This window comes from Lampetra planeri, chromosome 20 (assembly GCF_965212315.1).
Source record: "Lampetra planeri chromosome 20, kcLamPlan1.2.h2, whole genome shotgun sequence".
Taxonomy (NCBI): Eukaryota; Metazoa; Chordata; class Hyperoartia; order Petromyzontiformes; family Petromyzontidae; genus Lampetra; species Lampetra planeri.
The window spans coordinates 5,393,077-5,465,165 of NC_136126.1; the positions used below are offsets into that span (position 1 = coordinate 5,393,077).

Sequence of the window (72,089 nt, forward strand, 5' to 3'; positions counted from 1 at the left end):
GGTGGGAGCCACCCACTCGTTACCCCTCCATATGCGACCTGCCGATTGATCAGCTGTGGCACATCCATTGAAACTGGTGGCGAGATGATAATTGGTTTTTTAACCTTAATTTTAGAACTTTCGTGACTGCAGGAATTATTATTTGTTTCTTTCGGTTAAGTCACGTCTAAAGATAAAATAATAAATTAAATTAAATAATAGAATACGACGTTTCGATTGCAACACAAGCAATCATCATCAGGTATAATGAAATAGCGACATAAAATCTAACCAGAAAACTATAGACAGACATATTAGCAGACAGATATCACCAAGATACATAGCGAGAGCAACACAGGTGACAGAGAGGGGTGATCGTCTCTGTGTGGTGGCCTTAAATAGACAGAGGGGGGGGGCGGAGGCAGAGAGAGGGAGGAGGGTTAGAGAAAAAATTAGCATATCAATGAGTGGTCAACAGACGTGGTGCTGCGAATGCGATGGCATTACATTTCGATATTTTACTAGGTTATTTAATTTTAGTGTGTCCTTCTCCTGATTTTCAGGCTTGCTTGCCGTGCCATCGCATTCGCAGCACCACGTCTGTTGACCACTCATTGATATGCTAATTTTTTTCTCTAACCCTCCTCCCTCTCTCTGCCTCCGCCCCCCCCCCCCTCTGTCTATTTAAGGCCACCACACAGAGACGATCACCCCTCTCTGTCACCTGTGTTGCTCTCGCTATGTATCTTGGTGATATCTGTCTGCTAATATGTCTGTCTATAGTTTTCTGGTTAGATTTTATGGTTTTTTAACCTTCTATCTGGCAACAAAACTGACACCTTTTTACAAGGAGTCATGTTTGCATAGACCACAATACCTGCAGTCATAATGCAAACAAAAAACATAACTCTGATAATGTGCACTGTCCTTGAAGTTGATTGGTCCACGCCCGAGACAGCTTTCCTTAGAGCGTCATCTGGTCCAACCCATGTGAAACTAGGCTCTAAGGAAAGCTGTCTCGGGTGTGGACCAATCAACTTCAAGGACAGTGCACATTATCAGAGTTGTGTTTTTTGTTTGCATTATGACTGCAGGTATTGTGGTCTATGCAAACATGACTCCTTGTAAAAAGGTGTCAGTTTTGTTGCCACTTAGAAGGATAAAAAAACAATTATCATATTTTTACTGGCAAATGAGGTTCCAATGGTGGTGGCCAGATGTTAACTACCTCGCCCGGTAAGCAGGAGGTTGTGGATTCAATCCAGACCCTGACGCCTGCATATTTGGAGTTTGCGTGTCTCTCTCCAAATGGTCGCATGGATTTTTCTCCGGGTCCCCTGGTTTTCCCCTCTACATTTAGAAACAGGCGTTTAGAGTATTTGGCTGCTTGAAATTTCCACGTGATAAGCTGCTTCGTTGAGCGATCGTTTGTGGCCGAGGTCGATTCTGAAAAAGAGCTACATAGCTCATTGGGTCTTACCTGGTAATATAAAATAGTTTATAGTTTATACTGCTGGCTGGACAGAGGGAGGAGGAATCAAATAAAACAATGGAATAAACCTGCCCATTGCTTCAGCTGCCGTGCCGGGAGATAAAACCGGCGCCGTTTGGATTAGGGGCCGCCCATAAATGACGTCACGCAATTTTGGACGATTTTTGACCCCCCCCCCCAATCGACACACGACGTCACAAAAAGTCAGACCCCCCCACTTAAATATGACGTCACAAAGCTCTGTCCCCCCCACCCCCCCCAAAAAATAAAACATGCTTAAAATCACTTTAAACTATTGTCATTGTAGTGCGTATTTAATGTGGCGCTGCACTCTGATGTTGTAGGAGAAAACATTTATTAAAAAGTCTATTTAATTAAGTGGAACGTGTGGTCTATCTATATATATAAAATCGCAAATCTGTCTGTTTGTGTGTGTGTCTGTGTGTCGCCGGACCATACGCAGTTTCATTGGACGGCGGTTGCCCCTGGCAACGGGTAGCGACGCATTCGCGGCGGGATGGACGCCATTTTAAATTCCCGTTAAAAATATGCGCACGCATTAACACGCGACTCTGAGGTAAATTCATCAAAGTTTCACGTCCTCTTCACTCCCCTCCCACCCCAATGTGTGCAATTACTATTATAGGGTCGGTAGATAATAAAATAATAGCGATTAGACACTATTATTGTAGCGCGGTGGGGGGGGGGGGTACCGGACCCAGTACCCAGCCTCAGCCGGGTGGGCAATTTAGGCGAGGCCAGAGGCTCTGCACGGTACTAGGCCTCGACACCCACCACGCGACTCTGAGGTAAATTCATCAAAGTTTCACGTCCTCTTCACTCCCCCCCCCACCCCGTTGTGTGCAATTACTATTATAGGGTCGGTAGATAATAAAATTATAGCGATTAGACAGTATTATTGTAGCGCGGGGGGGGGGGGGGATGGCACCCGTACCCAGCCTCAGCCGGGTGGGCAATTTAGGCGAGGCCGGAGGCTCTGCACGGTACTAGGCCTCGACACCCCACCACACTATAGGCCGTACATATTACTGCACAGCGGCCGAGGAGATCGTGGCTGGGGGGGGGGGGTAGCAGCCCATCTGTGTATATATGTAAGGTTATTAAGAAATATATTTTTCACCCGGGCAACGCCGGGTACTTATGCTAGTATTTATGTAAAGTTGCACATTTTTAAGTGACGTCACATTTCTAACCCCCCCCCCCTCGTCACACATCGTCACATATGTCTGACCACCCCCCCCCCCCCAGGTGCGTGACGTCATTTATGGACGGCCCTTTACAGGTCCTTTCACGCTAACCATTACACCGCGGCAGCGTGTTAGTGGACAGTCCTCTTGAAATTATTGGACTCAATTAGAATTCGTAACGACCGCATGGCGCCGTGGAGACATGCATTCGTGTTCCTTCGTTTAAAACAGGGGTGTCCAAACGTTTTGCAAAGAGGGCCACATTTGATAAAGTGAAGATGCCCGGGGGCCAATAATTCCGTCTGACATTTTTTTAACCACAAAGTTACATGAAAATACACACTGTTATAAAAAAAATTCATTGTCACAATTACCTTTATTTTTCAAATGACAATATAACCAAATATACGCCACTCAGGCAGACGTGAACAACTCTAAAGACGCAATTCTGCCTTTCATTCAGTCAGAAAACATTTTACGATGTATTTATTCTGACAGAGCTGGCGAGCCATAAATAACACATTATAAGACCGAAGCTGCGGGCCAAATGAAATCTGACTGCGGGCCGTAATTGGCCCGCGGGCCGAACTTTGGACATGCCTGGTTTCAAATCTCCGCCGTGAGCAATGTGAGCGGGTAAACTGCGGCTGGAGCGCCGTGAGAGGCGTGGAAGCGATGCCATTGCTCTGCGTTCGAGCGTTGGCGATTTGGACCTTGCCGATTCTCGGCCTGATTTCTTGAACGTGGAGGTGCCAGCAGAGGGAATAACTTTGCTCTCGAAGAGAGAATTCAATCCGCGTTCTAATCTGCTTGTTTGCGCATCAGATTTTTTTTTGGGGGGGGGGGTTTAATTCCTGATCCAATGTAACCCGCAGCTTCTCTCAGTTTACGAAAGACGTTTGAGTAATTAACTGTCCCAACCTCACTGAGTCATCCGCTCCCAAGCCACCCATTCCATAATAAACTGAGATGAGGTGTGCAATGTAAATAATTATAATCTCTAAGTGAGTCACTTTTCATTGCTACTATTCATTTAGAATTTTTTTTAACCATTGGATGCAAGGTGACATGTTTTATATCATATTAAATCATATAATTCATTCCATGGCAGTAACAAATTTACAGAAATCTTACCAACCTTTTGTATTTAATTTGAGTAATTGTCCTTTCAGAGATACACTCCCCAATCATTGTTGCTGCTCTGAAGAATATGTTGTGTATACAACCATGAGATAGAAAGTTTATTGTGGTCTTACATCCCTTACAATACATGAATAGTTCGTTAAAACCGTGACAAGAACATTAGATTTGACTCATAAATGGTCTATTTTAGAAACGAATAATCAATAACAAGTTAAACATTTTTAAAAACCATTGTGGTTTCTTTTAAATGGGAATCATCATCTGGTGTTTGCAAATATTATTGACAGATGTATACTGTATTATATTTACACTTTTATTAAATTCTACTCATCGTTATTTGCAGGAAAATACAAGCCAAAATATTGCACCGATATATTGGGTTCAATCCTTTTAATTTCCATCCAACCGCGTCACGCTTTTTGTGGAACACAGTGGGGAATGAATCTGAAATGGCTCCCTCCTGCAGGGAGATGCCCCATAACACGACATCCACAGCAGCAGACTCCACTGTTGTGGCCCTGTAATTGCCTTGCTCATGCCACTGCTTGTAGGAGGGGGAATTCTAGACGGCCTTCTTGGAGGGTATTTTGGTCTACTCTTCCACACTGGCCGTACATTTTGAAAGAGGTGGGAGTGCCTCCCATTTTACCCAACCATATGCGACCTGCCGATCGACAGTCGTGTACCCATTAATGCTGCTGGGTGGACAGAGGAGGGTGGATCTAAGGCACTTTCCAATTGCTTCAACTGCCGTGCTTCGGAGATCGATTGGGTGACCTCTGGATTGCAAGTGCAGTGTGCTAACCATTACTTTATAACAGCATATCTTTGTCTGCTTCAGGTGACTGTATTCCTTTTGTTTGCTACACTATGAGGTCACTTGATCCGTTAAGCAATTAGTAACAGTTGAGCGTTATAAACATTGCTTGCAGAAATAAGGGAAAATTAGGGACCAGATTATTGGTATTTTTGGGGGGAAAATAAATGTTACTTTTCAGCGCATTGACACGTGTGTAATATTTTATGGAACTGTTAATTGCATGCGAGTACGTTTCACACATTGCATTTTAATAGGGTGGCATTAAGTGCCATTTTTGCGTGGAATGTGTGCATGCATGAGGTTATGAAATACAACATGAGAAAATAATACTTATTGTAAGAGTGCAACCTGCGACAACCCATTAAAAATGTCACATTCCTAATCATTCCTAATCATTCCTAATCATTCCTAATCATTCGGCCAAACGTTTTGAAGTAGCAGCTGAGTTTTATTCTTGTTCGTCGATTCGATTATGTTGTTGTTGTTCGATTATTACAAACGAATTAAATGAGGGTTTCGTTTTCCTCCACAGCGCTTCGAAGACCGCAGTGAAAAGTTGCAATCAGTTACAGCCACATGTAGGATCGTATGAGGCAGCTTTTGGCGAAGCAACAACATTTTTCTAACTGCCAAGTAAGCTTCGCAGTGGGGCACACAAGCGGTATAGTAGTATTGTGTACGTGTTCTGCGACAACATTTTTATTTCTACAAATATGACTCATCGTAAGGGGTTGAAATGTACACGTTATTTTATGAGCGCAAAAAGAGGGCCAGACTTGTTTCCTGAGCGCCCACGTTACAAACCCAACGCCCTCCATCGAGGCATGAAGTATGATTCAATCTTGAATTGAAGCTTTCGTGACTGCAGGGATCCATACTCGTTAGTGCTTTCGGTAAAGTCACGTAGGTATAAAATAAAATAAATCATAAAGTATTCTCAAACAACCACGGTGTGGAGAGGCTCTCATCCAGCAGTGGATTGATGACAAAGATCAGTAATTATATTCCATGAAGTCGTTATGATTAATCGTCATGATTAATTCCCCAAGACAATGGAAAATAGTGGAGGATTTTTTTTTAAATTACGAAGTCTCATAATTAGTCATTATGCTGGGAAAGAGCCTCAAGAAAGAACACATTTCGCCGTTGTTAGGCTACGGTGAGCGGGATTACCACCATAACCACCCACTGCCCCCAAAGCCCCTATGAAAACTATTGGACAGGCGAATCATGGTGAATTACATCGTGCTTAAAAGGCATTAATTATCACATACAGTACACGAACACACACTGGCGTCAACAAGGAGTGAGTCACCACGTTTCTGGGAAAAATATTCATTGAGATCGAGCCACGACTTCCATACGGGCACATGGCAATACATCTGAAGCAGGTAGCCAGAGCACTGATTATACCTTGTGTTACATTCCAACCTCCTCCCGTGTTCGAAATTACTGCAATTAAATAACAATATACCAGTAATGATTAACATTAGCTAATTCTAACGCATTAGGCTAAACAATGGCCGTTCGGCGCACATTAGAGTTGGCCTATTTTGCATATATGAGAATTTGCAATTTATTTTCTGAATGACCTTCAGAAAAATACTAAATGTGTCCTCTTTTTACTTTTTAGTTTGGGTTGAGCGGCTGCGCAGTATGTAACTCGCTGCGCGATGAACCGTACGACCTGCGTTTGACTCCCTGCTGTGACTAATAGTGGCCAGTGTTATCTAAATCAGCCGTGAACACCCATCCACCACCCCTAACGAGCGTGGTGAAGTACGTTCAAACAACATCCGTATCTGATAAGGTTTGCAGAAGAATTTACCTAGCAGTGGATTGACAAAGTTCCGTACGTTATTCACAATTACTATTATGATTGGTCTGAAGGGGATTTTAAATGGACGTATTATCAAATTAGAAGAAAAAAATACACATGCCCTGCTCAGTTTTTAACATGTCCCTTCTCTGAAAGGAACAATTACCAAGTAATTACATTAAAATTAATGGCCTGCTGCAAGGATACATATATGGCAAAACACATTAGGTAGAAGGACAACTGGTCTTCCTTGCAATAAAAGGCCATTCGTTTGCAATGTACTGAACTGTATTCATAGGCAAAACGTCATAAATGCAATGATTAGACATTCAGTTCAACTTAATTCTTAGAAAGATATACTTCATCCCTATCAACATCACAATCGGCATTGACATACCACGTGAGAATATCTTTTTTTTTGTAAATCTTCATTTGCACATTTTTCTAACTTGTGATAATTTTACAGCGTCGTCTCATTGAACACCTAAAAGCAATCCCAGATCACTGAACGTAACCTGGCAGCACAATCAATTCTACAAGGATGAGATAAAGCTGGGTGGTGTAGTGTCTAGCACGAAGCATAATGACACTTTATCTTCCTTGCAATGAAGCTCAGATAGTAAATGCGTATGTGTGTGTGCAAGTATTTGCCAGTTTACATCTATGAGCCAAAGCCTTAAAAGGCAAGCAGCTCTCTCTCTCTCTGATGGTGTATTGGCCGCTTCTGTTGAATGCCAGGGTTTCTCAGTGCTTTGTGTCTATGTCAGCCTGTGCCTCATCTCAGTTTACCCATAACACGTGGGTCTGTCCTGTGACCTCCTGCCAGCATGCATTCGAGACTTCACGTGGCCTCGAAGTGCACCGAGGATGGCACAAAGCACAGTGGCAACATCAGCATCACTTCGTGGCAAATGGCAGCTGTTGTTGTTGCTGTGTGTCAACGGGAGTTCTTTTGAGCAGGCACGAGCGCCTAATGATGTTTTACATTGAATATGTAAACAGTTACTTTACATTTCAAATCTCAAGATTGTTGTAATCCCATCTTCATAGCGCAAGAAATGCATAAATCTCCATTAAGCATTGCACAGTAATTGCATTAATTAAACTACATTGGGAATTATAAATCTTCTTTCTTCACCGACGACAAATCATGAAATATTCAACGGAGGGAGTAAATAACAGCCTCGACCAGTCGAAGCTGTTGGAAGACCAAGGTCAAATAAAACTAAACTGTTCTTAGGTTTTTTCGGTAAAGTCACGTAGGTAAAAAAAATTAAATGAAAATTAATAAGAGTAAAATAAAATAATTTGAATTGTATTTTTTTTACCTACGTGACTTTACCGAAAAAAAACCTAAGCATATGAATCCTTGCAGTCACGAAAGCTTCAAATCTAGAATTAAAACTAAACTATTTATTTGTCCAGGAAAGCCCCACTGAGCTATATCGCTCTTTTTCAGAAGCGACCTGGCCACAAATGATAGCTCACGTATCACGTGGACATTTATAGCAGACAAACACTCTAAACCGCATGTTTATAAATGTGGAGGGAAAAACCGGTGGACCCGGAGAAAAACCCACACGACCACGGGGAGAGAGACACGCAAACTCCAAATATACAGCGGCAGGCGTCAGGGTCGGGATCGAACTCACGACCTCCCGCATACCAGGCGAGGTAGTTAACATCTCCTAACCACCGTGATGATGATGTGAGAGAGAGAGACACGCAAACTCCAAATATACAGCAGCAGGCGTCAGGGTCGGGATCGAACTCACGACCTCCCGCATACCAGACGAGGTAGTTAATAATTAGCCGCCACGGCAGATTCTGTAGATGGCCAGTCTTAGAAGAGGTGAAATAGAAAACGTGGGAGTTTTGCTCGACACATTTGACCACGTGCTTTTAATTGTGCGTGACATTCATTGACTTGCGATGGTCATGCCGGTGCGACACGTACAGACAGAAACGTCTTACATTCATACATCATTCTTTTGGAGAAACGTTAGACAATAGCAGTTAGAATTGTATCGCAATTATCCCATGAGGGGCCGTCCATAAATGACGTCACGCACCTCGGGGGGGGGGGGGGGTCAGACAATTGTAACGATGTGTGACGATGGGGGGGAGGGAGTTTGAGAAATGTGACGTCACATCAAAATGGGCAACTTTAAATAAATATAGACAACACGTTCTACTTAAATAGACTTTTTGATAAATGTTTTCTCCTACAACATCAGAGTGCAGCGCCACATGAAATACGCACTACAATGACAATAGTTTAAAGCGATTTGAAGCATGTTTTATTTTTTGGAGGTGGGGGGCAGAGCTTTGTGACGTCATATTTGAGGGGCGGTATGACCTTTTGTGACGAAGGGGGGGGGGTCAAAAACAAAAAGCGTCCAAAATCGCGTAACGTCATTTATGGACGGCCCCTGAGGCATCATTTCAGCTGGATATCCTCCCAAAGACAATGCTTTTGGAATTGTTAAATGAGATAAATTCTGTGCGCATTTGTTATTTTTTTTATCCACAGTGCAAGGCACATGTGCCCAAGCGTCGAGATAGGAGCTACGTATCAACACTGCCGGTATGTGCACGTAATCGTGCGACTTCACGCATAAGACAAAGACCCCCCCGTATAGCTTGTAGCAAACTGTTGCTAGTGTTGCTAGTGTTGTTAGCGAGCACCTATGAAGGCCGGCAAGGCGCACGAGAAGGTCGGTGGCCAAACACCACGCCCGGCCCGCCTTTGTCTCCCCAGTGGCGATGTTTACGACACACCGCACCAGCTACTCATTTGAGGCTGAGTCGACCTAGGGGAGGGCCCAGGACCGGTTCAGATAATCGTCGCCGGTGTTGACCGTGAGCGGAAATCGAACCCGGATCGTGAGGTTCGAAGCGCGGCGCGCTACCCGCTACAAAGATAAAGATCCCCCGTATAGCCTTAACAGACTGTAGGGGCAAGTGCTGTTAGCGAGCACCTATGAAGGCCGGAACGGTACACGAACGAGGGGGTGGGTGGCCAGCACCACGCCCGACCGCCTTTGTCTCCCCAGTGGCGATGTTTACACACCGCACCAGGTACTCATTTAAGGCTGAGTCGACCTACCCCCACACACACACACACATGTGCGTATCTCCAAAACAATGAGCCAGAGCTATTTAACGCGTCCATGTGTGACGCATGTGTGTGTGTATACGTGTGTACGTCTGTGTTTGTGCGTGTGTGTGTGGTGGTGGAGCGATTAGCGCGCTGCGCTACGAACCTAGCGACCCGGGTTCGATTCCCGCTCACGGCCAACACCAGTGACGATTATCTGAACCGGTTCTGGGCCTCCCCTAGGACGACTCAACCTCAAATGAGTACCTGGTGCTGTGTGTAAACATCGCCACTGGGGAGACAAAGGCGGCCAGGCGTGGTGTTGGCCACCCACCCCCCCGTGTGCCGTACCGGCCTTTATAGGTGCTCGCTAACAGCACTTGCCCCTACAGTCTATTAAGGCTATATGGGGGATCTTTGTCATTGGGTTCACGTGTGTGTTTATTTTTCTCCTTCGAACGCGCCCATTGTACGGCGCCGGTGCCATCACGCGCCTGGGTTGGGTGTCGATCCGTGTCCCCGTGGTGCTCCACGTGTAACACGGGGTGGCAGTGCGACTCGTTGACGACTCCAAACCCTCCCCACATCCTCCCTCTCCTCCTCCACCTCCCTTCCCCCCACGGCTGACTCAGCCTAATTTGAGCAGCAGCAGCAGCCAGGAGCAAAGCAGCAGCAGCTCATTTAAGACAGCGGTTGTGGTGGGGAAACAGCGGCGACGAACGCGGGGGGGGAAGACGAAAGGTGGCCGCCGCAGTTGCTGTGCGTGTATCTCTCTCTCTATCTGTACCAACGCCAGTAGACCATCACACATTCACCATCTCGCGATAGGCGCTAGCGAACAGCAACTTGGCACTCAATGGTCGGTGTGGGAGGGAAGGGAGGAGCGGTGTGTGTGTGTACTGTGTAAGTCTTTGTCTTGTGTGTCATCTGTGCGTGGGATTTGGCGGTGGTGTGGGTGGGTTTGGGGGGGGTGGGTGTTGGAGGTTGGAGATGGTTGGGAGATGGATGGGAGAGGGATGGGAGAGGGATGGGAGAGGGAGGTGAAAGCGGAGAGGGAGGCGTGGTGCTGGCGATTGTGCACGTGCAAGGAGGGGAGTGCGCCTAGGTGACTGTGTGTGGGTGCGCGTGGGTGTGTGTGTGTAGAAGCATCGCCACCGGGGAGACAAAGGCGGCCGGGCGTGGTGCTAGCCACCCCTCTCCCCCTCGTGTGCCGTTCCGGCCTTCGTAGGTGATCGCTATCGGCACTTTCCCCAAGAGTCTGTTCAGGCTATACGGGGGATCTTTGTCTTGTGTGTGGATGGGTGCATGGGTGCGTGGGAGCGGTGGTGTCGCGGTTAGCGCCACACTGCCTACATCAGTAACGAATATCTGGACCGGTCCTGGATTTCTCTAGGTCGACTCAGCCTCGAATTAGTATCTGGTGCGGTGTGAAAACATCGCCACTGGGGAGACAAAGACGGCCGCGCGTGGTGCTGGCCACCCACCCCCTCGTGTGCCGTGCCGGCCTGCATAGGTGCTGCTCGCTAACAGCACTTGCCTCAAACAGCCCGTTAAGGCTATACGGGGGATCTTTGTCTTTGTGTGCTGTGTCTGCAGCCAGTGGTGGGTAGTGCAGACGCGCTTAGCCACTTCTCATCGGTACGATCGCCCCCTCTCCACCCCCCACGGGACACAAACCCCGGAGTCGTCACCACCACCACCACCCGCTGTTACCTCCCCCCAACACCCCCATTCCTCTATTCACCTCCCAGGCACCGCTACGGCCGCACGCAGACACTGACAACACACAGAGAGAGCGAGCGAGGGAGTGAGAGGGGAGAGAGACACACACACACGGAAGCCTCATCCTCCCACCCACCCCCCCTATCACCCCATCCCTACCCCACCACGTTGACCCGCCGCTTCACTCAGTCTGGAGGAAGACTCCCGGTCAGAATCATGACTCGGGCATCGCTGTCCAACAATTACAACGGCAGTCGGGCAGCGGTCGTGGGCGCTGTGGTGTCGCTCCACAGCGTTGTGAGAGCTGGGGCGGGGATAGAGACACGTTTATAGGGGGGCTCTCTCGCACGAAAGCTGCTGTTATTTTTTTTTTACATTTCCATTTGTTTCTGTGTTTTCTCACTTTGGCGTGCTGCGTTGTGCACCGTGAAGAGCGAGGCGAGTGCTCGGCTGACTATGGGGACCTCTGTGTCCAAGCGAAGACAAATGCGAGCAGAAGCTATTTCCTCAGCGGCAATTAAATTCAGGTACAGTAAGTCTCATTAAAAGACTGGCAAATCGTGAATTCGCCTTTCGATGGCCATTTTGCATCATAATCCTGATTGCAGCTACAAAGTGCTATTTTGGCTCGCTGGTTTATTCATTTATTGTTAGTCATCACGGTGAGATTGTGTTGATCTGCTTTAAGTAGGAGTGCTATTGCCGCATTTGAAATAGTGTCTGGCTAAATATTAATTTGGTGCCTGTCACCAAGCCACATGCACAAACAATTCGTAATATTCCCATGTAGCAGGACCTTCCTTAAAAATAGTCTTGAGACTCGGGTGAGGCTTTCCTGGATGAACAATTGGCATTATATTTCACCATGAAGGAGTACAAAAAAAATCCAGCAGCTTTGATAATTGTGTTGTCACCATATTCTGTCAAATCCATCTTGGTGCCCTTGAACGTCTGCTTCGCTGTGTTGTTGTGACCTGTGGGTGCGCAGGGCAGTGAAGTCTTTCGGGGACTACGTTCAGCTCGGTCACATGCAGGGCCACGAAAGAGGAGGCACAGGTGAGCCCCCTAGGAGACTCACTGTCTGCACACTCACACGCACAGCCAGCACGCTCGCTACACCACTAATTCACACTGTAAAAATGACCCAGTTATAGCCGATCGCTAACATGTGAGCGCCGCGCTGTGTCTCTAGACCCGGCCGCCGTGCCTGCTGTCAAACGCTTCATTGCCTAGAACTTTACCGAGGAACAACGTCGCACATCAGCACCGGCTGGCGGACAGCAAATGGCTCTGGTCAGCTTCAGGGCGTTGTTTTGCTGTGGGCGGCGCCGTGAGAGCGTGCGGTGCGATTGCCACTTGGCAGAACGGTGCTTGTCGGAGCCCGGGGTGGAAGCACCATCGGCGGCGGCGGTGGCGGCGGTGGTGTCGGCGTCAGCCGCGACGACGCCCTCCCCGTGCCTACAGCCCCCCTCGCTGCTCCAGCAGAAGCGTCGCCTCTCGCTTAGCCGCAGCTTCTCGGACGAGGCGGCGGAGCGTACCCCCGCCACGCCGGCTCCCTCCCCCTCCGTCCCCTCCATCCCCTCCTCGTCTCCCGATCCCGCGCCTCCTCCTCCGCCCGACCCGGGGCTGCTGCAGCCGCCCAAGGTGTACACCATCCTCAGCGACGAGCGCGACTACGGACCCCCGTCCCCGTCCCCGCCGCCGCCCTCCCGCTCCGCGTCTGCCCGGACCTCTCCGGCCGCCGGCTGCAGCCACGGCGGCGGAGGCCACAGCAAGGAGAACAAGGGCAGGCGCCACCTGCGCTGGCTTCACGCAATCTCCCGGGGATCGCACTTCAGCGGCAGCAGCGGCGGCAGCAGCAGCGCCGGGAGCAGCCGGGACGGCGGCGGCGGCGGCGGCTCCAGCGTGAGGGAGCGCGACTCCCTGGAGTGCCCGGCTTGCGAGAACCTCGGCGTCTTCAAGCATTCCTTCGACCTGGAGCAGGAGAAGGCCGAGCAGGAGGCGCTGAGCAGCAAGAAGAAGCTGGAGCGCATGTACAGCATGGATCGCATCTCCGGTGGGTGTCACGGCGTCGTTTGGGCGTCGCCTCTGTTTCTGCCTGTTTTTTTCAGCCGGATCGCAGCGCACGTTGTGCGTGGCCCAGTAGGCAGTGGCATGTGCGACGCACGAAGGCGCCGCTGGCTGTCGACAACGGTGCGAAACATTCCAGGACGAGGTTGTGGTCATCTGCGAATGGCGTACAACAGCCACTGAGTGAAATGTCAAACCCTGACTCTGTGGGGGCAGAGCCCTACACTGCTGAGATGTGGTGGAGGAACTCTGAATAGACGCGGTATATTTAAACGGCGAAATTTTATTTCATGCGTAGCGGTGCCAAAATCCTAAAGTATTACTCGATATTGTGGTTTCATATTGGATGGTGAGTTTTATTCTTGGCCATCGCTAGCATCGGTGGCGAGTGCCCGAAGCATGGCGAGCCGCGTTGGAGTGGAGTCGAGCAAATCCCTCGATTGACACGGTGTGGGGAGGCCTTCATCCAGCAGTTGACTGACAAGCCTATAGTTGTATCTATGTTCGTGTGGGTGTATGTGGGTAAGTGTGCTGCAAGTGATGTTATGTACTTACAGGTGCTTTTCACGGTTAGCTCGTGTAGCATTGCAATGCTGTCCTCATGACGTTTTTGCACGGTGTTTTTGTCCGGTGCATTTATTATTAGATGTTCTGATTTGAGACATTGTGTACCGTCTTAGCGTTAAATGCTTGACACTCGAGGTCTAATTCTCGGAACAAGGGAGCGAGAGACAAAAGTAGTGTTGTTCTGCAGAGCCACTGATTAGGCACGGACAAATGGTATGACTCCCATTTGAAATTCGCGTTTTTGCATCAGAAGGACTAAAAACATTTATTTTGCTTTCACCGTTCTTTCTTCGAACAAAAGGATGAACCTCGCGTGCATTAATTTGGCCTCTGAGTGTTTACGCTCCTGGCTTTAATGTGCAACATAAAGGGAACCGGCGTGCTCGTGAGAGTAGCATTAGCATTCGCGGACAAAAATAGGCACACTTTTCACTCATTTTCTATCCCAAGGCACATTGAGAGTTTATGTAACTGTGTCATCGCTTGACTGGTGCCGCTTTCAAACAGCACTGTTGTCTGCATGGCTGCACGTTCAGTTTTATAATTAGACTTCACGCTAAACGTTGCCAATTTGTTTTGAAGTATTTTTGAGTAAGTTTTTGTTGCTGACTTCCTTTTGGTGGGGAGGGTGGTGGTGGTGGTTGTGTGCGAGGCTCCAGTGACGTGCGAGCTCTTTTCAACTGCCACGTTTTTGGGGAAAGTAAAAACATACCTGTCAACCCCTTTATCAAGTGCCTAATTTATTACTAGAACAATCCATACCTTATTGGTCACCCCGTGCCCTTAGAAATCTCAACGTTCATCCTACTAAGTATCACAAGGGAGAAACACAAATAAATAGACAATGTTTAAAAAAAAATGTGCCCGTATTGAAACGGCTGTATGCCATATGGACCTGAAAACTCAATTTCCCTGTACAAGAAGACAGGTAAACCGTGTGGGTGGACAGGTATGGTAAAATGACCTCGAGTCATTGTTTAACCTTCCACACATTGACCTCCTGTATTTGTATGTGTATGTTGAGACCACTGCTGTGTAATGTGTAAGTGGCCGATTTTAAAAAAAACTAAAACCTTTCTTCTTGCTCTCCTTGTTGGCTGGCCTCAAATTTAGTTCACAAATTATGATCGTGAACAATGTGATAAAAGGCTGATGGGTTTGTAGTTTTTAAAAAAAATTATGGTATTTCATTTCTATGTCAAATATTTAGGGACGCCTGCTAATCTTGTTCCAAAAATTGCACTTTATCCAGCATTGGATTTACCATGGATGATTGATGATGATGATGATGAAAACTGATATACGAATAATTTGGGACAGATCATCGGATGGAAGCTGTGACGCACTTCTCTGATAGTGGGAAAGAGCTGGCTGAAGTGATTTTTCCATGGAATGCTCGAAGCTGCACTACAAACCAAAAATATTGCCAACCGAAAGATGGGGGTACTTTTTTAATCCTATAAAAGCTGTAAAAAATTAAATAATGTACAGCAGGTCAAAAAGGGCTTTCCAAACAGCTGAGCAGAACATTTTAAATCAGCTGATAAGCCACGCGGAGAGTAAAACATCGTGTGTTCAGTACCGATTGTCAGTGACGAAGATTAAACTCAACCTGTGTGTGTGTGCTGCTCTGCTAAGCAGGTATTCATGAAGTCTTGTGTGAGTGCGTAGGGAGACATTGGAGCAAACGGATGTGGAAGTTGGCTGTGTGTGTGTGTGTTCTAGGGGTGTGTTAGCAGAGACATTGAACACGTTATAGTTTACACGTTGACCCTAGAGTGTGGTCAGGATGTGGGGAGATCTTGGAAGATTGTTGGCACCAAATTGGAAAAATAATCTTGCCAGCAGTGACATATATATCATCAGCAGCAACCATGGCCAATCCACTGCTGGATGAAGGTCTCCCCATCCACCACTGTCTCTCACGAGCTTGCGATGTGAACGTTCGCCTTGCACCGGCACACGAGGTGATTTCATCGTTCCGTCTTCCCCAAATTGACGTGTCCTCCGAACAACACGGTCATTGGCCTTGGATCACCCACTCCGTTAATGTTGTCGGCCATCGGCAACCATCTCATCTCAGGCGTGGAGAAGTGCATGCGTGGAATTACATTGAGATAGGGGAGAAGAACGCATGGATTAGAGAACGCGTGCATAGTAAAGAGAATTCAAACTGTTAAGAAATGTAGTCGGGCTTGGACAGGGCACGTATGCAATACGGATCAGAATCAGAATCAGAAACGGTTTTAATCGCCATGAAAGTTTGCACATACACGGAATTTACTATGGCCGGAAGGTGCATACATTCAACATGTAGGCATCTTAAAAACTTAAATAGGTGGTATACAGTCTAACTATACTAACGTTACAAAGTATAACTAATACTAACGGGCTAAAGTATGTAAAATTATGAATAAGTAGACCATATAAAATGTGAAATGTAAAATGTGAATTAGCCGTAATATACAATCTTAGAATACAAAAATACAAATAAGATTAATGTTAGTGCTCGCTCGCTCACAATTAACATACGTAGGTTTAATGATGTTGAGCATATTGTGAGATGTAATATTGTTTAATAATGTATACATTAATCTTTTATCATTTCAGTTATATACTTTCACATTCCATTCCCACCCTTTGGGTGCCCAAGTTTAATTAAACCCCAGCGCTCGGGGCGGTGGACGTGTTGTTCGTAAGATGTTTTAAAGGACGTTTGGGTTCAGTCTCAAGTATCCCTGATCATGACTAAGCTCCCACTGGAGTATGACAGGCATAACAGCGAGTGATGCTTGCTTTGGCCGGTACGATCGCTAAACTACACACGTGGAGTGCTTTCTTTCACTTCATTCTGAACGAGCAATTTGCAGGGCCACCTAAGGCAAGGTGTGTCACCGTACATTTTTTCATTTTCTTTTTTTTCCGGTGACTTATAGTAGTAGGGTTTTACCCTTTAAACTGGTACAAAACTGACACCTGTATACAAGGCATCATGTTTGCAATAACCACAACACAAGCAGTCAAAATGCAAACAAAAATAAACAACTCTGATGATGATAGCTTTTCTTAGAGCCTAGTCTCCATTGGAGACTAGGCTCTAAGAAAAGCTGTCTCGGGTGTGGACCAATCAACTTCAAGGACAGTGCATATCATTATCATCATCAGAGTTGTTTGTTTTTGTTTGCATTTTGACTGCTTGTGTTGTGGTTATTGCAAACATGATGCCTTCTATACAGGTGTCAGTTTCGTACCAGTTTAAAGGGTAAAAACCTACTACTATATTTTGCCACTGGTAAAGGAGATGTCTCATAGTTCCGGTGACTTGTTGTGAGGATTGCTTGAAAATGTGGGGGGGTGGGGGCCCATTGTCTTTTGTCTCTCGCCTGACAGACGACATCGAGTGCCGGAGCTGGTTCCCCAGCGAGAGCATGCACATGCTGCACAGCACTGCGTCGACGTTGCAGGCGTACGTAGCACGCTGCCCCGACCGTCGTCCCGAACCTCGTGCTCCTTGGAATATCCCTGGGAAGGGGGGGGGGGGTGGGGGGGTTCTCTTTCCCCGCCGGTGCTTGAAACTGGTCCTGACCTGTTATATTTTTGATATGTTTTAAAAATAATAACCCCATAAAATCAAAGTTTTGACAAGTGCCATGTGACGATGAGCTGGGGTAGAATAGGCCAAGGTTGAGAGGTCTTCAAGGCCAACGTGGTAGATGCTTCATTCCTTTCGCTGACCTCTCAGCCGTTGCACATTTGCCGGGTTTAGAAATGTGCGTACAATCACGAGGCAACCGCATAATTATCAATGCATTAATCATCAGGCGACAGTAATAACTCCATATAAATGCATGCGTATTATTGAGTGAAGGATTTGTTTATATATATATTTTTAGAGAATCATTGTTTAAAGTAACTGAATATTTACAATTTTTTGCACGTTATACTTGCGCCATATTTTCTGCAATAAATAAATCTCGTGTGCAAAAACCCATTTGCATTTAAATAATGAGCATCTTGTAATTCTGTTTTCCTTTTTCTTTTGCACGAACACCGAACCACAGCATCGCGTAAGTACCCTCCATTAAATAACATTCCGCGTCATTACGTCGCATCTCAGGACTGTGCTTCATTTAAAATGCTCGACTTTTTTTTTGCGCTTAAATAATTAATAGTGAATCGAGCGGCTGTGCTTTGCACGTCTGCAGTGCCTTCCGTGGATACGCGGAGCGGAAGAGACGCAAGCGGGAACTGGATCCTTCAGCGATGGTGCAGAGGTGAGCATTGCCTTTCCAGCGGCCAGAGAGAAAGGTCAATGGCCAGAGCCATTGATACCATCACACCTCGCCAACGCTTTCTACCCTCGGCCAGATCCCTACAGCTACGGCCCAGTACGGCCTGGTAGAGAAGGAGGCGTAATTAATAAAAAGTGTGCCGTACTTGGCCCTTCCCCCTCTCCAACCATTATATATACGGAGTGGTAGCTCTTGTAATCTCTCATTTACTTGATACAGCTGTCGTGGCTGTGACGGTTCCACCTGAAGACGGAAGCTTGTGTTGCCTCCGAAACGTCGTGATTTTTATTTTTTATTTTGTTTTACTTTTATTAATTTTAATGTTTTACCTACGTGACTTTACCGAAAAAACCTAAGAATATGAATCCTTGCAGTCACGAAAGCTTCAAATCTAGAATTAAGGAGGCGTAATTTAGGCACTGGCGATGAATGCCCGCCTGCTTGTGCTTCCCTGGTGTCATGATTTACACCACTGGAATTGCAATCAAGAGGTTTCCAGGTATGACCTCTTGGCGCAGCAGTTGAAATGATGGGGCATTTTTTTCCCCCCCCCCGCCTCTGTCCACCCAAGCAAGTGGCAATGGGTTCACCACAGTTGATCGGCAGGTCATGTGTTGTGATGAAAAGTGTGGGTACTTCCACCCCTCCCAAGATGTCTGGCAAGTGTGGAAGATTAGGCCAAATGGCCCTCTAGAGAAGGTCTCGAGAGCTTGCCCTTCCATCAGCGGTGGTGCTTGCAAACAATTGCAGGGTTGCGCCTTTTCCAACTTTTTATAAATGCCAATATTGTATTGCCATTGACAGTGATGCAGAGTTTGAGACCAAACATCAGAAACTCTTGAAAACTTAGGGGAGGCTTCCCTGAGTACAGAATTTAAATTTCAAGCGTACGTTTGAATATATAGCCATTATGTTTTTTGGAAGACTTGGTAGTACATCAAACGGTAGGCAGGCAAAGTAGATTTGAATATTATTTTATCAGCCTTCATAGTGGCATTTATTTGTTCTGGCCGATGGGGTAGGCGCACAGGGTGACGGCGTTTTCTGGGAACACTTCCAAACACTTGCATCTCATGGGGAAGGCAGTTTGGTGGATTGAGAGGTGGATTAACCCAACGGCAGTTCTGGCACCGACTGCTTGCGGATTTTATTTCGCCTCTTCGCTGATCAGTAATGGAAGAATGCCAGCGCACTAGCACAGCTAGGCGCCGATTTTGCCCTCGTGATCTGATAAAGCCCCAGCCTCTGGGCATGGAGGCATGGAAGTTCACAGGGCACGGCTCTGAGCACGCAGCTCCCGCCTCAGAACCCAGAGCGTCCTCTCACTTCCGATTCAGCGATAGTCACAGGGAAACTGTAATCGCAGCGAAGCGCCGTGAACATCAGCGTTCGCGATGAATATGTTGGCCATTCGTGCCAATGCACATTGACGTGTGCACATGGAAGAACAGCCATGGAAGTGTGTGGTGGGGGGGGGGGTTGCTGGCTTTGAGATTTGCCAGAAATTCCGGTGTATGTTGTTTTTATTCTCGGTGTGTGCATGCACATGCGTGTGCCCCCCCCCCTGCGGTTTTGTGAATGTGACTGTACGGAGCGTTGGCCTTGAGAATTTCCATTTTGGGTTGTAGCCGTGGTGGCAGGCCGACTTGTGAGGGGGGTCACGACCTCTCTGTAGAATCGTAAAACACCGCACAGCTGTGGCAGAAGACAGCTGACTGTCTCGTTTCCCTGTGCTCGGAGCGTCTACCCATGTGAACATTGTTGTTGTTGTTTTTGACATGTTAGGAGAGACACTCTCTACCGACTAAATGTATTGACAGTTGTTCACATTTGAAAGTCTTAAATCCATCCTTGGGGTGATAGCAAATGTGCTAATGTTTCGTGATACAAACGAAAAAAGCCACGGACATGGTTGAAGTGCTGGCACTTAAATAAATTCAAGTGTGTTGCGTTTTTGTGTGTGATTTAACGCGGGCACGTTGGTTCACACGCGTGTATGTGGTTCTTCGTGGATATTCCAACCAAACTCGGCTTAAATTTAAGCGTGGGCGTTGATTGGGCTGCACATCCGCTTCCAGTATTCATCTAAAATGGGTATAAAGTGCCACTGCTTTTCCATTTTGTAGGAAGGGCTGGTTCTGCATTACAAAGTGGCTTCCCAAGTGAAATACGAACCTCTGGCCGACTGCCAACTGCGCACGCCTTCCCGTTGTATTGTACCATTCTTTCAGCTTCGCATTTTGAGCTCGGTGTTTACGACGGACGTTTTATAGCGAGCCGCGTCGCACAGCGCATTTCGCTCAAAATTTGTTAATCTGTGACTTTTCAAGCAGTGCACAGAGAGACGCAACTGTAGCGTCTCAGAGCTGCGGGACACAGGTGCGTTTTATATTTTAATGAGGAGGCTCGCTTAATGAGCTGGTGCTTTCAGCTCACTCAACCGACGATCGAGCGGAAAAAGTTGCCCACACGGGCACTTAACAGGAGCGTGATTTGACGTCGGAGGCTGCCGCTTGTTAGTCGAGTAAATATTACCCTGTTAAAGCGACGTCTCTCATCAGGTAATGCATCTCCCACCCGCTCGCTCGTTCTCTCGCAGGAACTTCCACAAACATCTGCGGATGGTGGGACGCCACCGCGGGAGAGCTGCAGGCAAGTCACACGCTTCGCTGCCCCAATAAAGGGGAGCCATCGCGTCCACTACGAGCAAAGGACCGGTAGAAATGCGTAATGAGCGGCGGCCATCTGGCCCGCTGTGGCTCGATGGGGATGAATGTGTTGCACACTCGAAATTAAGGACGTGGGCAGGTGCTCCGAATCGAGGGCAAACACATTTATTGTGCTCAATCTGTAAAATGCAGCAGCACGTGGTGTCACACGCAGCAATTCTCAACCGGGTCGCCGTTAACCACGTGACTGGTGTACCAGTCTGGTTAATCAATAACCCTGCCAGCCACCGACAGGCCCAACTCAGTCATCGCATGCTGGTGTACACACGTGCATTCATGTACTGCGCAACACATAAGGACCTTCACAAAACCACACTTTACTACCTTGCTGCACGAATAAATAATTAGAAGAGTGGTCCATTCCTAATGTGCCACAAACGTACTTGGTGGGTTTTCCAGAGACATGGTGCCACGTCAGGCTACAGGCTACAAACATCCGTGCTCATGGGGCAGACTTTATATGATTACTACTACGCTTGTATTACCAAGGAAAGCCTCAATTGAGGAACCGTGACTGTCTTGCAGGAGAGGCCTGCCAAGTTTTGTTTGCAGTATTTATATATTCCAGTTGAGTTATTTGCGGGTAACTTTTGAAAAAACCGGTGACTACGCATTTTGCCGTGAGCCTGAGGTCAAGGATATTGTTTGTAAGCGAAGTAAAATGTAGAGGTGCAGCCCTGCAATTGCAGGGCTGCACCTCTACATTTTACTTCGCTTGCTGATGCCACAGCTGGCGGCAAGGCCTTCACGAGTGTGCGTTCTGGAGAGCCACCTCCAGACGGTATTTTTGTCTCCTCTTCCACATTGGGCCATTCGTCTTGGGAGAGCCGGGAGTACACACCCTTTACCACACCACGTGTGGCACAACGATCTACTAACTGCGGTGCACCATTTATTACTGCGGAGGTGCTGGGATTTTTAGAACCTTGCTCATACTTAAAAATGCCGCACCGCGAGAGAGCGATCCGGTGACCTCTGGGTTGCAAGTCCAGTGCGCTCAACATTACAACGTACAAATACAAGGACGAAAAATACGTTTTACTATCGCTTGTCAGCATTTTTATGGCGTGGTGCAAAACTGCCAACACAAAACTGCCAACACAAAAAGTTTTAGACGTAAAAAAAGAGACCCAATGCTTTTGTTGAAGTGGATTATACTTGCAACAGCGAAACTGTCAACTTGAATAAATGTGTACTCGTACAGTGTTAAAAGTGCACGTTTGAATTCCACTTGTGCTCTTCGCATCTTTACCAATAATTGACAGTCTGTCCAATGTTGGTTCCTGTCCGTTTAGTGTCCCTCGACCGTCAAGAAAGCAGAGAGTGTGGCCGGGCCCTGCCTCTGAGCGACGTGTCGCAGTCCAAGTCCGACCCAGTCCTCGATGCTCGATTCAGTGAGTGGCCTCGGCGACTGACGCGACCCCCACGCTCGTTGCCCCTTTGGCCCCGACGAAGGAAAATCCACACTGGTGTCAAGTTTAAGTGAATGTCCCTTGATGCAGCAAATCTGGCTGTGACGGTCCCACCTGATGACGGAGACTTGTGTTGCCTCCGAAACGTCGTGATTTTGTTTATTATTTTATTTTTATTAATTTTAATTTTACCTACGTGACTTTACCGAAAGAACCAAAGAGTATGGATTCCTGCAGTCACGACTTTACCGAAAAAACCTAAGAATATGAATCCTTGCAATCACTAAAGCTTCAAATCTAGAATGAATGTCCCAAGTTTATTTAACTGGGTGACGGCTCAAGAGACCGTGATCATCTCATTTTCAAGAGTCACCAAAATGACAATAACAAATACAAAAAAGTGAAGTAGTACAGAGGACAAAATAGAGCAAGAGTTACCCAATAGAAATTAACCGCAGGTAAAACAACAGAACTCATTATCTCTATATCAAAGGAAATTATATTGATTATCTAATTAAGTCTATTAATCAATAGAAATCAACCGCAGGTAAAACAACATAACTCATTATCTCTATATCAAAGGAAATGATATTGATTATCTAATGAAGTCTATTAATCAAAGCTTCATCATACTGGACACGTTGAACTGAATTTGTTAATAACAGCAGAAGCTTTTTTTTAAATTAAATTAACTTCTGGCTCATTTACGTGAATCTTCTAGTGGAAGTAATGTGGTAATGAAAGTGGGAAGAGTAAAATAATTAGATTGTATTTTACTTTGAGTGTTGCAATGTGAGGCTGTTTCATATCAAGCTCATGCGAAATAGATACATTTTAATTCGTGTATATTTCCCATTAATGTCAAGTTCACGGAGAGCTTTTTCTCGTAAATAAACTGTGGCACCTCGTGCAGTTATCAGCAATTGCATTAAATTTCGATTTAAAGCTTTCCTGACTGCAGGGATTCATCTTCTTGGTTCTTTCGGTAAAGTCACATAGAAGGGAAGTAATAAAATAATAAAAATAAAACATAATAAAATTATTTTAAAGCTTTCGTGACTGCAGGGATTCATCTTCTTGGTTCTTTCGGTAAAGTCATGTAGAAGGGAAATAATAAAATAATAAAAATAAAATATAATACAATTATTTTAAAGCTTTCCTGACTGCAGGGATTCATCTTCTTGGTTCTTTCGGTAAAGTCACGTAGAAGGGAAGTAATAAAATAATAAAAATAAAACATAATAAAATTATTTTAAAGCTTTCGTGACTGCAGGGATTCATCTTCTTGGTTCTTTCGGTAAAGTCACGTAGAAGGGAAGTAATAAAATAATAAAATAATAAAAATAAAACATAATTATATTAATAATAAAAATAAAACATAATTATATTATTATGTTTTATTTATTTTTATTATTTTATTACTTCCCTTCTACGTGACTTTACCGAAAGAACCAAGAAGAGCAATTGCATTGTTTGTGGTCACCTGAGAAAGGACTCCGTAAACTGCGATGTAACACCTCATATTCAACACGCAAAGATTTTCAGGTTGCGTTTGTCGAAAAAATTAGTGCGATGAAAGTAGATCACAACGTTAAATTGTAATCACTTTAAAAAGAAACAGGGTGTGAATGGGGGGGGGAAGCCAAAGATATATTTTAAATATTTGGAAGAAGTCACTAATTTTAGCGCTCGTTAGCCTAACACGCGGGACACTGTGTGCTACGACAAATAAATCTGTGCTGTCAAAGTTCTGCCAGTGAGCTTTGGATATGAGAAACAAAAGCAGCAGTCGGCATGAACAATGCCTTTTCATATTCTTAGGTTTTTTCGGTAAAGTCACGTAGTATATATACGGGGTAGTATCTCTTGGAATTTCTCATTTACTTGATACAGCAAGCGTGCTGTGACGGTTCCACCTGAAGACGGAAGCTTGTGTTGCGTCCGAAACGTCGTGATTTTTATTTTATTTTTTATTTTTTATTTTATTTTACTTTTATTAATTTTAATGTTTTACCTACGTGACTTTGCCGAAAAAACCTAAGAATATGAATCCTTGCAGTCACGAAAGCTTCAAATCTAGAATTAATGCCTTCTCAACAGCGTCTTTGGAGGGGGCTTCTCAGTGTGCGCGTCCTCCCGTTCCCTCTGCACCGCGGGCGTTCACACTCGGCTCGTTGCATTCACCCCCCCCACCCCCACCACCAAGCCATCGAATGTAATTTCATTTGAATTGCAATTCTTCCTTTGATTTTTACACACGTGCAAAACGGGTGCCCTGCACGGCCAAACGTAACCGCGAATGCTCGCGGGCTCTGCAAGCCGACGCGACGTCGCCGTCCGCAGAACGCAGCCGGCCAGCTCAGAAGAGCCCCGAGATTGTGGCGTTGTGATGCAGGCAGTGGAAAGACAACGAGAAGAGGCGCTTGGGGAGACACGGCAGCAGCATTAGGCTATGATGACAACATTTCTGCAGATGAATCCTAATGATTCTTAAACGGGAACACAGTTTGTCATTTTTCGATTTAAAGCTTTCGTGACTGCAGGGATTCATCTTCTTGGTTCTTTCGGTAAAGTCACGTAGAAGGGAAATAATAAAATAATAATAATAAAACATAATAAATTAATTCTCACGACGTTTCGGCCACAACGCAAGCAGCCGTCCTCAGGTGAAGACCAGGTCATTTATTTTTATTATTTTATTATTTCCCTTCTACGTGACTTTACCGAAAGAACCAAGAAGACAGTTTGTCATGTTGCCTTTCTACCGTCAAAATTAAAGATTGCACAGTCTCAGCTCCGTTTTAGCTGGAAGCCATGGCAACAGGTCTGTGCAAAATGTGCACGAGAATTGTGATGGCATCTTTACGTGCAAAGCACGCCAACATTCCCTTTGTGTTTTTGCTGTTCAAGACAGCCTCTTTTTTATCCATAATAAAGGTTTATTTTTTTGGGTTAGATCGTGTAAATATATAAATGTGTCGTTAAACCAGCCACCACCAGACACAGCCAACTAGTAGGGTTTGTCACGTAAACAGAACATGCCAATTCGTTACTAGTACAGCACACCGGTGTGTTGGAGAGCACATCCACAACATTTACAATCTGAGTGCTGTTGTGTTTCACTGTTAAGTTTCCGTCCTGAGCGTATCCTCCCCAACTGAAATGCGGTGGTCGCGGAACCTCGTGTGTCAGGTCACGACATGCAGAGCGCCTACGAGAGGCTGCATAGGGAGCCCAACAGCGCCCGCTGGGAGGAGGAGAGGGAGATCGAGCTCGAATCTTGCAGCCGAACGGACTTCATCCCGCCTAAAGTTATGGTGAGCCTTCATTTAAAAAAAAAATCCTTTATATTAAGTTCACTTGCTTGTTTGCTTGCGCGCTTACGACCGTGCAAATCTTTCGGTCGTTTTTTAACCCACTTCCCGTGATCCAATCGAGCTGACATTTTGCACACAGACTCGTTGTGCGTGACAATTTATTTTCGTGAAAATTTTTTTCCAAAATTTTCCACTTTTTATGGAAAATGTTTTTTCATATTTAATTTAAAATACCAATGTTATAAAAATGAAACTCTTACTCAAGAAAAACAGAAATGAATAATAAAATAAAACCGATGCCACGCATATAAAGGATTTATAGTGGAAAACTTTGTTTTTACGGGTTAATTTTTTCCTGTTCTGATTCCAGTCGGTGTCTTCACGTTTACGTTTTTATTTCGTCGTTACCTCTGCGTTTGAGTTGACCATCACGGAAAAGGGTGGTGCCACTTGCAGTGCGGAAAGTCGCGATAGATTATCCGTTGCGATTGATTTGGGTGGCGTGGTAGTGACGCGGTGATTCGCGCACTTCACCCTGAAGCCGGCGACCTGAGTTTGATTCCCAACCCTGGATTAACATCAGTTGGCGAGTGATATTTTAAATGTTATAAGGCATCATCCGACACCGACCCGCACTGACCACTTTGGTCAAGTATCCTCATCATCCAAAGTGCTATTACTGACATTTCATGGGGAGACCTTTAAATTGATGATGGACGATAATTTATCATGCTTACTTTGAGTATTTACAAAAGCTGATGTTGTGTTGGTTCAAAATCAATCAATCATCACACACAGTCAGCAGTTGAAAGATGCAATACCAAACGATGGACAGCGGTTATCTTGTGGGTACAGGCGTAGGCCGTGTGTTCCAGGCGACCGACACCAGTTAGAAGCTTTGTTGATAATAATAATAATAAAACATTTAAAATCACGTCCACGTTTAACTCTTGTGATATTACTGCATCGAATGAAGTGATACAGCAATCACGTCACAAGAGTGTTCATTACCAAAACTTGATTGCTTTTTTATCGTGAACAAAGCTTCAAAGCCACGCAGGACGACAACCTGGAACACATAGCCCAGGGTAGGTATCAACAAATTAAGAAATGTTTGCCTTCGAGGTTACTACTTCTTTAACATGCCTATTGGTTCTAAGGAGGCCGATCAGGTGGATAGATTTTAGAGTATTACTTTTGTGGCGATGCAGATCGAACTCGGCGTGTCTTTCATTACCCAGTATGTTCGAATACAGCACATAACGAGTTCCTCTTCTAAGAAAGGTTCTTTCCGTTACGTGGAGAATGTGTGATTGTTTAGAGACCCCATGAACCATTTGGATACAATTAACTATTACAAATGAAGATTAACAACAAACCGCATGCTGCTGCCTGCTTTTTCTTGTGTATGTAGTTATGTGTTTACAAATCCAATGCGGTCATGAATCCTTAAATATGATTTGATTTTCTCTGGCCTCCCTCCAGCCTCTGTGCCCCCTGTTAAGCATTGGAGAAGGTTCGCATAAACATCAGGTCGTTGTGTATCTGTTAAATGTCCTCCATGTACATTGCAGCAAAGTCCCAAGTCTACCAAATGTGCTTGCTGCACCATCACATTTTAAATCGTACCACAACCCCCATTCACTGCTAATAGAGCGGTGAGGCTCTCATTCATTGTTAATGCTCCAGAGTACGGCCCCACATCCCTGTTTTCTGCTGTTGCTGTTGTGGAACAGCGGGTAATGGAATGAAAAGTATATGTTTTCCATCTATCACTCGTCTGGCTGACTATAAGCATCATAGACAAAGATCCCCCGTATCTTTGACAGACTGTTGGGGCAAGTGCTGTTAGCGAGCACCTATGAAGGCCGGCGTAGCACATGAGGGGTTGGGGGGCCAGCACCACGCCCAGCCGCCTTTGTCTCCCTCGTGGCGATGTTTACACATCGTACCAGGTCGTTATTTGAGGCTGAGTCGACCTCGGGGAGGCCCTGGACCAGTTCAGATAAATGTCAATGGTGTTGGCCATAAGCTTGCCAGGCTCGTAGCACAGCATGCTAACCGCTGCACTACCACACACACATATTGCCAGTTGAGTGCTAAGCAAGGAAAAACCTGAGATGTGTGTATAAGGCATACATGTCATACTTTATTATAAACAAAACAGTTTTGCTGGCCGGCTCGGACGGATGGTCACATCCAAAGGAGTTACGCATGGCTTGTGTTTAATACATATGTATGGGTGTTCATAATCTTTGGTACTTTCGGTAAAGTCACGTAGATAGGTTAAAAGAAATAACAAAAAAGAACAAAAAACTACGACGTTTCAATCGCAACACAAGCGTTCGTCATCAAGAAGAAAAAAGAGATAAAAAGAGAGAACGCTTGTGTTGTGATCGAAATGTCGTAGTTTTTTGTTATTTTCTTTGAACCTATCTACGTGACTTTAACGAAAGACCCAAAGAATAAAACAGTAATTTGTTAATGAAAAATATCGACACGCTTGTACGTTTAACTATACTTGATAATGTAATCATATTTTGTGCAATTTTCTCCATTGCCTCAACTTGCCTATTCTAGTAATTTTCCTTTCTGAACATGACAATTATTGTGAAACTTAGAATAGATTTGTAAAAAAAATTAATGATTTCAAATATTCTGTTCACTTTAAAATGCCTTGATGAGACTCAGGTCTTCCTTGCAAGAGCAACAATGATTCCCATGTCCCAATGTGTTTACTTTATCTCCTGGTTAAATCGAAGACTAGTGACTTAACCCACGAACTTTTACATGCTGTTTGCATGAATGTCTCGTGTTTATTTAATTATTATAAATGAGAAAATTATCATCTCTCTCAAAGTTATTTTCAACTCTGACTTAAACAGTTTAATATTTCGATTTTAAAGCTTTCGTGACTGCAGGGATTCATCTTCTTGGTTCTTTCGGTAAAGTCACGTAGAAGGGAAGTAATAAAATAATAAAAATAAAACATAATAAACTAATTCTCACGACGTTTCGGCCACAACGCAAGCAGCTGTCTTCAGGTGGAGAACAGGTCTGTCAAGTAGACAGAGTCATTCAGACTCTATGTTTTATTTTTATTATTTTATTACTTCCCTTCTACGTGACTTTACCGAAAGAACCAAGAAGACAGTTTAATATTATTGTAATGCATATTTAGAGGGTGTAGCATTCAGATACTATACAAATTAAAGTGTAGCTGTACAATATATGGTAGTCATTATATAGTGTAGTGTATACCCAGTTACTTAATGTTAATAGCTCAGCTTTTTGGAGAGTATATTGAGTACATTGATTATATTGATGTATTTTATATTTAGTTTTTTCACATCATGTTATTGTATGGAAGTAGGGTAGTTGCAGTTTTTTTGCGTCAATATGCTAAATTCCTCTGTTGATATGTAAACGACTTTGTCAAGGCACTCTGCTCCTCCCACCCAGCTTAAAATACGCTGCCAAGCTTGGCGGTGTTCATTAGGACGCTGTTGTTCAGACAGCTCTGTTCTTCACCTGAGGACGGCTGCTTGTGTTGTGGCCGAAACGTCGTGAGAATTATATTTTACTATGTTAAATTTTTATTATTTTATTATTTCCCTTCTACGTGACTTCACCGAAAGAACCAAGACGATAGCTGTACACTGTAGTATTAAACATCGCATTCATTGTCACACGAGTGCTGCAGGAGGAGAAGGAGAAAGCAAATGTATCCAGGGACAACTAAAACCCTCCCTGCCCACCCCGCCCCGCTCTTATTTTTGATTAATCCAGAACCATCAGACCACGCACGTTGGGGGGGGAGATGGTGGTGGAGATTATTGAAGTCCCCCAGGCCAGTAGATCTCCGGGATGTGGTCAGCCCTTGAGCGTGCTCTAAATGCATTTTTAGCGTGCCAAAGGGTCATTAGTCTTCTTGGCAGGTGCATCCATTGTAATTAAATCCTTGGGATGGGTTCCGGGGCAAGTGGAAAGCGTTTTGTTTGTTTGCTTTGAAAAAAGAAAAAGCTGTGTGCCCTTCTTGGCACGATGACGGGATTAATATTTTAGATGGATGCATTCCCGCTTAAGGTTACTTCAGCGCATTGTGGGTGAAGTGCACACGGAAAAACTGAATACCTGTTTATCTTGAGAGTAATTAAACATACATCTAACATTCCTTAGGGCATTGTTTTTTGTGGTTATATCTAGCATATACGTATTGAGACTTTTTTTTTACTCATGATGAAGACCTGGGTCTTAAACACCCTCGCTCAAAAGGGTCCTGCTTGTGTTGTGAAGTGGTCACGTGTGTAGTGCACGACTTCCGAGACACGTCGTGTCCAGAGCTTCTGGGCACAACACTGGCCGTTATACACAACGTATCTACATGGCGACACGTAGCCGACCCTTCTACACAACCTCATCGTCGGCGTCTTAACGACACAGCTGTCTGACTAGCGTAGCGACGACGACGATGAGAGCCGTGCAGAGGATCGGCCATGCGGCCAGACGACGAAGAGAGATGATGGCGAGCAGCAACGCGGCCAGGACCCAGGACACACAACAGCCCCGAACCTCTGGTTCCGTCCCCCTTATATACCTCCCAATGTGGCCAAGCCCCGCCTCCGGCCACGCCCCCTTCCAGAACCTTCGAGCAGGTTCCCGGAACTTTCCGACTGACTCCGCCTTTCACCTTCACCCCAGATATGCCCCCCTTCTAGGTAGTCATTATATAACTTACCCCTCCAGGTCGACAGGTGGTACCCTGTCATTACACATGCACTCACGAATGCCAGTACGTGCTAGGCTACTAGAGTACGTACTAGAGTACATACTGGCGTGTAGAACAATGGTGAGAGGGGTCGAGGGGCACCGAATCGGTTCAGATGAAATAAAAAATGCGCGTAGTTTAGTTTGAATGGCTTAGACAGCCAAGGACACGTCCTCAAAAAATTGCATACACCGGATAACGTGTATAGCTTTAGAACTACTAGTGCACACATCTGCATCAATTCTAATTGTTTATTCTAGATTTGAAGCTTTCGTGACTGCAATGATTCATATCCTTAGGTTTTTTCGGTAAAGTCACGTAGGTAAAAACATTAAAAAGTAAAATAAAATAAAAAAAATAAAAAATAAATATACAAACACAGACATAATTTCAACCGTGATGACGGTTACAAACTGAGTAATCATTGGAAAGATGTGATTAACCATGCAAAAAAGATTTAACTACACTTATTTGCCAATCGTATTTGACAGACAACCATTACTGTTTTACCATGTTTAGTGTTGGTCTCCCTATTACAGGTTGAGTCACAAACCGCACCTCTCCATAAGGCTCAGCCTTTGTTATGCAGTCTATTCTTAGTCTCAAGCCTCACCTTACCATATTAATTAATAATAAAGATGCGGCCCATGCCCCCACCACCTTCTCCAACCATTATATAAACGCAGTGGTAACTCCTGAAATCTCTCATTTACTTGATACAGCTGTCGTGGCTGTGACGGTACCACTTGAAGACGGAAGCTTGTGTTGCCTCCGAAACGTCGTGATTTTTTTTAATTTTACTTTTTAATGTTTTTACCTACGTGACTTTACCGGAAAAACCTAAGGATATAATTCTAATTGTTACAAAGATTGAAATAGTGTCGTACACTCCCTCGTGTTGATGAATGTATCAAAAATGTCCTGCACATCTTAAATCTGCTGACGCGTGTGGATTGGGTGTAGAATTACATACCTTTCTGTGCACAGCTTGGCACGCAAATATTGTTCCCGAATTCTTTTTAATGTTCTATGAAAATCGGTGTTTATATCTAATTTATGGGTACCTCTCCAGATTACCCACAATCCTGCTGAATCTAGTCCAGCTTAGAGAGGTTTTACTGTGTATATTATGCTGTTAATATGTGTGCGTGATAAGCGCGTGTGTTCACATAAACGAGAGTATATTTGCTCAAAAATAGTGACGCAGGAGCCATGGCCTTGAAGCAACAACAAAAGATTTGTTGAAAAATGTTTCTCTTCACATTTATTGTTACTATTGAACTGGGAAGCAATTAAAATCCACACAGAAGCTTTTGTTTTTTTATTGAACTCATATTGTGACCTTCGAAGGTGTGTTCCCCATTCACTCGCATTCCAGGGCAAGTGAGTTCAGATAGTTCACGTGTCAGATCGTAAATCTTACAATTTGGCAATATTGAACCGTATAGAATGGGCAGATATTGCAGTGGCTTTGAGTACAATGCTAATACACGTTTACACATTTGACGAGGTGGACTATCTTCACAATTGAACAACTATAGGCCTTGCACCAAACCTTTACTGAATTCGGGGCAATTATTTCAAGTTCTTTTTCAGTTTACAGGTTTTTTATGAAGGTCTCATCCACGCAACTTCTAGTGAATGTGTACCTTGCTGAGCCAGGCTACATCATCATCATTATCATCTGCAGTGTTCACAGCTCTCAGTCCTCTTTTCAGTCTGCTCAGAGGACAATCATCCTCCACCACAACATTCATCAGTCTGTCTACATTTAAAGTTTGGGCTTTACCAGATATCTCATCTGGCTACGCGATGACCTTGTTCGGTGTGAAAATTGTTCACCAGAGCCCACGCCACGGCAATGCTGCTGGTTGAAACCTGGCTGAATGGTGGTGGTGGTGGGGTGTCTGACGAGAACATGGTTTGTTAATCTTCTTGGTTCTTTCGGTAAAGTCACGTAGAATGGAAATAATAAAATAATAAAAATAAAACATAATAAAATAATTCTCACGGCGTTTCGGCCACAACGCAAGCAGCCGTCCTCAGGTGGAGAACAGGTCTGTCGTGAAGACAAGAGTCTGAATGGTTTGTTAATGTTGACGAGGCCTATTCTGCCTGCCACTGTGACGTTGTTGATGGATCAGCGATCACGTCACCTCTGCTAATACCCGAGTGGAGCCTTAGCTCTGTTCAGAGAGATGGTTGATCCAATAATTATGAATTCAGCCATGTGTCTGAATTCTGGTCAGTTGAACAACAGATACCTAATGTCACCATTTAACTTTCCAGCTGTTGGCCCATTGCCCAAGACCCTTCAGTGAACATTATGGTCATTCAGCCTCCAGACATAACCTCACGCCTTATCAAGTAATTAGACAGTGGTTAGAGCTATGTTGATAAAACTATACACCCACACACACTTGGTAGTATAAATATTTGATCACATCAGTTTAATCCCTCTAAATCTTAACACATGGCCAATGTGTTGAGGCCATGATAGATTAGTCAAGATTTGAGGAATCACAAACAAACGGGTGTTTGGGTGTGATTCATTAGAATGCTTCTGATATGTGCATTTGAAAATAATTCACGATTTTCGGTTATTGTGGGATTTTTCACATAACCCCAACATTGAACCGCTCTATTCATGCCACTGTCTGGTTGTATTTTTATAATGTGTGATATCTTTACGGACACCTTGTATTTATTTAGTTAAAACTGTTAAATGTTAAATTTTTTTTATCATTTAAAGAGGAACCATTTAATATTAAAGGCCTGAAAATTGCGTACACGTTTCATGTGGGTTACATTCCGACATCATGCCACGCAGGTTTGTAATTGTGCCCAAGGCAGCCCAAGCGTCTTCTCTGCACAATGTGCACATCCCTTCGTCCTGTGTTTGTATATTTAGAACGCCACGCAGCAGCAGCAGCAGCAGCAGCATTCTGCTGTGTTGATCAATGTTGGATGCAGCCAAGCGATTTGCGCTAAATGCACTGCATGTTTTGTTTCATAATCTTTCCCATTACTGTCTGCTGCATTTAATGCGGCGTTTTATGCGACCCATTTGCATAATAAACAATCGTTTGTGTTGTGTTTGTTACGAGGGGCTTAAGCAGAGCTACGACATGTGTTGCTTTAAGCCTCAGAGAGAAGCAAGCCCTGAAAACAGTCACGATAAAAAAACACAATTCCATCTCGTGTTTTTTGTTCATCCCACAGCTGATTTCATCAAAGGTCCCAAAGGCCGAGTACATCCCCAACATCATCCGCAAAGATGATCCGTCCATCATCGCTATCCTCTACGTAAGTGACACTGCCGTGCAGTAGGTTGTTTTGAAAGCAACACAACATGAATCGGTGACTCGCTCACCTCCGCACGCCTCAGCAGACCACCCCAGAGGCTTGCCACAACACTCGCACATAGTGCTGATACAAGACCCACGGTTGGTTATGGACGCCGTGGGAGATGGGCGTAAATGCATACATATGTATGGACACATGCACGCCTACACACGCGCGCACACTGGGAATTGTACATCCACATGCACACCTACACACACACACAAGCATATATCCACATGCACACCCCCACACACACACGCAGAAGCGCATATTCACGTGGGCATGAAATCTGTTGCTTTAATACGTTTGACATTTCATTCATGTGAACATGTTTATCCATATGTACTGCTGTATTTTGTAGAGCACACAAATGTGGAGTGTCGTTTTAAAATACGACGTCAGGCCAATGTGACATTGTGTCTTGCTCTTGAAGCTTTCACTGAGACAAACACTTGGGCGCATAGGCACTAATATGAGATGAGAGGAGCCCCTGATAGCTGTCAAGCCCCAGTCTTTCTGCTCGAGTGACCTCAGTGACTTGAGTCATGAGCTATTGAATGGTGCTCTCGGCTACAGGGCCAGCTCAAAATACAACAGCAGATTTAGGTGTCGTGGGTTCAATCGAGGCACACACTAGAACTTGGAGGCAAGACGTTTTATTAACTAACATCACAAACTCTTAACAATAACGGGATAACGATATAGGCTGGTAACCCACCGTTCCTATACTTAACTATAAACACTCTTTGGTTCTTTCAGTAAAGTAACGTAGGTATAACATAAAATAAATTAAATCACGACGTTTCGGGCGCAACACAAGCGTCCGTCATCAGGTGGGACAACCACAGCAAGAAACAATTGCTGAAGTGGGCAAAAGGCTGCTGCAACAAGAGGCTATATAGGTAAGAGAGGGGGGTGAGGAGCAAGGGAGGAGAGACAGGGAGGGTGGGGGTGTGGGGTAGGGGGAGTGGAGGCTACAAGTAAGACAAATGATTTAATTTATTTTATTTTATACCTATGTGACTTTACCAAAAGAACCAAAGAGTATGGATCCGTGCAGTCACGAAAATCTAGATTCATAAACATTCGGGGAGATTTTTCGATTTAAAGCTTTCGTGACTGCAGGGATTCATCTTCTTGGTTCTTTCGGTAAAGTCACGTAGAAGGGAAATAATAAAAGAAAGTAAAAAAAATATATTTTTATTATTTTATTATTAAAGTCACGTAGAAGGGAAATATTAAAAGAAATGTTTTTTTTTATTATTTCCCTTCTACGTGACTTTACCGAAAGAACCAAGAAGATGATTCGGGGAGATGGCTATTTACACTCTGTATGGGACAACTACTAAACCGGACCAGGACAGCCAACACGCTGCCTGGGCCACGTGTGCGATGCCCAGAGACCGAGGATCACTTCTAGATTTGAAGCTTTCGTGACTGCAAGGATTCATATTCTTAGGTTTTTTCGGTAAAGTCACGTAGGTAAATTTTTTTTATTATATAATAGTAAAATAAAAAATAAAATAAAATCACGACGTTTCGGAGGCAACACAAGCTTCCGTCTTCAGGTGGAACAGTCACAGCACGATGGCTGTATCAAGTGACCACGAAGGTTTCTTCCTAGCCAGGACCAACCCCGGTCCTCCCCCCCCCCCGGGGCTCGGATTTTATCCGCTGTGGCGTGGACAGGCCCCGCCCTTGGCCACACCCCTTTTCCAGATCCTTCTTGAGGGTTCAGGACCCACATCACGTGTTCCTCTCACCCTCACGGAAAAATTTTACAGGGCTGCACCTGTACCTTTGCTTTATTAATTCTAAAAAATGTTTTGAAAAAAGAATTGGCATTACAGCACACAGAGCTGCCCGCGAGAATAACTGGACATTTTGTCCATTAAAAAACATCGGGTGCTCTCCGATTCTATCTGTCTCAATGAGGTAATGGAATCTGCTGCCATCTTGAAGCAGGTATCTGCCTTCTTGCAGGCCGGGGTGGAGGGGGTCACATAAATAAATAAATAACGCACTTCCTGTGCCGATGAGGGGCCAAAAAGATCTGTCTGGCTCCCTTGGATTTCTTCCTCCAATTCTCTTGTCAAATGCTCATATAAAGCATTGATTTTTAAAACCAAAAAAAGATTACCATTTTTTTTCTCACATTCCCATTTTAAGGCCAAGCAGCCGTATGTGAAATGTAACCCAAAACATATTTGACATTTGGCAGTACTTGGCCCAAGTTTTCTTATTGTAAAGGTAAAAAGGTAAAAAAAAAATTAGTTCAAAAGTGATTGAACCTCAGGTTATATGGACAATTTCGCCGACTAAAAACATTTAAAGATGAGTGTTTAACATTACAATAACGCCCGAGGTATGTCAGCCAATTTCCCTGCTAATTTGTCTTTTATACCCTTGCTTAATGCAGCTGTGGAATATTTTCCATTAAGCTCCGGTATTCTTGCATTCTGCCGGCCCTTGCATATTTCAAGCGTTCACGATTTATGCTGGTATGGCTGAGCTCTCTCTAGACCACGGTTTGCAGAACTTTTGGCTCCAAGGCATCTCAAAATATCTGCACAACAAACCCCCCCCCCCGCGCCCGCACCACAAAACCTCACATGCTGAGCAATATAATCACGGCATGGGCCGCTGTGCTGTCTTGTTTGAAGTGATAGTTGAGTTGCGTGTGCAGAGGTTACATAGAACGCGCCGCTGAATGATCCGCTCACGAACAAGCACATTATAAGGGTCGCACTCACTACACACACAAAAGTGCTTGCCACAAATGAGCCGCAATGCATCACTGATCTCGTCAAGGAGCATAAACCATCATCACGCGAACTCTGGCCATGTTCGTTGCAGCGGCTCTTGGCTCAGCCGTCGAACAAAGCCAGTCACTGCATCGCGAGCTTTCAGATATGCTTTTTCAGCCGTCTGGAACGTTCTTCCTTCCGATATTGGGAAGCCACTGGAGCTATGCAATTTTAAATCTAGATTGAAGACTCACTTCTTTAGAGCTGCTTTTTCTGTTTAGTTTGTTGTCTTTCCCCCGCACCTCCAATTAGCACGGTTGGCTACATGTGGTGCGAAAGAAGTTCAACATGCAGCACATACAACAATGTGGCGTGAAGGGACAGGTTTTAGATTTTCTCCGGGCAGGGCACGGGGTCATCGCTTTGGTCCACTAAACGTGGTTTTGAGAGTTCTGTGCTGCTCTTGGCTACTGGGTCAAATGTTCAGTGTTAAATGCTGACTTTCAAGTGAAATCCTTTATGTAGAAATAAGGTCATGCCAGGCATGTAATCAATAGCTCTCGGTGACGTCAAACCAATACGCACGCACACATGCACTACGGAACTATTTATATACACAGATATCAAATATTTTTCTAAGTATTGTGCTATAATTACAGCTTACATCAATGTAAATAATGCATTACTTACACATGTCCCTAGTTATGGTATCACCGTGTAAACAATTGTTCAAATGCCTTTCCTGTAATGTGCAAAACATGCATGTATTTAAATCATTCGTATGAACTTTTTACAAAAATGTTGCAGTACACAAATCATTAGTTGGGTTTGCTTCCCAACCATGCATGCTCTCCAGTAAGCCCTTTAAATCTGGAATAGTAGAGCTTTCTGGATTGAGAGAAATAACCTTGCAAAGACACGACCGCGAATACGAGTACAATCCAGCTTTTCTGGAAGCCAAGAGTAGCCATCTGGCCAGTACAGCGTTAAATGTTTTATCGGTGCGATTCAAGGCAGGATCTCAGAAATTCTCTTTGCGATATTGATTTACCATCAATGGAAAAAACGGGATATGTATTTTTTGGTTCGGAAGCCCTACCCTGATCAGGTGCACCCTTACTTGAAAGAGCATGCGGCAATGTCCCAGTGCTAACGAGACAACTGCCGGCAGTGTCTAGGTGGAATTGTGAGACCTTTCATGCAGATAATACTATTCGCATTGCATTAATGTACTTGTGTATGTATAAATGCGTACAAGCCGTGTATCAATCCACTACTGGATGAAGGTATCCCCTACGTCGTATCAGTCATGGGGGGTTGTTTGTCCGTATCAGCAGACTATCTGGTGATACTGCTTTAGGCTGTGGTGCACTAATAACAAAAACCTCATCACATTCGTCTTTAACACTAAAAACAAGTACACAATAGGCAATGTATCAGGCAATGGGCCTTCTTCAGAGCACACAGAGAGGTCAGGGTGGTGTTGACATGCGTCAACACGTTGGTCATTGCGAGTTGGTGATGAAGGGGTGGCCTGGGAGTAGTTGGGATATCACTCGTGGCAGGTAATTAGACCTCACAGAGTAGGGCAGTAACCACTGCGCCACCGCATAACATTGCATTCACATAATAATAATAAAAAAACAAAATTTAATTGGGAATATTTAAACGAACTCTCGTTATCGCTTCCTCACGGTTGTGCTGTAAAATCACGTTCATTTTCAAGAATGCACTTGGCATCATTTTAATTGACAATTGCCACCATTAATTCATTTCGTGTCTACAATAGTAAGTCAGTTCAACCAATGGTGACCATTCGTGGGCCCAGGCCCATGCACGACCGGTAACGCCGCTTAGATCATCAGCTGTGCGCGCGCCTCCTCTTACAGACGACATCGGAGCTGATGATTTGTAATTTGCTCCAATGTCAACACAGATAAGAGTTGTGTTCTGGTCCTGGTCACGGTAGCACCACTTCCTGAGGCATGCTTAACAGCGGCCAACACCAATATGGAGGCAGTTGAGGCCATCGCCAAATTACTCCCGGTTCTAAAGAAAGCTGTCTCAAAGACAATGCATATAGTACCAGAGCATGTTTTCGTTTATATCTTCACAACAAGTATGTGTGGTTAAAGCAGACATGATTCCTTGCAAAGGGTTTTCTGTTTGGTGTTTAAAAAGCAATCCTACAATATGGATGATATTGGTCGCAAAAGCCTACGTGTGAAAATGTTTTAACATCTTAACACCTGTTTTATTTTCAGAAAGGGTAAAACCTATTCTTATATTTTGATACTGCCAAGAAAGGTCCCATGATGTAGCTGCTGACCCCGAGCTATAAATGCCCTGATAGTGACATTGTCTTTGTGCTGTTAGCATTTTGGCGTTCTCTGGTCGAACACTGTTTGAGACTAAGTTCTAATGAAAGCTGTCTCTGGTATGGACCAATCAGTTTCAAAGACAATGCATATATTACCAGAGCATGTCTTTTTTTGTATGTTCACCACACGTATGCGTGGTAGGTGTGGTTAATGCAGACACGATTCCGTGCAAAAAGGTTTCTGTTCGGTGTTTTAACATCTTAACACAACTGTTTTATTGCCAAAACCAATTCTTAAATTACCCACGGTTCTTTCTGATCCAGTAATACTTGCCACAATCAGCAAATTCGTAAACATTTGTGCTCTACTTTTTCATTGTAGTTTAGCCCTCCTGGACCACCTCGGGTTTTGATTATGCACGTTGATGTTACGGGACATTGCAGTGCTGCAATAGTGCTGGATCAACTGCAGGAGCTTTGAGATGGAACAAAGAGTAATGGATATTTAGCTTTTTTGGCGGCAGCAAACGAATCGCGAATTATGCTCGTAATTCACTTGTATACGTTCCACTGCCCTTACGCACTTCCATTATCTGTCTACCAGCACAACTAGTATCAAAAATTACACCAATAATTTTGAGGGAAGCAATGGGAGGGGATTTGGGGAAATTACAGGCAGACACGCTGTCAGCCTCAGGGCTCAGAGGATTGCACTGGATTCAAGCTTACCCGTCCGCTACAAATGTTTATTAAGTCCGGATTTGATAGCAATTCATATCTCTAGGCAAAGCCGCCTCACAGCAAGAGAACTTTCTATCATGATTATAAGAATTATAGGAGCTAAGGGCATTTTATATATATATGATGAGGTCAAAAAAAATTAATGACATTTGATGAAATGCAAAACATTTTTTTCTGAATATTTGTTTTTCTCTTTTCTATTTTTAGGACCATGAGCATGCAACCTTTTCTGACATTTTAGGTAAGTGCTGAAATATTTTTTCCATTCTTTTGAAAACGTATACAAATGCTCCATAAATTTCGATTTAAAGCTTTCGTGACTGCAGGGATTAAATATTCTTGGTTTTTTCGGTAAAGTCATGTAGAAAAAAAAATACAAATAAAACATAATAAAATAAAAATATAAAATAAAATAAAAATATTATTTTCCTTCTTTGTGACTTTACCGAAAGAACCAATAATATGAAATGCTCCATAATAGAGCTTTTTTGGGTTAGAGCGTGTTAATATAAATGTGTCGTTAAACCCGCCACCACCCGACACAGCCAATTAGTAAGGTTTGTCACGTAAACAGAACGTGCTAATTTGTTACTAGTACAGCAACAACTGGTGTGTTGGAGAGAAAATCCACACCATTTATAATTGTGATCTAACCCACAGAAACCTATATTATGGATGATATTGGTCGCGAAAGCCGACATGTTATACAAATGCTGTTGACGCATTTTAATGTGCTGTTCCATTTGCATCTAAGGTGTTCCAGCACTTCCTTGCTTTCCAAAACAAATCGTTATTGCGCTCGATAGATATTCGAGTTGGAGGGCTGTTTAATTTGTTCAGACAATTAACAAGGAAATTACATTTCAACACAATCACGGGTACGAACTAGGCACCGGAGACAAAAGAGGTCATTAAGTAGCTGCAGGCCAAAGTGTAGGTCATCGTACATCTTTCATCTCCATGTTAATTTGTGTTGATTGAACTTTTTTGCAAATACTCTGAAGCGGGCGGTGCAGCACCAGAATGCATACACTCCACGTGACGCTTCGCGCATCAGCTCAATCAAAACATTATTATATTTCCCTGCCTCTCTGCTTTCATGCACTGGCTTTTCCGTCATTTTGTTAAGCCGTAATCTGATGGTATTCAGAACATTGCTAGGCAACGGGCATTTACCCTTGCTGGTAATCTGGTGATAATCTGCCGAGCTTCATCGGATTACTGCATTTTATTTATTAATTTAAAATAGCACTAACAGCAATGCAAGGGTTACCACAAAATTAATTGTCACACTTCTATCCCTGTAACCTTTTGAATGATTCCTTCACATCTTGACATGGTTACATTTTGACATGCGGGAGAAATTTAAAGGACTTTTTGTTGTTGCAACGAACGAAGCGAGACATTCGGATGGCAGAATTCCTTCTCCAATGTGACAATGCCAGAACACTCACAGTCCATTTCAGAGTTCAAGTGGCCTGCGCTGGTCCATCATCTAAAAAGCATAAACCTGGCATTCTCAGATTTAACGTTTGGCACTCTGAAGGATTCTTTAAGTGGGCCACACATTTTGCAAACACAGTAGCCCCTAGCCAGGATGTTAACTCTCATTCCTTCTGATTGTGAGCCGCTTGTTCTACTGCTGAGTCACCCGACTTAAAAAAAATCTAGCTTTTCATGTTAGTTCAATATAAAATAAATATATATTTTTAAGTAGACGTCATTACTTTTGGAGCGCCTCTCACATATTAACATGATTGTAACACAATGAGTCAAGGGGTTTCTTATACTCTTAGTTTTTTTCGGTAAAGTCACGTAGTTAAAAATAAATAACAAAATAATAGTATAGAAATAAAAGAATAAATCACGTTTCGGGCGCAACACAAGCATCCGTCATCAGGTGGGACAACCACAGCAAGAAACAAATGCTGAAGTGGGTTTCTTATATTCGCCTGCCACCTCTGTCCATGCAGCGGCATACATGGGTTCTCCACTGTTAGTCGAACAACAGGACACATGAGGTGGGGTAAAGTGTGGGTACTGCCACCTCTTCCAACACGTGTGGCCAGTGTGGAAAGTAGGGCAACTACCCTCAAGGGGGATCTCGAGACCACCCTTTATATTATTGGACGCCCTTCAAGTCAACAGCCGCATAAGCGAAAAATTGCAAAACAAAATGCTACAGTTAAACACCTGTTATCGCACAAAAGTGGTGATTTATCTAAAGTGGTAGAGGTCGCGCAAGAACTGGCAAATGTGTGTTTCCACACAGATGTTCCATTCGCTCAGTGCCACCAGCCCGAGGAATCACAGCTCCCATGTGCCTGTGTGCGGGATCTCCGTAAAGAGTTGGTTAATTTCTGGACTTCTCAGTTCTTTGTCCCTTTAAAGAGATGGAGTTTACAGAAAGGGGTAGGGGGTTGACTGACGCGACATAGACTCCATCTCATTGAAGCAGAAGTTTTTATCCAATCAGAATCGTTTTCGTAATTATCACCTTTTAAGGTTGACGTACTATTTCATGGCCTCGGGTAGATTTTTTTGTAAAAAAAGTACGTGGATGTTTATTAAAATTACGAATGAATAATTGTCATCGTTCAGAAAATAACAAATGCAAAACTGTGGGGATGTATTTACAATATTAAGCAAACAAACACTTATTATTTATTTCAGATTTATATCCCAGGCAGTGAAAATTATGTCACCCGATTGTATTCCACTGCAGTATTTTTTTTTCAAACTCGTTACTGTGGACCGCATTCAGTTGTTGACAAAATTGGCCAAAACTCATCACCTTGATGATTTACCCCAACATTGTTAAAGGAGACATTGATAAAATGCATGAAAATAAACTTTCATAACAAGTAGATGGGACTCCTTACATGTAATTGCATACAAGACATCATTATCTATTTTGTACAATTTACACCGCAATTGTGTGTGGAGTTGAAGTTCCTCTTATTTGTTGTCAGCATCGAAATGTTTTTGCTCTTTCATAGATGAGATAGAGAAGAAGCTGAATGAATATCGAAGAGGCTGCAAAATCTGGAAGCTTCTGATTTACTGCCAGGTGAAGCTTCGTGACGCACATTAATCATTTAACACGAGAGGAATTTCAGCCCAAATCATTACCAGTGCGACATGGCTGAAATGGACTTCAAGAAAGCGTTTATTTACTTATGACTCAATAACAACCAATGACGTCTGGTCTAGTGCTATGTCTGGCATATTTATTGAACCACTGCATGGCTCAAGGATAGATTATTTCGTGTATGTTGTAATCCAGCACACAGTTCAGTGGGGAATTTTATCTGATTGCCATGCGGACAGAACAATCATGCACGCAGGCATTTTAAATGATATAAGAATACGGGATTAGTCATTAGCACAAGGATGTGATATCTGTTTACCCGGTGGCTTCATTATGCTACCATGTGCAAAGCTCATTTAAAATAAAGGGCATTGTGTGTTTGAAGAGAGGGACAATTATAGTGGGTGGTTATTTTGGCCATGAAACTGCCAGATATTTACCTTCCAACTTGAAGGGCATCATAATATATTTATTATCCACAAAGTAGATGGCCAGCTTATAAAATCTGATTATGGAACTATCACGAACAAGGGTTGTTATAACTCAAGGCATTGTTTTAATGCCTATGTTCATCACAACCAAAATGTGGTTCCTAAAACTGGACATTTATTTGGCTGACGATGTTTGCATTGTGTCAGTCGAGAGTCACATCATCATGAATATAATTAATAAATATTGTTATTGTATTCAATATTTTCAAACATTACAGTATTCATTTGGAATTTCAGAGGGCATCATGTTTGTGGCATCAGACTATCAGAAGCAATCACATTAATCGATAACTGTTCTTAAGAGTGTTTCAAAGATTTTATATTGAATATGTAATTTATCTTGTCAGAGTACAGGCAAGGCCAAGGAGCTGTATAATGTTTAATAGTGTGGATTAAAAACATTCATCGCATTGTAATAGTCTCTTGAACGCTTCGCAACTAAGGCTGAGGGCGTTCAAGTATTAGCTCTCTCTGTCTGTTTATCTATCCATCTTTGTTAATAATAATAATAACTTTTAGGTGTATGTCACGTGGTTCATGCAAATTACATCTCAGAATCGCTCACGAACCACAGACAAGCTCGCCGCATTGGCAAGATGTTAACTCTCTTGCCTAGGTATGCAGGACTGTATATTTGGGCTTTGCGTGTTCTCCCCGTGGTTGTGTGGATTTTTTTGCGGATCCTCCAGTTTTTCCTTCCACATTTATAAACATGTGTTCAGAGTGTTTGAGTGCTATACATTTCTGCATGATAAGCCACTATGTTGAGCTATCATTTGTGGCCACTGGATCTTACCTGGTATCACAACGCTAAATCTCTTACATAAAATATGAAACGATGTTCAGCCATGGTACAAAACTCATGCATGTATGGGTAACATGGGGTCACGATAATTATCGTGAAGGTAATTCAATACATATTACATTTTGATGCAAAGTTGTGTTGCTATATAGGACTCACCAGACAGAAAACCTGGCTGTTGTGTGGCTCAGAATTTAACATTTGCATCATGAACTCTAAACTAATTGCACGTTGGAAAGTCTAACACAATCCTTGGACGTGAATGATTGTTTTTTCCCCCTTGTTATTTTATGCTTTAACAGTGACCTTCGCATAATCTATAACCAGTCTTCAAGTATTCTACAGCAGTTTATTGAAGGATAACCTTTGCATTCACTTTGGCTCAATGAACATTTGTCGAATGTGTTACTAATTTTGCTCAATTTTTGTGGTCACAGACCAGACAGACACTCCGATGACTGTAAGTGGAGCGGATTGTCACGTGACACCTCAGTAATCCGATGTTGTGCTTCTGCTTCTTCTCCTTTTCACCACACAGGGAGGGCCCGGATACTTGTATCTGTTGAAGAATAAGGTGGCAACATTCGCCAAGCTGGAGAAAGAAGATGATTTAATTATGTACGTAATCAGCATTACTTAATTTATCTCCAACTTAAAATTGCCATTCTCCTCGTTGTGGAGAATATAAATAAGAGAATAATTCAGCAGGCATTTTCTCTTTCGATTTAAAGTTTTCGTGACTGCATGGATTCATCTTCTTGGTTCTGTCGGTAAAGTCATGTAGAAGGGAATAAATAAAATAATAAGAATAAAACATAATAAAATACAATTTTCACGACGTTTCGGCCACAACGCAAGCAGCCGTCCTCAGGTGAAGAACAGGTCTGTCGGAAAGACAGCGTCCGACAGACCTGTTCTTCCCTTCTACGTGACTTTACCGAAAGAACCAAGAAGAAGAGGCATTTTCTCCTTCATGAATTCATCTCTCCACATGCAAAAATAAAACGATTTCTTTCACAACCCATCATCCACACAACCTTCAAGGAGTGCACAGTTTCAGCATAATTTTCAGTGGGTTTGGGAGTTTCATAAATTTGCCATCTCCCTCGCTGCCTCCCAAGACGCTGGATTGCAGGCGCATACACGGGGATGAGCTTTTGGGCCGAGGGCGGAGGTCGCAATTGGGTACCCGATACCCGTACCCTACCCAATACCCGGCTACCCGTACCCGGCCGGGTACGGGTACGGGTACCCGTTTGCGACCCTGGTGCAGCCGGGTACGGGTAGACCGTGAGTCACTGGTGAGTAACCGTTTGTCACTCATTTTTCAACGTCTTGTCTCTTCTCACAATTCAAGTTCCTAGAATCAACCCACCCGCGCCTGCAACATGGCTTCATCCCAGAGGTCGCAATCGGGTACCCGTACCCTACCCGATACCCGGCCGGGTACGGGTAGCCGGGTATCGGGTAGGGTACGGGTACGGGTACCCGTTTGCGACCCTGGTGCGGCCGGGCACGGGTACGGGTAAGGAATCAAAACCCGTTTGCGACCTCTGGCCGAGGGCAGTGACAGCATCTCTGGTGCTCTTTGGTGCCGTCGTGCAGGTTCTGGAAGTGCCTCGGAAGCTTGATGAGCAAGATCAACACCGAGCTCAACGTCGTCCACATTATGGGATGCTACGTGCTGGGCAATCACAATGGAGAGAAGGTACCGGCCGTGGGTTTTTTCCGCGTGCGAATTCAAATACCGCGCCACAAAACACTCGGAAAGGACGCTCAGACATCGCACCTCCAACTCGATGGCGACCGAGGTGGATGTGTCAAAAGGTCGGGATACGCGAACATCTGTACAAAAATTATACGTGCACACCATGCAACAGATGGGTTAGCGAACAAAAAATAAAGCAAAGACCGCTTTAAACATGGGAGAATGCTCGAATGCGCTTTTAGAAGTGAGCTAATGTATGCGAGATTAAGAACCCACTGCTGCGTGCAAAAAGGTCGGGATTTGCGAACATCTACAGATAGTGACGGGGACATTGTGCACAGATATTACAGCGGGTATGTGGCCGCTCAATAGGCGGGGTGCGGATATGCGACGTTGTAGTGTATTTTCCCTTCCATTTGTTGTGCACGCGGATGGCGACAGGAATTCTGTGGTGTCTTGGGGGAAGTAGTAAACCTGCAACTATCATATATTATTTAAATCCTTGCAATCAAGGAAAGACTTCGATTTCAAGCTTTCGTGACTGCAGGGATTCATATTCTTGTTTCTTTCGGTAAAGTCACGTAGAAGGGAAATAATAAAATGATAATAATAAAACAATAAATTTCTCGCGACGTTTCGATTGCAACACAAGCAATCATCATCATCATCAGGTGTGAAAACCACAGCAAGAATTTTTTTGAAAAAAGTGGCGGTTTTTTCTTGCTGTGGTTTTCACACGTCGTGATAATTTTATTGTTTTATTTTTATTATTTTATTATTTCCCTTCTACGTGATTTTACCGAAAGAGCCAAGAATATGATTCGATTTTCCATTTAGAAGTATAGTTTTTTACCTTGGCATTTTCTATTTGTAATGGATTTTAATAATTTACAATTTTATAACAAGGATTTTTTTTTCTATAACAGTCACTACTGAATTATATTTCCCCAATTTCTACTTATAATAGATTCACTGAGTCATACTGTATTGTTTGGACAGTGCATAAAGAATGTACGCATGTGTTTGCCTATTTGCATACATGATGTTTATTGAAAGGATGAATACTTTTTTATTCGTTCAAACACTTCTTCAAACTATTCTTAATCAAATAAACAGCATCATTGGAACAAAACAGTTAATTTTGAAACCTAGCGACAATCACCGATTTCGCATAATATATTTACCGATTCTTCGTTTGTTCAATAAGTGCTTTAATCACATTTCATGGACGCATGCCGCAAGTTAAAAATGAACGTGTTGTGTTTAACTTTTCCTGCCTGCAGCTGTTGGACAGCCTCAAGTCTATAATGGGGCCCTATCGGGTGTCTTTTGAGTCACCACTGGAGTTGTCTGCTCAAGGTGCGTGTTGAAGCTTGTTGATGCGCTTGTGAGCCTCTAACTTCTTATTGCTGGGCAATGGCCTTCCCATTCTCATGCGGTGCTTCCTCTCCAAAATAGAGGCGTTTTGGGTTAGATCGCGTAAATATAAATGTGCCGTTAAACCCGCCACCGCCCGACACAGCCAATTAGTAAGGTTTGTCACGTGAACAGAACATGTCAATTCGTTACTAGTTCAGCACAAACCGGTGTGTTGGAGAGTAAAATTCACAACATTTACAATTCGATCTTGATTTGAAGCTTTCGTGACTGCAGAAAATCCATACTCTTTGGTTCTTTCGGTAAAGTAACGTAGGTAGAAAAATAAATAATAAATCTCGACGTTTCGATCGCATCACAAGCAATCTACTGCTGCATCTTTCTACCCGATGACGATTGCTTGTGTTGCGATCGAAACGGCGTGATGTATTATTTATTTTTCTACCTACGTGACTTTACCGAAAGATCCAAAGAGTATTAACAATTCGAGTGCGACGTTTCGCCAGTACTTACAACTGGAGTCATCGGGCGGACAGCCAGAGTTTATATTTACGCGATCTAACCACGAACATTTTTGGATAATATTGGTGAAGAAAGCCGACGTGTTAAACTGGTGCTTCGTCTGCTTTGTTTTTTTGCTGTCCAGTAGGGAGTGGCTTTTGAACTCACTCTGCGATTTCCCCTCTCTGCCTCTCTCTTCCTCTACAGCGTTCTCTTTTGTTCTCCGCTCTGTAGTTAATTGCGTATATCTCTCAATACTGAAATACCAATTTTACACGTATTGTTAACACTGGCTAAAGGTTTATTTCGCAGTCAGCAGTACCACTTGCGAAGCTATTTCATGAATTAAAATGCATAGATGCGGTATAAAATTAATGTGAAGTTAAAACCACCAAAAAGGTTAAAGAAACATTTTTGGTCAGCTTCATACTACGTTAGCACCATGCAGTTTCAACTTTACAAGTCACCATATACTGCATTAAGATATGTTGGTTAAATTAATAAATGTATCCCTTTTTTCTTCATTTTGTTTTCGCAGGCAAGAAGATGATAGAAACTTACTTTAGCTTTCGTCTTTATAAGTTATGGAAGGCTCGGCAGCATTCCAAACTTGTGGATGATTTTGACGAAATCTTATGAGTAAACGTCCAGTGTCGAAGCAAGAGATGGAACCACTGAAGGGGTTTGAAGTTTGAAAAGGAGGGAAAAGGAGAGCGCTTTTGCTCTGTATCCGTCCTCAATGAAGGCAGTTTTGTGGCCATGGCGGCTGTTGTATGTGCTCTGATGAAATTCACACCCATGCACAAGAGAAAGCCAAGCCTTAGGCCTACGTTTCTCTGCCTCGTGTCTCTTTTTAAGGTAAAATGCACATAGAATGCCCCGGAGGCATGTGCAATTTGTATTGAACATCATTGCACCAAAGCAATTGGCGGCTGGGATTTTTAGTGTGAAAACATTTAAGGAGCTTCCTCGGCCATTTGTTTGTGTGCCACTCAGAGCATCGTCCGGAAAGTGGGGCCTTTAAAGGCTACGAAGTATATTTGGAAGGTCGTTGTGCATACCAGCACACAGTTGGTGAGCAGTAGATTGCTTTTGATGGTTTTAAAGACGATGGCACTGGTTGACTTTCACGTGGCATATAAGGCATGGTGTTGAAACGTGCTGTTTAATGTACATTTTGCTACACCGTTTTTAAATACACGTTACACTACACTTAAGACACTGTCGTTAACACAGACAAAAACTACTGTTGTTGCTGCAGACAGAAACATTTTAATTTTGTGTCGCATTTACAAAAAAATACATTGGTATTTTACGTACTAAAAATACTTTAACGGAAAACGTAGGAGTATTTGTATACCGCACATTTTAGTGAATGGATATTGCACAAATACGGTTGTTTGTAAGAACAAAAAGATCTAAGCCCCGTTACAGACGTCTTGCGCAATTAAGAATTTTCACTTTTCAAAATTGTTGATGTGCATCTAAAATGGCACCGCCCCAATGACATATCTCATGGCAATAGTTCTGTTGACTTGTAAAAAAAAAAAAACCTCTTATGAAATGGATGTGCCTTTATTTAGTTTATTACTCTGGAAAATAAATATATATTACGCTTTAGCGATATTTACCAGCAAAACTAAGGCATGTTGTCCTCCCAGTTGAGCCGACAAAACAGATGCAAATCATTTGATTGTTAAGTTTGTTTCATTCACCTGCAGTTGATGTGCAACTCCGTTTAAACATTTAATATCTTTATAGACGTGCATTGTAAACTATATTGCCTATCGTTGTAAACACGTACACGCAGATACTCTCCTTTATCACACTTGTCTCTCATTAGACACAGACTAAGCATAACATAATATTGCTTGGCATGGTTATTTATTGAGATCACTTAACTGGTAGGCAATATTGATATACTGTATCGTACACACATTTCACTTCGACTTCCTAATGGGTCGAGTTTGTCATTTAGCAATTCTTAATGTTATGAAGTCTGCTGCTGATGTAATGCAGCAGAACAGTTTATATTGTTATTTAAACATCATCAGAAGTGTGTCATTGTCAGGATAACTTGTACAAGTCTCCTGAGATTAATGCCTGATCTTTTGTAAAAGTACATAACTTAGCGAGATGATTTTTGCCTTTGAAGGAGCTGTGATGTATAATGATCTATTTTGTGCTTTAATTGCCTACTCGAGTTTATGACAGAGTGCTTTCTTGTATACAGATCCTCCGTAATCACACACTTTCTGTGGCTGCATATTTTTACGATTGCTGGCAGAAGTCATCATGCGCAAGTTTTGTGTTATATATTCTATTGAAACATGGTTAATGAAAAGCACAAAATACTAATTATGGTAATAAATACAGTACTATATATACACCTGTACCTATACCTGTTTTTCGTAATTTTATCCATATTAGGCAAGCTAGCATTCCCATGATGCTTATGAACGTAACACGGTTATTGTTAAGTAATACTTCAGAATTTAACGTTTTATTGCATAGTCACGAAAAGTGTGTGTTAGGTGCTGAGCACATAACAGCGTTGCTTTTTAAAGAAATGCTGTCGTTAGGTCTGAATATGCGTTGTGGTTACAGTTGGTTAACTTTGAGTGTAGCGTCATGAATTGGAAACCATGTCTGCAAAGATAATTCAATTGAACTACACCCGTGAAGCATTACAATTGTTAAAGCAGATCTCGAATGTGCAGGATGTAACAGTGGCTGGCCCTAGCGTTGCCACCAATTTTCACAGACAGTGTTTCTCAGCCAGCCTAGATCTGTCAAAACCGTCAGTTTAATACCTCGGCTTTCGAGACCAATAATACCCACAATATCGGGTTTACTCTCCAACACACCAGTGTGCTGTTGTGTACTAGTAACAGATTTACACGTTTTATTTACGTGACAAATCTTACTAATTGGCTGCGTCGGGTGGTGGCGGGTTTAACGATACATTTATATTTACGCGATCTAAGCCAAAACTGTGTCCAACACACGTTCGATAACAATATCACCAGATATCCGTACAAATCAAAGTTCTACGCCCCAAACACGAATGCCTTGTCCAGGGTTTCTTCAGGTCAAGGGCAAAACAAAACAGCGGCAACCCATAGTTGACATTCATGAACATCATATTTCTACTCTTAGTTCTTTCGGTAAAGTCACGTAGGTAAAAAATGAAATAAAAATTAAGCAGCAAATCTGGCTGTGATGGTCCCACCTGATGACGGAGACTTGTGTTGCCTCCGAAACGTCGTGATTTTATTATTTTATTTTTTATAAATTTTAATTTCATTTTTTACCTACGTGACTTTACCGAAAGAACTAAGAGTATGAATCCTTGCAGTCACGAAAGCTTCAAATCTAGAATCATATTTCTAAACAAACAAAAATAAACCTTGACACATTTAATGAACAGAAATGCAACTGATTAATGTAACTTTCAAACGTACAATAATTCGTAGAAAGTTTGTCAAATGTTAGCACTGTATTTAAGTCTTCAAAAAGCCTACGAACTAGACCTGAAAGACTAAATGATTCGTAATATTGATACTTTTCACTTCCCAGCATCGTTTGTGGGTTTCTTTTTACTTACAAACATCGTGTGGCTACAACGTTATACATGCTTTAATTTTTAATCGTGGCTGACGAGGAATGAAAGGTCAACGAGAATGGGAAATGCTTGAATCGTATTTTATTTTTTAAATCACTTCCACCGCTTGTGGTAACACGGAGCACAGAGTGTTTCCCTCAATGTTAAGAAATAGCAATATTTTACCTGTGAATTATCGTTTGTATAATGAGTCTGCTGGATTTATCGCCTGGGTCATTGGTATGGTTTTTGGAAGAAGAAAAAACCCCGATGGACTGCGGAGTGCTGTTTTGAGGCCTAAGGACATGCAGATGCCTGTTTTCAATTGTTTGTTCAATTCTATTGTAATAAACATTGTATTTCAAATTGTTCGAACCTGTGCTCAGCGAGTACTGTTTTTTTCCCCTGTGCATCGTATTCTGGATGTTTTAGCAACGTTTAAGGACCATCGACAAAATAAGAGTGCGCTAATTCACAGCTATCAGCTGTATTTATCAAATGCAAAGCTATCATTTACAGTCAACGTTTATGCGTGAATCAAACAATGTAAAAACACAATCATTGAAAGTCGATTGCAAATCGCTAAAACCCTTGCAATTAATCATTTCCCCTTTTTGAACATAGCAAATGTACTTTTTTATGATGTGTGCCAACTGCACTCGGAAGATGACAATCTATCACAGTACTTGTGCTCACAATAGCTTAGCTAGAAGTGCCGTTAAGACATACATTTTCACTTACATTAAGCAGCAAGTATGAGTGGTTTCAAGTCTGTGCATAATAACGAGTCGCGTGCATGCACTGGGACATCCATGGCAATTCCAATTGTCATTGGTGTGCAAAAGAGCAAATCGTTCCAGAAGTGTGAAACAAGGCAGAATGCCACATTGCCTGCTGCACTCACTGGCTTTCTCAACAGATCATTCACTTTTTTTTAGATTTAAAGCTTTCGTGACTGCAGGGATTCATCGTCTTGGTTCTTTCGGTAAAGTCACGTAGAAGGAAAATAATAAAATAAGAAAAATAAAACATAATAAAAAAATGTTTTATTTTTATTATTTTATTATTTTCCTTCTACGTGACTTTACCGAAAGAACCAAGACGAGATCATTCACTGTACCTGCATACACCAGACATTGGATAATGCAGCAAAAACCCAACATGTTAAAAAATATATATATACAATGGGCGATGTTTCAGGAAATGGCCCTTCTTCATATACAGGGTGCCATGGTGGTGAGACGTTAACTACTTCGCCTGGAATACAGGAGGTCGAGGGTTCGACCGCCTGTTGTATATTTGGGGTTTACATGTTCTCTGGGCACTCCACATTTACAAACAAGCTTTGAGAGTAGTTGGCTGCTATACATTTCCACGCGATAAGCCACTTCGTTGATCTATCATTTGTGGCCAGGTCGCTTCTGTAAAAGAGCTATATAGCTTAGTAGGCCTTACCTAGTAAAATGAAATACATAGTTTTAGTTTAGCTTATTAATGATGAAATGCCTATGAAGAAGGGACACTGCTCAAAACGTTGCCTATTATATATTATTTATATTTGAAGGTATTGACGAATGTGTTGACTGTTTTTCGTGAATGAACGCTTTCGAACCACTGCCAACACCGCATCACCACTGAATAGCGCGTTACATTTGTTAATACGGTGCATGGCTGCATTCATATGAATGGCAGTACATACTGGGTTAGCCTTGCCCAAAAATAATCGTGAAATTCATTCAAATTTGTCGCCGCGTTCACTGCGGATGTCTGTTGCATATTCCATGCAATTTGGGTGTTTATTTATTGAAGAAAAAAAAATCCCACTCCCGTGGCAGGTTCTGTGCGTTCTTGAGAAGAAGAAAAAAACCTACGAACAGGTTTCAATGCGGTGCCCAGCAACGCCTTGAAAGGAAATCCACGTTTTGAGAGAGGTGCTCTGAGGCTCCACAAAGCGGGCATTATGATGCCTCTGTTGGTGGCGGCAGTGGTGCTGCCAACTTGCTGTGGACGGGATGTTTTTTGGAAAAAAATTTTTGGTGCGCTCGCCTGTGTGTCAGCGCCTGCCAGGATTCTATTCCAGCTACGAGCCACAACCAAAATTAGTCGCGGTAATTGTGTGTACACGGACAATCGTGCCAGCATGCAACGTTGTATTTCAGTGGTGAGGGTGCACCGCAATAAGAAAAAAAACACCTTTGACGTGATATTTTCCCGAAACGGTATAAGGTTATTTGTCGTTTTATCTCCGTGCTGATGTTTTTGTTAACGACATTTTGGTTGCCCAATTTGCATTAAATGTCAGTGTTCATCAAATGTTCATTGTGAAAGTGTGAGATATTGTATTTTTTTCATTTTAAAAGTGCGTTGTTCGTGTAAGTAGGCTGATCGTGTCTATTGAGAGTAGTATTGTTGAGCTCGCATCAACGTTATTAAATTTCCGTTGGTACTACATTGCACAGCAAAACTTTTAATGCCTTAAATCACATTCTCTTCTTGTCTTTTTTCTTCCTCTTCTTCTGACGTCAGTCGTCACGTGGTGGATATCGACGAGGCCGCATTAACTTCTTTATCTCCAGCAATTCCATTCGCTGGTAATGGCAATCGTTCTCTATGGAGCCTACATGTTTATCTCTGGCGTGCTTCTCCTTTTCAATGCCAAGTCACCTCTACGACGGACGACCATTCCTTCTTGATTCTTCCACATGACGGTGCAAATTCAATCATGTGAATTTGTTGGCCTATGTATCGCGTCATATGCCCAACCCACACACACGTCTGTGTGTGTAGTGAGAGTGCACCACGGTGTCTAGGAGATGTTAACTACCTCGCTTGGTATGCAGGAGGTCGTGAGTTCGATCCTGACTCTGACGCCTGCTGCTGTATATTTGGAGTTTGCGTGTCTCTATCTCTCTCATCATCATCATCATCACGGTGGCTAGGAGATGTTAACTACCTCGCCTGGTATGCAGGAGGTCGTGGCTTCTTTCCCGACCCTGACGCCTGCTGCTGTATATTTGGAGTTTGCGGGTATCTCTCTCATCATCATCATCATCACGGTGGCTAGGAGATGTTAACTACCTCGCCTGGTGGACAGGAGGTCGTGGCTTCGATCCTGACTCTGACGCCTGCTGCTGTATATTTGGAGTTTGATTGTCTCTATCTCTCTCATCATCATCATCACAGTGGCTAGGAGATGTTAACTACCTCGCCTGGTGGGCAGGAGGTCGTGGCTTCTTTCTCGACCCTGACGCCTGCTGCTGTATATTTGGAGCTTGCGTGTCTCTCTCTCATCATCATCATCACGGTGGCTAGGAGATGTTAACCACCTCGCTTGGTGTATAGGAGGTCGTGAGTTCGATCCTGACTCTGACGCCTGCTGCGTGTTTCTCATCATAATCACGGTGGCTAGGAGATGTTAACTACCTCGCCTGGTGGACAGGAGGTCGTAGCTTCGATCCTGACTCTGACGCCTGTTGTATATTTGGAGTTTGCGTGTCTCTATCTCTCTCTCATCATCATCATCATCACGGTGTCAAGGAGATGTTAACTACCTCGCCTGGTGGGCAGGAGGTCGTGGCTTCTTTCCCGACCCTGACGCCTGCTGCTGTATATTTGGAGTTTGCGTGTCTCTCTCTCATAATCATCATCACGGTCCTGACTCTGACGCCTGCTGCGTGTTTCTCATCATCATCACGGTGGCTAGGAGATGTTAACTACCTCGCCTGGTGGACAGGAGGTCGTAGCTTCGATCCTGACTCTGACGCCTGTTGTATATTTGGAGTTTGCGTGTCTCTATCTCTCTCTCATCATCATCATCACGGTGTCTAGGAGATGTTAACTACCTCGCCTGGTGGGCAGGAGGTCGTGGCTTCTTTCCCGTCCCTGACGCCTGCTGCTGTATATTTGGAGTTTGCGTGTCTCTCTCTCATAATCATCATCACGGTGGCTAGGAGATGTTAACTATCTCGCCTGGTGGACAGGAGGTCGTGGCTTCGATCCTGACTCTGACGCCTGCTGTATATTTGGAGTTTGCGTGTCTCTAGCTCTCTCTCTCATCATCATCATCACGGTGGCTAGAAGATGTTAACTACCTCGCCTGGTATGCAGGAGGTCGTGGCTTCTTTCCCGACCCTGACGCCTGCTGCTGTATATTTGGAGTTGGCGTATCTCTCTTCCCGTGGTCGTGTAGGGGTTTTCTAAGGGTCCTCCGGTTTTCCCCCTCCACATTTAGATGGAACATGCGTTTAGAGTGTTTGGCTGCTCTACATTTCCACGTGACGAGCCACTTCGTTGGGGTACTATTTGTGGGCAGGCCGCTTGTGAAAAAGAGCGATAGAGCTCAGTGGGCCTTACCTGGTAAAATACACGTTTTTTTTAAACCTTTGAACCAATACCTGCTGGCTTATGACGCAATGCCTCATTATTTATAGTCTCAATACTCCGGGGATCCATCACATCCAGTTCATTTCTGCTCCCAGCGCCATTATGTCATGCTTTCTCCTATGGGGCCAGCATCCAGATCCATAACGTAGAGCCGGGACCGCCAATGCCTCTTCTGGTTTGACATTGGTTGCCCTTGAGATCTCCGTTGCCTTCCAGATTTTGTACGGTTTTTCCAAATGCTACTGAAGGCTATCCCAATGCAAAGCTTAATACTCTATTCGACTTTCATGAACTGCCCTCGGTCAATGTGCTTGCTAGATGCACAAATCCCTTTACTTGCTCTAAATCCCGATTGCCCAGCTGGAATGTCACCTCTTCCGACGTTTTCCAAATGGCATTTCTCTTGTTTGTTGAGCATTTGCACCGAGTACAAATCGACTGCTGCTGTTACACACCCAGTCTGCGATGATTCACGTGATACTCCCGGCAAATCTACGTCACCTACAAACTTCAAGTTGCCATTTATTGTCCATTTATTGTAAATTCCCACGTCCACTGCCACCGGCATCTTAAACATACATTACAGGGCTTATATTGAGCTGTTTCTAGATTTGAAGCTTTCGTGACTGCAAGGATTCATACTTTTATTTTTTTTCGGTGAAGTCACGTAGGTAAAAAATGAAATTAAAATTAATAAAAATAAAATAATAAAAATCACAACGTTTCGGAGGCAACACAAGAATTTAAGAACTTCATCTTGGAATCCCTGCCTCACTTGATACAGCAAATCTGGCTGTGACGGTCCCACCTCCTGAAGGAGACTTGTGTTGCCTCCAAAACGTCGTGATTTTATTGTTTTATTTTTATTAATTTTAATTTCATTTTTTACCTACGTGACTTTACTGAAAGAACTAAGAGTATGAATCCTTGCAGTCACGAAATCTTCAAATCTAGAATTAGTTTTTTTCATTTAATTATTTTTATTTTTCAAGTTAGACAACCCGGTGGGGAGTTCATAGTGCAGTGCGTTAACCACCGTGTCACTGGTCTACCCATCGCATTGAAGCCCCTAAAAATAGACTAAGCTGCTGCGCGCGATGGGTAATAAAGTCGTACGATGAATTAGTTGTCCACCAAATAATAAACTCACTGGCATGTTGATGCTCCAAAATGTGTCTGTTGATCTGTGTGAAGAGCAGCTAATGTCCTAATCCCGAGACCACCTGCTTTCTCAGCAGCAAACAGCATCCCAGGCACATCGAGTTGTGCAACTGGCCGATGATTATTTATAATACCACGAGGGTTGTTGTGCGACCTCACTGTGTTAATATATTTGGTAACCCTGACCCCCGGCTGTGACTTTAAAGCCAATATGGCACTCACATGTAATAGCTGTATTTACCACTTGCAATCATATGTTGTTAGAGATAGTCCCATGCTGACCAGGCCATTACACTCACTCAAACTCCATGACCACCACCATCTTCTTCGTACCCTTTCGCACGTCCGATTAAGCACGGGTGGCTACGTACGGTGCGAAAGAAGTTCAACAACACATACGTACGAACCACTTACTCACACTCACTCGGAAAAAATATAGATCCGTCCCGAGGAATAAATCGTACTCCCTTATAAATGAGTTTTAAAATAGAATATAACCCTATGACATATAGTAATACACTGGGGATCACCAGATAAGAGATTTTCAGATTTCTAAGCCCGATTTCAGATTTTTTTAATATTTCATTTTAAGAAACGTTAACAGCGTCCATTGTTTTTGCACCAAACGTAATAATTGTAATTGTATCTATGGTAAATATTAGTAATATTATTGAAGAGTTCAACATCAATTATTCAATGTTACTATTAACAACTTGATTTAAAAAAAAATAGATTAATTGACAAAATGACGTCCCGTGAAGCGAAGCAAGAAAGGGCCTTGTTGTGTCGTCGCATTTCCGGATCAATCTGAAACAAAAAAAATCAGAAATGTGTCCAGTCCAATTTTCAGATGTTTTAGATTAATGTGACAATTTGGAAAAATTTATAATATACATCCTCCAAATAATATAGCCTGTAACTGACTGTTGGGGCAAGCGCTGTTAGCGCTGTTAGCGAGCCCCTATGAAGGCCGGTACGGTACACGAGGGGGTGGGTAGCCAACACCCCGGCCCGGCCGCCTTTGTCTCCCCAGTGGCGATGTTAACACACCGCATCAGGTACTTTTTTGAGGCTGAATCGACCTAGGGGAGGCCCAGTACCGGTTCAGATAATCGTCACTGGTGTTGGCCATGAGCGGGAATCGAACTTGGGTCACCGGGTTCGTAGTGCAGCGTGCTAACCACACGACCGCTCCCCAGTATACAGTATACATGTGTAGTGGTGGTATTGACGTGCGCCGACGGTGACAGTGATGGATCACGGGGCGGCGCGGGGTGCGGGGTTGGGCACGCGTTGTGGGCGTGGTGTGGACGCGCGCGCCGGGAGTGACAGATGACGAGGCGGCGCGGAGTGAGTGGTGAGGCACGATGAGATGTGGGAAAAGAGGATCGTAGCCGGCACCCGGTGATTGGTCGAATAAGTGGGTGCTCGCAGCGACGTCCGCAGGTGGGGTATAAAGGGGGACGCGCGAGAGCACTCGGGGAGAGTTACCCAGTTGAAGACCCGAAGACGGAGCTGAAGACCTAGTGAAGCCGAGTAGCTCAGTGGCGTTAGTCGCCGAGTAGCTAAGTGGATGTTGGTCATCCGAGTAGCTCAGTGGCGTTAGTCGCCGAGTAGCTAAGTGGGTGGTTGTCACCCGAGTACTAAGTGGATGTTGGTCATCCGAGTAGCTCAGTGGCGTTAGTCGCCAAGTAGCTAAGAGGATGTGGGTCATCCGAGTAGCTCAGTGGGCGTTAGTCGCCAAGTAGCTAAGTGGGTGTTTGTCACCCGAGTACTAAGTGGATGTTGGTCATCCGAGTAGCTCAGTGGGCGTTAGTCGCCAAGTAGCTAAGTGGGTGTTTGTCACCCGAGTACTAAGTGGATGTGGGTCATCCGAGTAACTCAGTGGGCGTTAGTCGCCAAGTAGCGAAGTGGGTGTTTGTCACCCGAGATACAAAGTAGGTGTTAGTCACCTGTAACCAAGTTTGATAAAATAAAGAGTGTGTTACCCGTGAAGTCGTCTCCCGTGGAGTTACTACATTACAACTGGCGTCAGAAGTAAACCTGTCTTCAAGAAGTATGGACACAAGGAAGACTACCCGTACCCACGAGCGAGGTCGGGATGACGACTGCGTACCGGGGACACCGACCTCGGGAGTAGAGGACGAGGAGTTGCCGCCGATGCAGCACTTCGCGGTGATGGCCGACGCTCCGCTTGCCTCCGACACCGGCCTCCAGGACGCGCACGCCCGCTTGGCGGAGTTGCTACTCGCCGCCGCCGCTGTCTTGGCCGACATCTCCGTTCCGGCGAGCGGAAAAACGGCTGCGGGGGTCGTGGAGGAAGCGACGGTGGAGGATTCCCGCCAAAGGGCGCTTCGCGCCAAAAGCCTGGAAGTTGCCGCCGTTTTTGGGGGGCCGCCACCGATTGGCGGGAAAGACGGACGCCACGTGGCCGGACACCTCCGCGCAGCGCAGCCCACGTCATCGGCGCGCGCCGGAGCCCTCCATTTTGCGCCTGACAACCGAGCCGACATTTTACACAACTCCAGCGGAGCGCGGGAAAATCTCTCCGACGTCGACGACGATCGGGTCCTCCAGCAAAGATTGCCCGCGCTGTCGGCGTTCAAGGCGGATGGGGGCGACTGGGGAGCCTTCCAACGAAGGTTCCTCGCTCATCAGGAGATGTCGGGGTGGTCCGACACCACTGCCCTGCGTGCGTTGCCAGCGATGCTTGACGACGACGCGCTTGCAGCCTTCACATCTGCTGCAAGGTCGTCCCGCTCTACGCTCCAGGCCGCACTACACCTGATGGCGAAGGTGTTCGGGCCGCCCTCCACGTGCCGCCACCAGTTCTACGATCGGCGGAAGGTGGCTGGGGAAACGACGCTAGCCTACCGCACGGCACTGCTCGCCTTGGCGGACGCGGCTTTTCCCCGCATGGATAAGGAGGGGAAGGACGCCATGGTGACGGAGCAGCTGCTGGTGTTGGCCCACGAGTTGGGGGTCCCCATCAACGTGGCAGACGAGATGGAGATCTGCTCCCTGGCGATCGCCACGAGCATTCACGCGTACGAGGTCCTCAAACGCAGGCCGGGGGTCGTCTGCAAATGGCCGGGGAATGCGGCACTGGCCGCCACGATCGCCGAGCCTCAGCCAGCTGCGGTGCAGGAGCGGGCCTTCGCTGCACCGTGTCCGGGGGAGTGGAGAGCGGGAGGTCGTTCGCCCACACGTTCGCCCCGCAAGCTGGAGCAACCGAAACCTACGACGTCCGTCGTCTGCTACAACTGCGGCCTTCGGGGTCACGTCGCAGCCGGGTGCCGGGCCCCGCGTCCGCGCATCGCAGGACCACGTCGGGACGACGACCAGGGCCACAAGTCGTCCCAACAAAACCCGGCAAGTCGCGGCACCTCACACGTTCGGTCCACAAACACGGCACATTCGGGTCGCCGCTTCGCGGTGGGGGGTTCGCGGCTGGGTGCCGGGGGTTCAATTCGGCGGGGGGGGTCCGTACGCGGCCCGCAAGCAGTCGAGTGGTCCGAATTGGCCCACAGGATCGTGGCTGCGTCAGCCGGGTCGTCCGTGGTAACGGGGTTCATTGACGGGGTTGAGGTCCGGGTGCTTGTTGACACGGGTGCGTCGGCCACCATCATCTCGGACCTTATTTATAACATCCTTCCCGTCCAAAGTAGACCCCTTCTGCCGGTAGATGTGCCATTTTATGCGGCGAATGGGGGATCCCTGGGGATCATCGGCCAGATTCGGGCGACTATTTGCATTGGGGACATTAAATTAGCGGGCCCTATTTTTGTATCATCATCGCTGGCCGTTCCCTGTTTGCTAGGTACGGACTTTTTGTCAAAAATGCCCATCAAAATTCTTATTGATCAGGCCTGCATAGAGCTTCCGTCAGGTCGGCGGGTTGCCTTCTTGTCAAGCCCTATCAAAGTGCGCACGGTTTGTGCGACGGTGCAGGCGCTGGCGACTCACACTGTACGGGTACCCCCGGGATCGCAAATGTTAGTACCCCTTCGGTTCAGGAAGCCACTCGAGGTGGGTGCGGAGGCACAGGGGGTGCTGTTGGGGCCGTCAAACAGAGCCAGTAAGGGCCTCGACTTAGCGGTTGCTCAAACCATGGTGAGAGGGGACAGTGAGCCGTTCGTAATGGTCCTGAATACGGGGTCGCGGCCGGCCGTAATTGCGCAGGGAACGGTGCTGGCTCACGCCGCGCCGCTGCCCGTTGAGGAACGGCTCGTGGCTCAAGCAGATTTTACTGTCGAGTCGCATCCTCAAAGTGATGAGGGGACTGAGTGGTTGGACTCGCTGTGTGCGGGTTCTGCTAACTTGTCCGGGGTGCAATTGGGAGCATTGAGGGGTTTGCTCATCGAGTTTGCTGACGTGTTCAGCAAACATAAGTACGATATCGGCTGCACTGACCTGTTGCGCCACCACATAGCTACAGGGGACGCGGCCCCTATTCGTCAGAATCCTTTCCGGCTCAGCCCGGCCGAGAAGGAACATGTGCAATCGGCGGTTAATGATATGTTGGCGGCCGATATCATTTCGCCCTCTTCTAGTCCGTGGGGTGCTCCTATTGTCCTAGTAAAGAAACAGGACGGGTCCTTGCGATTTTGTGTCGATTTCCGCCGCTTAAACAAAATCTCGATGGCGGATGCGTATCCGCTCCCCAGGATGGATGAGTCGCTGGATGCCTTGGCGGGAGCGCAGTTTTTTTCCACACTCGATCTGCTTTCTGGATTTTGGCAATTGCCACTCGATAACGAGTCTAAACCTAAAACTGCTTTCCGCACACCTGGGGGCCTTTTTGAATTCAACCGTTTGCCCATGGGCTTACATTCCGCCCCCGCCACGTTCCAGAGACTCATGGAATTGGTTTTGTCAGGCCTCCAATGGGATACCTGTTTGATTTATCTTGACGATATTATCGTCTTTAGTCGGACTTTCGAGGAGCACCTCCAGCGACTGAGAGCGGTGTTCCTCAGGATGCGTTCCGCTAAGCTAAAATTTAAACCGGCTAAATGTTTTCTGCTTCGGGAATCTGTCAGGTATTTGGGCCATATCGTGAGTCGTTCAGGGATCTCGACGGACCCTGCTAAGACGCATTGCGTCAGCTCATGGCCAACGCCAACCTCGGTCACGGAGGTTCGTAGTTTCATTGGTTTTGCCTCCTATTACCGTCGTTTTGTCAAGCAATTTGCCACCATAGCCAAGCCCCTGCACGCTTTGACGGCTAAGGGTGTGAGGTTTCACTGGGGGGCAGAGGAGGAGGATGCGTTCTGCTCCCTCCGTGACGCTTTGGTGCAGGCTCCCCCCTTGTGTTACCCCGATTTCACACAACCGTTTTTGCTTGACACGGACGCCAGCAATACGGGTATCGGGGGGGTGCTCTCACAGTTGGTCGGGGGGGTTGAACGGGTGGTCGCCTACGGTAGTAGGGTTCTTTCCCCCGCAGAACAACGCTATTGCGTAACTCGTCGTGAATTGTTAGCCATTGTGTTTTTTACACAGCAATTCAGGCCGTATCTTTACGGCCGTCATTTTACGGTCCGGACGGACCATGCGGCTCTACAATACGCTATGCGCGTGGCGCAGCCATCGGGCCAATTGTCCCGATGGTTGGAGGTCCTTCAAGACTACCAATTCACGACGATTTACCGAAAAGGGTTGCGGCACTCAAACGCGGACGCCTTGTCGCGGTTGCCGCCGTGCACGGACTGCACATGTTTGTTGGGATCAGCGCGGTGCAAACCCCCGGTCGCCGGCGCCCCGGGAGTTGCGCTCGCCGCCACTGACACCCCGGGAGAGGACGCCCCCACGGGGAGGGATTCGCTGTTGTCGTTGCCCCTCATTGAGTGGGGCCGCCTCCAGATGTCCGACAGCTCCCTACTTACGCTGCGTCGGAAAGTTGGCGCTCCCGAACAAGGGGAGGCGCGGGTCGGTTCCTGGGTGTGCAGACAGGGCCTGTTGATGAGGTGGGACAACATGTCCCGGCGTCACGTGCTCGTGGTGCCTGTTGCTATGCGGGGTAGGATTGTTCTGGCAGCTCATGAACGGCTCATGCATCTGGGTTTTCACAAAACGCTCGCCCTAATCCAGCGAGACTATTATTGGCCGGGGATGGGTAACGACGTGGCGAATATTCTTAAGGGATGCGTAGAGTGCGCCAAAAGGAAACCGCCACCATTGGCGGCTAATCCACCGCTGCAATCCATTCAGGTTTCGCGTATAAACGAATTGGTAGCGTTGGACATCTTGGGGCCCTTTCCGGTTACACCAAGGGGAAATAGGTTCCTGCTGGTTGGCGTGGAATACTTCACCCGATGGCCTATGGCATGGCCGCTCGCCAACCAGTCGGCTGCGGCGGTGGCGGACGCCTTTGTCCAGGGTTATGTGTTGGACAAGGGCGCCCCCGAACGCTTGCTGACGGATCAAGGGAAGAATTTTGCGAGCGTTTTGTTGCGCGAGGTGTGCGACCTGTTGGGTACAAAGAAAGTGCGTACTTCCCCCTACCACCCGCAGACTGACGGGATGGTTGAGCGTCTGAACAGAACGATTACGTCTATGTTGTGCCAACAGGTCTGCGACGATCAGGTTGATTGGGACTTACAGGTGCCGGGGGTACTCGCGGCCTATCGAATGGCCCCTCATGCGGCGACAGGGTTTTCCCCATTTTTTCTTATGTATGGGCGGGAGGCCGATCCGGCCATGGACGTCCAACTGGGGATTTCCCAGCCACGTGCAAAATCTAAATTGGCAGACCACATCAAATTTAATATCGCCAAATTGACTGAAGCGCGGGAGGGGGCAAGGTTGAATTCGCGGTCGCGGCAAATTGCAAACAAGAAATTGCATGAGCGGAGGGTGCATACGCATGATTGGAAACCAGGCGATAAGGCCTGGCTGCATTGTCCACACGCACCGTTGGCTACGTCCCCCAAGTTGTTGAGACCTTGGAGGGGACCGGTGGAAATTGTGCAGGTTGCACGGCCCCAGAGTATACAGATTAAATGGGGGAAACGCCGTTGGTATGTGCACCCCTCCCGACTGAAGCCCTATGCGGCACCGTGTGACCCCGTTCTGTGCCGTGACGACCGGGCGTGTGATGTGACCGTCGACTCGGGGAGGGAGGTGTCGCAGGCTGATCCTCACGTGTCTCCACCTGACCCACCCCCAGGTGCCTCGGGCTTGACGGCTGCTGACCATCGAGAGCCTGAACCCCGGGGCACGCACGAGTCCTCGATGCCTGGCCGATGTCTTCCTGAACCGCCGGCACCACCGGACGTTCAACCGCGTCTGGTGCCGTACGACGGACCGGCAAGGCGGACTCGGGCTAGGTCTCAACAATTTTCATGAGGACGGGTTTTGTTTGTGCTCTACACCGAGCTCGCCCGGTGTTCCCCTCTGCCGGGATAATGTCCCGTTGTAGGGACGCTCGGAAGAAAAGGGGACACTGCACGAGTCGAAAGAAAAAAAAAAATTTCCATTTATTTTTTTTGTATACACATTGCTATTGTCACTCGCCGGTTTGTATATATTGTTCTGTGGTCGCGGTGGCATTGGTTGAGGGTTGCGGATGGTGGTGTTCGCGTCGTGTTGTGTTGTTAGCTTAGTTGTTGTTCTTGTGGTTGTGTTGTGTTACGGGGCACACAGGGAGGGTTTGTAATTTTTGTAGCAGCCGGGGCGGCTGCGAGCTATGTGGTAGGGGGTGATGTAGTGGTGGTATTGACGTGCGCCGACGGTGACAGTGATGGATCACGGGGCGGCGCGGGGTGCGGGGTTGGGCACGCGTTGTGGGCGTGGTGTGGACGCGCGCGCCGGGAGTGACAGATGACGAGGCGGCGCGGAGTGAGTGGTGAGGCACGATGAGATGTGGGAAAAGAGGATCGTAGCCGGCACCCGGTGATTGGTCGAATAAGTGGGTGCTCGCAGCGACGTCCGCAGGTGGGGTATAAAGGGGGACGCGCGAGAGCACTCGGGGAGAGTTACCCAGTTGAAGACCCGAAGACGGAGCTGAAGACCTAGTGAAGCCGAGTAGCTCAGTGGCGTTAGTCGCCGAGTAGCTAAGTGGATGTTGGTCATCCGAGTAGCTCAGTGGCGTTAGTCGCCGAGTAGCTAAGTGGGTGGTTGTCACCCGAGTACTAAGTGGATGTTGGTCATCCGAGTAGCTCAGTGGCGTTAGTCGCCAAGTAGCTAAGAGGATGTGGGTCATCCGAGTAGCTCAGTGGGCGTTAGTCGCCAAGTAGCTAAGTGGGTGTTTGTCACCCGAGTACTAAGTGGATGTTGGTCATCCGAGTAGCTCAGTGGGCGTTAGTCGCCAAGTAGCTAAGTGGGTGTTTGTCACCCGAGTACTAAGTGGATGTGGGTCATCCGAGTAACTCAGTGGGCGTTAGTCGCCAAGTAGCGAAGTGGGTGTTTGTCACCCGAGATACAAAGTAGGTGTTAGTCACCTGTAACCAAGTTTGATAAAATAAAGAGTGTGTTACCCGTGAAGTCGTCTCCCGTGGAGTTACTACATTACACATGCACACACTGACAAACTGTATAACAGTTCTCAAAGGTATTGCAAAATAAAATTGAAAATGCAGTATAAATGCTAAGAGGGATAGAACGGTGGCTCAGTGATTTGTACACCAGGAACCCAGCAGAACCTGAGTTACATGTTCAGCCATCGGCTAACAACCAAAATATGCCCTTCCCATTGCCTTTCAGCAACTCACACTGACCAGCATGGTGAAGTATGGTCAATCAACTCCCGGCAACCGACACAGTGTGGGCAGGCCCTCATCAAGCCACACGGCTGTAAGTTGCTGCTAAAATATGTATACATCAATATATTTTCACTCCCGTGTCAGCCAGTTTATTGAGCTGGACGGACGTGGGATTTCTATTAAAATTTCAGGAATAATAATGGGATCTCTCCTTGTGCCGAGCCCACATGCTGTCGTCAGTTCCCAAGGTGAGTCACCCACCTTCATCCCGTGCAGGTTATGAGCGAGATATTGACGATCAACGTCGAATGGGGCGGTGACAGCACCGCAATATTCGTGACAGGGCTGTGAATGCGTGCAAAATAATTGGTTGGAACGCAAGCGTAAACACATACGAAGTAAGCACATTGCCGAATACGAAAATGCTCTGTCACCAACCCGCGCTGAACTGTGCGGCGAAGTATGGTGACACATTCCCCCACGACCAACATGATACGGAGGGGCCTTTGTCAAGCAGTGGATTGGCAAAGGGCTGTATAGAAATGAGATGTGACGAGGATATTATCATCATCATCATCCCCTTTTATTTGTTGTTAAAACATTTCGGGTAAAAGTGTGCAATGGTAAATATATTTTCAATGGGGGTCCTGCACCCATGATGATTAAATGTTAACTGCGAATATCTGTCTCCTAGATTTAAACGATTCACTTCAGCATTCGGTATTACATTTGTATTGTAATGTACTACACACGGTGTTAAATAAAAATCTAGTTAGTTATTTAATTACACATTTATACCAGTCAATAGGTTTATTACCCTCATATTTTACGACGATGTTGGACTCGAGGATCTTACATTAATGATCGGATGAACCGCAATTTCAATTATATAATCCGACATGTTATATTTCTTTAGGTTATATTCAACACTCAATGCAGTCCTTTTTTATTTTTTTGTTATCTTGGGCACGTTTCTGCGCACTTTGGCCTTGATTCTCCCGTATCGAAATGCTAAATTGTATCGTAGCAGGGGATAGTAAACGGTGGCAAGCTGTAGCTTGAAACCAAATAATATTATTTTATAATTTATGCATCGGCACATTGGTGCAGGAGGAGTTGGCACACTGCACTCGTAACCTGGTGCCCCAAGTTTGACTCAAGGCCACGGCTATCATCAATGACGAGTGATATCCCAACCGGTGCTGGCCACCTGTTTACCAACCCACACTGGCCAGTGTGATAAAAGCACGGTGAGAAAATTCAAATTACTGGCTCAGCACGGAGATGCCTTCATCCAGGCTGTAAAATTTATCGTGTTAATTTTTTCGTGAAAATTTTCGCATTCTGCATGAAATGCTCAAGTCGCAGACAGCCTCAGAGGACACATTTAACAATGCATGATGGGCAATATGACAGGGTTGATTGTAATGAAATGCAGTGATATATTACACAAACATAAATGTGTTGGAAAATGTTTCTCGCATTGTAATTTATGAAGGATGGCAGAGAATAAAGGGTACAAGAATGGTTTACGAATGAAAGTTTGAGAGTGTTTCAGTTGCTATGGAATTTAGATTATTCCCAATAACAAACATTTTGATAATTGCTTGAAAACGTAATTATAATAATACCGTATTGCTAATGCAGTTTGTGACATGTACAATATGTCACAGAGATAAATGCCCGTAGCTCCGAGGCGTGCAGCTAAGTAAGGTGTCACTCGAAAGCTACAGTAGATGTGAGAGGTTGGGCCTTCAAGCGTCTCTTCAATGTCAGTGTGTGTACGTATGTTGAACTTCTTTCGCACTGGACGAAGCCAACCGTGCTAATCGGAGGTGCAGAGGTAAGGACAAAAAACCATGCGTCTTTGTGTGAGTCTATGTATGTGTAGAGACATAGCCCTGACTGTTGTACAACAGCTGCAACCGCAGGTAGACACTTATCGCACACGCCGTTGAGCATATGCACAGGTGTGCCGGCAGGGCAGAGGAACTGGGGCAAGGGTCACGGTAGACCTCGTGGGGAAGCCCCTGGAACCCTCTGGTGGGTTCGAGAAGGGAGGCGTGGCTAGGGCGGAGCCAGGCCGCGCCGAGGGGAATAAAAGCAGCGGAGAGCGAGAGCTCCGGGCTGTCAGTTCTGGGAGTGGACTCGTCTCGTCGTCGCTGTCATCGTCGCCCGATCATTGCGCGGCCGGACAGCGGTTGGCTGTCTCGGTCGACGCCGTCGGTGCAACGTGGACAGGGTCGTGAGAGAGAGAGGAGGGGGGGGGCGGAGTTGGTGGCGTGAACACAACAATACAATTGAAGGACGGTGCCTCCTGCGACTACCTTGTCTCCGACTGAGTGTGTGTGCGCGACGCACGCCACCCGCACACGCACAAGCCTCGAGCAGAAGGAAGAAGAGACCTACGACACTACATATTTATGTTGAACTTTTTTCGCACCGTACGTAACCACCCGTGCTAATCGGAGCGTAGATTCAATGCTGCCACGAATATGTCGCAGGGATGACATTCCAGAACGTGGACGGGGGGGGGGAGCTTTCGTTTATAAATAAAGCCTGGCAGTGACGGTCCTGGCCCTTGGTGTAGAGAGGCTGAGGAGGAGGTTGTGAGTCACGCTGCTGCGGGGAGCTCGACCGTGAGCTGTCGTGCGGAGTCACAGGAGCCAAGAGGGATTCGGTGGGCCACCGAAAGTCGAGGCGCTGTGGCACAGGCAGGCCATCTTGTAGCTGACCCTGCTGGCAATGAGAATCCAGCGGAGAGAACAATGCGCTGTGCACCTGGTGTCAATGGACAACGCTGTGGAATCTTGATGCATTAAAAGTTCCGTACTGACGTGCGTGCTTTACTTTATTGCGTCGCGTTTAATGATGTCTCTTGCCAGAGAGAGTGCACCGTGTTGCCAGGTTTGTCAAGGACTTCAAGCATTACTCTAACAGAATGTGCGAGTTTATTACCGTACGCGAAAGTTAATATCACAGTAATGAGACTGTATATCAGCTGGGATGAAAGAGCCAGATGCCTCAGGCTCTCGTATATAGGTTGTTCTCGGTGATTCCGCTGCAAATTTATATATGAAAAAACTGCGTAAGTTGTTGCTGTTGTGCTGTATCGCTCTATGATGGGGGTTTATGTTGCAATGCGCGTTGATCGGAATGATATTCACTTCTCCCGGCACATGCTGCGAAACGTCAGACATCGTGCCGATCAACACGCGGTACAACCCGAATACGCGTAGGATAACCATAAAAAAACGGATTCAGATTTTGAAAGTGCAGCGATCTGAAATATTTATCTAGAATCCTTGCCTGACACTGGTTTCAATGCAAAACTCCACGGTGTGCAACAAATTGTGAAATTGAATGTTCCATAGCTTTTTCAGAACACCGGGTATATATATGTACCTAGATTACATGTTAACCACACATCGCGAAGTGGTCGAATTGCTGTCTTGCAAGGAGAATCCTAATATATTCGCAGAGCCAATTTCATATTTTTGATGCTCTTCACACCGACAGCCCACATGTAATACACTCAACAAGACAAACAAAATGAGGTTTTAAAATCAAGTGTCCATTCATTTTGCTCTCGTGTATCCTGGTCTATACAGGCATAGGCCTAGCGGGCCAATTCCTTAACACAAGGGCTCACCTCATGCTATTAGCCCCGCGAAGAGAGAACAGATGTTTATCCAGAAACTATATTTCCACCTATTTGAAAAGTCACCTTTCCTTGCCGAGAATCCATTCGATGAAAAATTGCAACACAGCAGGGGGAGCTCTTTGTTGAGTCAACTCAACGAACCCCTTTGACTCAAACAAATCACCCTGCATGCGCTTTGGATCTCGCCAGATGTTGGAAGCTAAGCAGGTATGAGCCTGCATAGTGCAGCGATTGGTGGCCACCATGCAGGACTGTGTTGTCAGCAGTGGAGGGCAATGCGGAAAAATTACCACTACCCCCCCAAGTTGTACTTTACTTCTATGCTCCCCACCTTCACGAACTCACGCTGACTACTGGACATCTGTGCACAAGAGCTTCGTATGTCATCGGATTTCTCCAGTCTAAATAACGATTCTGATAAAGAATCTGATCCTGACCGGAACTGTGACGTATCGTCAAATAGCCCGTGTGAGCCACGCAGTGTCGGAAGGCCCTCATATCGCAGTAGATTGACACAGGGTTGTGCGCATACATGCACGCGTACACATCCAGCCAGACAACCACTTGATCTCTTTTGCAATTACCGCAGCGGTAGTTGGCCAGTGAGCTACAGCGAAAGTGCAGAGCCGCTCATTTATTGATACCGCCATTCATGTCCTTCGTGTGTAAGTTTCAAAAGCCAAAAACACACCACAAACAAAACTAGAACATCTAAAGCATTACGTTGTAATTGTTTATTATTAATGTTGTACTGTAGTAGCTTCCCCTCCCCCCCCCCCCCAAATAATATTCCAATTGCGCTCTCCGTGTCGTGTCGTGAGACAAAGAGATTTTCATTTGGAACTTCTGCAGCTCGCAATGCATCAACCCCGTGTCAGTGAACAGTCTCTAGAACAAGGGTGGGGAACCTTTTTTCTGCCAAGGGCCATTTCGATATTTATAACATCATTCGCGGGCCATACAAAATTATCAACTTAAAAATTAGCCTGCTCTATTTGGTCAAACATTTAATTAATTCACCCCTGTGTGATGGCTGGAACTGCTTCTCTTTGGTGAGGCGTGTGATGTTAGCTGGTATTGATGATGTTGCTGCTACTCGCAACTGCTTTTCCAGGTTTGCTCCTAGATTTATTGAATTTAGAGTCCCGTCTGCGGTTGCCTTGGCAGGGCCACACCAAATGATTTCGCGGGCTTTATACGGCCCGCGGGCCGGACGTTCCCCACCCCTGCTCTAGAAGATGAGATCATAGAACTACTTCCAAGCACACTTCAATAGAAACATGCATTAAGATAGATTAATTCGATTAATCTGCTGCTCTTAATGTCAAAATGATGGGTCACTTTGTTGAGCTATCATTTGTGGTCAGGTCGCTTCTGAAAAACAAGTTAATGCCTCAGTGGGCTTTGCCTGGTAGGACGGGGGTGGTTTAATTGTATTTGTTTTGGTGATTTGTTTACCTTTATTGTACGTTGCACTCCTCTCCTGTTTTGTCCTGTTTGTTGTTGTCACGTTGTGACCCGCCCCTACTGGACATCTGTGACAAAGAGCTTTATAGCTCGTCTGATTCCTCCTGCAGTATCAATAAATATTTTGATTCTGATTCTGAATAGACCACATTATCTACACCCAGGGCACACCTTTTCAAATCCACACGCCCACCGGCAGAGAGACATGCAAACTCTAAATAAACAGGCGTCAGGGTCGGGATCGAACCCACGACCTCCAATTAATGAGTGCTTATTGCTTCGATATTAGTCCACTAATATCCACTAATATCGAAGCCATTACTTGGATATTAGTAGGGCATTTCCAAATACTCTAAACGCATGACTCTAAATGTGGAGGACCAGAAATCCACACCACCACAGGGAGAGAGAACATGCAAACATCAAAAATGCAAGCGTCAGGGTCGGGATCGAACCCATGAACCTCCTGTATACAAGGCGAGCTAGTTAACATCTCGCCAGCTCAGCACTCACCTCTGAATCACCCAGTTACATCCTAAAGCGTGAGGTTTTTACACAATGATTTGCATTCACATAGTGCTTAAACACAGTGGCACAAAAGTAAATTTAGCAAGAAAGGGTGTGTAACATAATAGTTTTGTTATGTATAATAATGTTAGATATACGTAGAGGAATACACGACTCGATGAGTTTCGTTCTTAAACAAATAAAATGTAAACAATAACTTGTGTTTATCTCATAATCTCCTGGGCTAGCCCATGTATGAAAGCACTTTACCCAACGTGCTCAGATGAAACATAGCACAATAATAGAACAAGGCGAGACAATCATGAAAGATGAACAACATTAAAAACAAGAGACAAAAAAAAAGCTCATGACTCTTGATTTTAAATCATTTATATTAAGTTCGCTTGCTTGCTTGCTTGCGTGCTTGCTTGCTTGCTTACGACCGTGCAAATCTTTCGGTCGTTTTTTAACCCACTTCCCGTGATCCAATCGAGCTGACATTTTGCACACAGACTCGTTGTGCGAGACAATTAATGTTCGTGAAAAAAAATTCCCAAAATTTTACACTGTTTAGGGAAAACAAATTAAATATTTAATTACCAATTGCTTAATACTGGCAGACAATCATCTGACCCATAGGTGGCAGCCATCTCAAGCCAGAGGACGAGAAGACTCTAGCCGCCACGCATATAAATGATTTATAGTGAAAAACTTTGTTTTTACGGGTTATACTTATTTTTATCGTACCAAGCAATTCACCGAAGCTACAACACGGAATCAATGCCACTTTCACCGCCTGCTTCAGTCATAACAATTGTTTCAGCCACAGTTAACTTTGAAATGCATAATATTCCAAGTGATGCACCAACCTGATTAAAGCATTTCTACTTTACATGAGGTGGCCGGGTGGCTCAGAGGTCGCAACGTTGAATTGGCACCGCTCACATTCTGGGATTGAATCCCAGGCAGCTGTCAATTGTTAATCGGCTGTCGATGGTCTCAGCCCAGTCACCAATGAACCATCACAGTTAACACCA

At 45.1% G+C, this 72,089-nt stretch overlaps 1 protein-coding gene across 1 annotated transcript; it reads left to right on the forward strand.

The window, feature by feature from the left end:
• The first annotated feature begins 11,463 nt into the window (after positions 1-11,463).
• On the forward strand, positions 11,464-51,540 carry NSMF (NMDA receptor synaptonuclear signaling and neuronal migration factor). The gene is made up of 15 exons (XM_078603390.1): positions 11,464-11,810; positions 12,272-12,339; positions 12,647-13,339; positions 17,311-17,386; positions 18,126-18,194; positions 20,812-20,864; positions 22,237-22,335; positions 25,546-25,670; positions 33,661-33,744; positions 39,799-39,832; positions 42,591-42,661; positions 44,514-44,593; positions 45,581-45,683; positions 46,967-47,042; positions 48,100-51,540. Exons 1-15 carry the CDS (start codon positions 11,740-11,742, stop codon positions 48,198-48,200), a joined length of 1,803 nt encoding a protein of 600 aa, XP_078459516.1. The 5' UTR covers positions 11,464-11,739; the 3' UTR covers positions 48,201-51,540.
• The last annotated feature ends 20,549 nt before the right edge of the window (positions 51,541-72,089 follow it).

Excerpts from the sequence above, each read along its gene's own strand:
- NSMF (XM_078603390.1), top strand. The coding sequence starts at position 11,740 with ATGGGGACCTCTGTGTCCAAGCGAAGACAAATGCGAGCAGAAGCTATT. Across the intron at positions 22,336-25,545 it reads AGTCCTCGATGCTCGATTCA|GTCACGACATGCAGAGCGCC; the intron begins GTGAGTGGCCTC and ends CTCGTGTGTCAG. Across the intron at positions 25,671-33,660 it reads TCATCCCGCCTAAAGTTATG|CTGATTTCATCAAAGGTCCC; the intron begins GTGAGCCTTCAT and ends TTCATCCCACAG.